The sequence below is a fragment of the Pleurodeles waltl genome, chromosome 7, assembly GCF_031143425.1.
Source record: "Pleurodeles waltl isolate 20211129_DDA chromosome 7, aPleWal1.hap1.20221129, whole genome shotgun sequence".
Lineage (NCBI taxonomy): Eukaryota > Metazoa > Chordata > Amphibia > Caudata > Salamandridae > Pleurodeles > Pleurodeles waltl.
The window spans coordinates 1,498,853,046-1,498,925,134 of record NC_090446.1 but is presented as its reverse complement, the minus strand read 5'-3'; the positions used below and the strand labels follow the sequence as shown (position 1 = coordinate 1,498,925,134).

At 47.5% G+C, this 72,089-nt stretch overlaps 1 protein-coding gene and 1 pseudogene across 1 annotated transcript; both read left to right on the top strand.

Annotated features, from left to right (window-relative positions):
• The first annotated feature begins 3,688 nt into the window (after window positions 1-3,688).
• Window positions 3,689-4,900, top strand: LOC138247092 (interferon-inducible GTPase 5-like; annotated as a pseudogene).
• Window positions 4,901-39,302: 34,402 nt separating this feature from the next.
• On the top strand, window positions 39,303-65,850 carry LOC138246578 (interferon-inducible GTPase 5-like). The gene is made up of 3 exons (XM_069201264.1): window positions 39,303-39,427; window positions 41,175-41,278; window positions 62,610-65,850. The coding sequence occupies exon 3, from the start codon at window positions 62,675-62,677 to the stop codon at window positions 63,848-63,850; it is 1,176 nt and encodes a 391-aa protein (XP_069057365.1). The 5' UTR covers window positions 39,303-39,427; window positions 41,175-41,278; window positions 62,610-62,674; the 3' UTR covers window positions 63,851-65,850.
• The last annotated feature ends 6,239 nt before the right edge of the window (window positions 65,851-72,089 follow it).

Sequence of the window (72,089 nt, the reverse complement as noted above, 5' to 3'; positions counted from 1 at the left end):
AAACGAAGGGTGTGTGTCAGATGTCTGGGTGCACACAGACGATGCGTCGTCTATTTTCCATGCGGCAAGGACTTTGCGTTGGATTCCGGTGCAGGCTTGAATCCTCTTAATTCCGGTGCAGGCTTGAATCCTCTTTGCGATGCAGAGTCTTTTGATGCCGAGCGACGATGTGTGGAAATCCTGGGTGTGCATTACGAAGTCACAGGTGCTGCGTAGATCCGGTGGGTGATGCATCGGAGTTTCTGTAGCAGAGCAGGCGCTGTGTCAGTTCTTCCCGCAGGAATTCAGGCTGCGTCGCTCCGGCTCAGTGATGTGTCGATCCAGTGGGCTGTGCGTCGCAGCTCTGGTCCCAACTCTGGCGCTGCGTCAATCTCCAGTCGGGGAGCCGAGCTGCGTTGTTCCGGTTTGGCAATGCAGTAATGCTTTCACCGCTAGGCAGGCTGTGCGTCGATTCCGGCAGGCTGTTCATCGATTTTCGCCGCACAAGGATTTCCTTTGCAGAGGTGATGTCGTTTTGGCCCTGAGACTTCAGGAAACAGGATGCAAGCTCAAACCGAGCCCTTGGAGATCACTTCTCAGAAGAGCCAGAGGCCAGCAAGGCAGCAGGGCAACAGCAAGGCAGCAGTCCTTCACAGCAAAGCAGTCCAGGTGAGTCCTTTGGGCAGCCAGGCAGCTCCTCTTGGTAGGTTGCAGGATCTGGTTCAGAGTATCTGTCCCAGGAATTCTCTAAGTTGGTAGGGCTAGGGACCCAGTTTATATATCCAAAAGTGCCTTTGAAGTGGGGGAGACTTCAGAGAGTGGTTTTGTAGTGCACAAGGTCCCTTTTAGTACAACCCTGTCTGCCAGGGTCCCAGTAGGGGGCCTTCACAAAAGCAATCATACATATGGCACAGGCACCCTCGCACCACGGTGCAAGGGTGCCTGCGCTGGCGCTAGGTAGCTCATTGTTCACCAGCACAGGGGGGAGGACAGGAATGCATAGTATTCGTTTAAAAACAGCACCTTCCTGCCCTTTCCCTGTCATGCAGCACAGCAAGGTGACTTGCTGCTCTGTGCGGCTTGACTTTTTTGTAAATATGCCCCTTCTTACTTCCAGCTAAAGGGGCATGTTATGTGTGTTTGTAAAGCGCACTAGCGAGGGTATCCTGGTGCTGAGTAGATGTATGTACCTATCCATGCCAATGGCAGGTTGGTTAATTGAAAAGCCAGGTCTTCAGCTTCTTGCAGAATTCAAGTACCGAGCGGAGGCTCTGATGTGGAGTGGGAGATTGTTCCATGCTTTAGCAGCGATGTAAGAGAATGCCTGTCCTCCTGATCTGGTTGTGTGTGTGCATGGAATATGTTTTAGTTGGAGACCCATGGAGCAGAGGGGCTGTTAAGTTGGTGGAAGGGGATGCAACTGTACAAGTAGGTGGGGACTGATATGTGTAATGCCTTGAATGCGTGTAGGAGGACTTTGACTTGAGCATGTTGGGGTATCAGGAGCCAGTATAATTTCCGGAGGTGTGGTGTGATGAGAGTGATACATCATTTAACCATGTAATGTAGTGATCTGATCAGATACATTTGGTATGGTGCTGCTCAACACAACAGCAAGGTGGGCAGATGCTGAGAGGTGATGGGACCAGAAATGTGGTGTAATAAAAGTGCTCGGTAAGATGAATGTGAACTACTTGATAAAGTAGTCCACATCCTCAAAATGATGTGTACTGATACAAACATAAGTTTTTTTAAAAAACAACTAAAACTGGTGCCTAAAGTGAGCAAAATCACAACATCCAATGGCTGTCCTGTATCTTTAGGTATGAGCATTTGTATATTGTATGTGTATTGCACGTTCAGGCCTAGAGAAATCATAAAAATGCTACTAGACCTGCAGGTCGTTCAACTTGAATAATCTACTCGACCTAAAAGTAATGTACTAGACCCGTAAACGAGTCTCAAATTGTGTGATCCTAGGCAAATATTTCATTTTACAGAGTCGCCTTTTTCTTCATTCTCACATATGAGTGCATCTTCAAGTAGGTGAGTTCAGTATTTCTGCTGTAGAAAAAAACTTTTTTGTTTGAATAAATAGACTAAACGTTTGCTCCATGTATAATAAGAATCCAGCCCAAAAATAGGGTACACATGATCCATAACTTGTCTTTTAGTTTACTAATAGCATTGCCATAAGGGCAGGAGTGTTTCTCAGTTTATGTTTAAACACTCAGGGGCAGATTTATGAAAAGTTGCGCTGCAACTAGTGCAGCACTACTTTTCTTGCGCCTCTTAGCACCCCCCTAACACCACCATGTGTGCACCGTATAAATACGGCGCACCATGGTGGTAGCCAGGGATACTAGCATCATAATGTTTTACCACAGTCATGCGATTTGCAGGGTAAGCGTTGAAAAATTTGGACGCTAATCCTGCAAAGCACCCAGGCCCACTGAAAATAATGGGAGGCTTCCTTGAATGCCTGCTCCTAGCAGGCGTCAAAAATGCCGATAAAAATGACGCAAACAAATCCCTTAGATTTCTTGGTGCCATTTTTTTGGCCTCAAGGTGCCAGAACGTCCAACCTTGCATACATTATGCCTGGCGCAGGCATAATGTGGTGCAAGGGGTTACAAAGTGGCACAGTGCAAGCATTGTGCCACTTTGTAAATATGGTGCAGCGTTTTTTGCCTTCCAACTACACATTGGCGGAAAAAAAATTACGCTAATGCGGCGTTTGAATGGAGCTAGGTCCTCTTAAATCTGGCCTCACTCTTAATAAACATATTACTAAAGCATGATGTGGTAGCACACTGTCATTTACAGTCAGTACATTTCCAAGAAATGTCCAAAAACCTTTCCACTAACTTGCAGCTTCACTGTTGAAACTATAGTATATAAACAATAATGGTTTCAGAAAACATAATTATCATTTGCACAACACCAAGTAAAGTGTTCTGATTTGTTTTCATCCTGTTAAAATATTTTTTCATCACACAGAAGTACAAAAATGGGCTTTCACAACTACAGAAATATATTTTGAAATGTCTGTACAGTTGAATTAGTTATTTAAATGTTGTGTGTTAAGAACAACCTGACACCATAAGCCTTACATTTCACACACTTTGTTCAGCAGGTCAGATGGTTCACCTTACAATAATTTTTACTTCTGACTGCATTGTTCCAGTATTTTGTAAGAAGACAAACTGACTTTTGACCTCTGTCTCTGAACTCAGAGCAAATGTGACAAGAAGATTTAAATGTGTTTTTATTTCTCCTTCATTTTCAGACTGAACAGAGCACCTGTTCTTTGCCAACTCGCCAGAAGGGGCGAATAGGTCCTACAAATATCTTGACCTAATAAAATATGACTCGCCATAGTGAGTGGATGAGTAGACTTTTCAAGGCCTGATTGTTGACAGTGTTAGCTCTCACCAAACATTTAAAGCTGTTTGTATGAGAGACCTAAAAATAGGAGAGTCTTACTGTCCCAAAGGTGATACTTAAAAGGAGGAGATGATAGATTTATTGTAGATTGTGATTTGGTAGAAAAATATGTGCACATGTTACAACATGATTCCAGGACTACATTTTGCAAATTGTTCTGACCTCTGCACCATCCCCTTTTTCTTCCTAGGAAAGCTGCTCACCTTTGGAAACTGAAGTTACTTCCATTTTCAAGAACCTGAAACTACCTTCCTTTTCTTACATGGCTGGTGTTGAGGATAACAATGGGCAGGAAGCCTATGACTTGATAACTGATGAAGAAGTGGCAGACGTTCAGGCTGCACTAGAAAAAGGAGACCTGGCCGAAGCTGCTTCAATGCTAAAGAAATCTCTGGAATCCCTGGAGAATACCAAGTTGGACATTGCCATCACAGGAGAATCAAGGTCTGGCAATTCTACCTTTGTCAATGCCGTCCGGGGAATGGAAAGTGTAACTGATGGAGCAGCCCAGACAGGTGAGGTAGAAACCACCATCGACCCAACACCTTATCAGTAGCATGACCATTCCAATGTGACCATCTGGGGCCTGATGGGCATTGGAACATCCAAGTTCAAAGCCAACACTTATCTAGAGAGAGTCAATTTTAGCCACTATGACTTTTTTATTCTCATTGCCTCTGAGCGTTTCAAAGAAAACCACAGACAGCTGGCCCTCAAGATCCAAAAAATGGGCAAAAAGTTCTACTTTGTGCATTCAAAAGTGGACTTTGACTTGTTTGTGTCCCAAAGACATTGCAAGCCTACGTACGATGAGGAAAGAATCCTGAATTAAATTAGGGACAACCGCACCAACTGCTTGAAAGAAGGGGGCATAGACTCCCCAAAGGAATTCCTCCTGTTTTGCTGTGAGCTGGCCTCTTCGACTTCAAGAAGATACAGGACACCCTGTAAAGGGAACTCCCGGCCACAAAAGGCATGTCTTCTTGCTCTCACTGCCCAGTATTTCAGTAGCAGTTTTACAGAAGAAAAAGGAGGCCCTGAGGCAGCAGATCTGGAAGCAGTCCACACTTTGCTGTGCCATTGCTACCATCCCAATACCTGGACTCTCAGATGCATGTGACCTCACCATCCTGGTGAGGGCGATGAAAGGTTACCTCAAGGAATTTGGTCTGGACACAAAATAATTTAGTAAACTTGCTAAAAAAAAATTTACAAGTCTCAAGATGATCTCAGGGTATTGATCAAGTCCCCACTGGTTGTGAAGGAGATTGCCACGGACATTGTCTTGAAATTAATGACCAAGGCTGCCGGAGCTGGGTTAATGACCATTGAATATGCTCTGAGTACCATCCCTGTTTTCGGCTATGTGGTTGCTGGGGGAATTTCCTTTGCCACCACATACTACATGCTGAAAAGCTTCTTAAAAGAAGTTGCAGAAGATGCTGAAAGGGTCCTGACGAGGGTGTTGGAATAAAGTGTAGATTCTTAGGCCCAAATTTATACTTTTTGACGCAAATCTGCGCTAACGCAATTTTGCGTCAAAAAGTATAGCGCCATTCCTAGATGCCGACCGGGCGCCATATTTATGGAATGGCGCTAGCCGGCGCTAATGCCCTGTTAGCGTCCTTGGAAAGGATGCTATCATGGCTGGGGAGGCGTAGGGGGAACCGGGGCTTGTGCGACAAATTATGGTGCTACACTGTTTAGAGGCAAAACAATTGCCTCTAACCAGTGTAGCGCCATTTTCTGGCACACAACCCCCATGGACATGGCTCCTGTATTCGTAAATACAGGAGCCAGGCCCACCACCCCAATGGCTATGCCCAGGGGACAAATGTCCCCTGGGCATGGCCATTGGGGCCAGCACCGTGCAGGGTGCACAAAGTCAGGGCTCCTGAGTGGTGTTGGGGTAAAAGAAAGAAAAAAAAAACTCACCCGGACTTACTGGGATGGGTCCCCCATCCTTAAAGCACCATTATTTAAGGCCCTAGACGTGTCTAACGCCAAGGTATAAATATGGAGTTAGGTTTGCACTGAATCCGCGTAAAAGAAATGACGCTAATTCAGCACAACCTGAGTATAAATATGGGCCTTAATACCTAGACCAGAGAAGCACCTGAGATCAAGGGCATAATGAGGCAGGATGCCTAATGGCAATTACCCAAGATGTCACTGAAATACAAAAGGGCATATTCACGTCATTGTTTTTACACTAATGTGGCGTTAAGAAGGCATTTTCACAAACTATACACTATAATATATTTATAAAGTGGCACAACTCATGCATTGCGCCACTTTGCAACTCCTTGCTCCACATTATGCCTGCGTCAGGCATAATGTATGCAAGGGGAGCGTTCTGGCGGTAGGAGGCCCGAAAAAATTACGCAGTGAAATTTACAAGATTTCACAGCACCATTTTTTCCATAATTTTTAACACCTGCTTATAGCAGGTGTTAAAATGAAGCACCCATTGTAGTCAATTGGCCTCCCTGCACTTTGCTACACTAACATCAAAATGGTTGATGCTAGTGTAGCAAGGCGCCACAATGGCGTCAAAAATGGTAACACTATTTTGGTAATGACCTCCATGGTGCGCCCTATCATAAATACGGCGCTACCATGGTGTTGTTAGGTGGTGGTGGGGGTGCGCAACAAAAAGTGGCGCATCATAGCCGATGCACCTCTTTCCTGTAAATATGCCCCGAAGGGTGTGACGTAGATCAATGGGGAGGACATCTCTTAGTCTGATTGATCCAGTTGAGGAATCCTTATGGTATCACTTGATATCATTGGCTAAATGAATGAGTTTATCCATGCTATTGGCATATTTTTAGGCTACTGCATTTAATATTTTTTTCAACAAAGAGTAAAACAGCTGAAGGGAAGGGTGTTTTTTGTTTGATAATACCGTTGTGGTTGCGTTACAACTGTTCCAATGGGCCAGTAACTATCAGAAACGGCTTCCTACCAGCACACCTCTGAATGTTGTTTTATTAGAACTTAGGCCCAAAAATGATGATGATGCTAAGACTGAGCTGTCACATTAAGGAGTCATAGTTTCATCCTTCAAGTAGGAATAGCTGACGTGTTTCACCGTTAATTCTCTGCTCTTCGGACTTGTCACCTCTGAAGAAAGGCTTTGTGCGTGGAGAGAAGGCGCTAGATTTAAGTGACGTGGCTGGGTTGTGCCTCTTCACTAGCTCCGCCCACAGTATAACAGAGACCTGTCTATTAATCAACTCGGAGTATACCAACCCTTCATCTTTTCTCTGCAGGTTTCTTCCAGAAACTCCTTTGGCCTCTTACGCGGATTGAATGTGAAAGTTACCTTTCAGTACAAACCACTTCAAAAATAAGGCAAGCATTGGAAATGGCAATAGGTCTGACTTTAATGTGCTGCACCATATACTCAAAATGGAAGAGCACTCATTCTGTATGCACGTGGATATATCTCTGATGCTGCACCTATGTATACACAATGGTCACAGACCCATGCCCGCACTCACCCTGAGCTCAGAGGAACGCTCACCTGGGCATAACTGACCATCGGTTCATACAGACCCACTCCTACGCTCAGACAGGCACAGCTCACTTCCTTCAGCCCTGCTCCACTCACCCTGCACTCAAACAGGCACAGCTGCCATCCTGCATCCACACAGGTAGCTGCCACCCTGAACTCATACAGACTCACGCCTGCAGTCACACAGGCACACTGCTCACTGTGCATTCACATGGACACACCTCTGACCCTGCATTCATACATGGCACATCCCTCACCCACGCAGGCACGCTGCTAGCCTTGCATTTACACAGACACATCTTTGATACTGCATACATACAGGCGCATCCCTCACCCTGCACTTGCACAGGCACGCTGCTAACCTCACATTCACACAGACGCATCTTTGACCCTGCACTCATACACATCCCTCACCCTGCACTTGCACAGGCACGCTGCTAACCTCACATTCACACAGACGCATCTTTGACCCTGCACTCATACACATCCCTCACCCTGCACTTGCACAGGCACACTGCTGACCTTACATTCACACAGACACATCTTTGACCCTGCATTCATACACATCTCTCACCCTACCCTTGCACAGGCACGCTGCTAACCTTGCATTCACACACACACAAATCTTTGACCCTGCACATACATACAGGCGCATCCCTCACCCTGCACTTGCACAGGCACGCTGCTAACCTCACATTCACACAGACGCATCTTTGACCCTGCATACATACAGGCGCATCCCTCACCCTGCACTTGCACAGGCACGCTGCTAACCTCACATTCACACAGACGCATCTTTGACCCTGCACTCATACACATCCCTCACCCTGCACTTGCACAGGCACACTGCTGACCTTACATTCACACAGACACATCTTTGACCCTGCATTCATACACATCTCTCACCCTACCCTTGCACAGGCACGCTGCTAACCTTGCATTCACACACACACAAATCTTTGACCCTGCACATACATACAGGCGCATCCCTCACCCTGCACTTGCACAGGCACGCTGCTAACCTGACATTCACACAGACGCATCTTTGACCCTGCATACATACAGGCGCATCCCTCACCCTGCACTTGCACAGGCATGCTGCTAACCTCACATTCACACAGACCCATCTTTGACCCTGCACTCATACACATCCCTCACCCTGCACTTGCACAGGCACACTGCTGACCTTACATTCACACAGACACATCTTTGACCCTGCATTCATACACATCTCTCACCCTACCCTTGCACAGGCACGCTGCTAACCTTGCATTCACACACACACAAATCTTTGACCCTGCACATACATACAGGCGCATCCCTCACCCTGCACTTGCACAGGCACACTGCTAACCTTGCATTCACATAGACACATCTTTGACCCTGCATACATACAGGCGCATCCCTCACCCTGCACTTGCACAGGCACGCTGCTAACCTTACATTCACACAGACACAACTTGACCCTGCATACATACAGGCGCACCCCTCACCCTGCACTTGCACAGGAACACTGCTAACCTTGCATTCACACAGACGCATCTTTGACCCTGCATACATACAGGCGCATCTATCACCCTACACTTGCACAGGCACACTGCTAACCTTACATTCACACAGACGCATCTTTGACCCTGCATACATACAGGCAGATCTTACCCTGCACTTGCACAGGCACGCTGCTAACCTTGCATTCACACAGACGCATCTTTGACCCTTCATACATACAGGCAGATCTCACCCTGCACTTGCACAGGCACGCTGCTAACCTTGCATTCACACAGACACATCTTTGACCCTGCATACATACAGGCGCATCTCTCACCCTGCACTTGCACAGGCACGCTGTTAACCTTACATTCACACGGACACAACTTTGAACCTGCATACATACAGGCGCATCCCTCACCCTGCACTCACACAGTCACACCACTGCCACCCACTCATTCTAAACTCACACACCACTCACCCTGCACACACCACTCACCCTGCACACTCACAAATGCACAAGTCAAACTCTGCACCCATAAATGTATACTGCTCACCTCGCACTTACAGACCACTCACCCTGCATTCACTCTGCTCACATTCTCACTCTGCACCAGTGCTTAATTTGTAAAAGAATAGGTCCCGGGTCCAAAGTTTTGCTCAGAAGCCTGCTGCTGGTAGTACGGAATGTCGTGTGCCTAATATTAAGGTTTTGTAGACTTTATTCCACCTCATGCCTCTTTACTCCATTACCAGACACTCCCCACCCCTTATCTCACTCTTGCAGGTTTCCGCTTCTGCCCTTTGTAGGGGTTTTTCCATCCTTATCTTCCTTTTTCTTTCGCTCTCTATGTTTTTCTCTCTCTCTTGTTCTGGGTCAAAGTTTGATGAGGAAAAATAAGTGTTGGTTCTCAAAAATGAATGCTGGTGGGTCCCACCTGCTACCTCTGGTTCAAATTAAGCTCTGCACTCAGACACAGAGTGCACAAGCAGACCACTTACCCTGGACTTAGAGGCAGACAGCACCCACGCTCTCATGTGGAGAACTCCCCCAGACCACTCACCCGCGCTCTCATGTGGAGAACTCCCACCAGACAGCTCACCCACGCTCTCATGCGGAGAACTCCCCCAGAAAGCTCACCCCAGACAGCTCACCCGCGCTCTCATGCGGAGAACCCCCACCAGACAGCTCACCCGCGCTCTCATGTGGAGAACTCCCACCAGACAGCTCACCCACACTCTCATGCGGAGAACTCCCCCAGACAGCTCACCCCAGACAGCTCACCTGCGCACTCATGCGGAGAACCCCCACCAGACAGCTCACCCACGCTCTCATGCGTACAACCCCCACCCTGCATTCCCACTGACCCACCTTGCACTCAGACAAGCCCACTGCTCGCCTTCCATTCCCACACCATTCCCCCGACACTCATCCCTTGCGGCCCTACATACGTACGGGCATTTCTCACATTCTCCTTCCTACAGACCCACCCCTAGACTCACAAAGGCCTGCGTCACAGGGAAAGGGAAGTAATGCTCCATATTTATCCAACAAGGCGCATTCCTGTCCTTTCTCCCTGCCTTGGCATTCTTTTGACTCCTTAGGGCCAACGCAGGCACCCTTGCACCATGGTCTGCGTTGTATGCGCTGAGAGGCTTCTCCCTCTTGCTATGTGTGTTGCAGAATGCAGCACACATAGAAAGAGGAAAATACAAGGAGAAAAGACATTTCTCCTCGTTACGCCTCATCTGGGGAGGTGTAGGATTTTGGTGCATTCCCAGGTTTACCAGGGTTGGTAAATCTGGGAATGTGTCAAAAACCATGGGAGTTGCGTGGGAGCACCCATGCAATGCCCACGGAATGCCTCCTTAGCACAGAGTAAGGCAACACAGTGATTTGCTCTGCATTGCCTTACGCCATATTTTTGAAGCCATTCAAAGCCACGCAAAGTGGCTTTGCCTGGCTTAAAAAATATGACTTAGTGGAATTTTGAGGCAGACCAAGAAGGAGCGCTGGTCAGATACACCAACCAGGTTTGTCCTGTCCGTACATTTTATCTTCTGATTGAGTTCTATTTTTCTTTTTTGGCTTTATTAGGTTTTGTGTAACCATAACATGGAAACACCAAACTGCATCAGGTACAAGCCAGCACATAGAAGATACAGCCAGAAAATCACATGACAATGCATCACTTTTAGTAGTAATGGCGCAAAGTAATCCGACTCCCCCTATTTGCGACCAGGGTTCAAAGGGCTGGCGCAGACTCGAGTCACGGACTCCAGATCTCAATGTATTTCCTGCTGACCCCCCTACTTTTGTACACCAGTTCTTCAATTTTGGCACAACTATTCATTCCTCGTGTCCACTCCTCCAGCTTCTTCACTATGTGACTAAGCGCCACATGAGAGTGAACACTGTGTGGGCATGCAAATTCACGCATGAGGCCCAGCAGGATCACCCTTGGGTCAAGATCAAGGGGCCTGGCCACCACACCCCCGATATAGTGTTGATGTCATACCATTACAGTTGGATCACCGGGCACTGCCAGACCACATGGCAGAACATACCGGTGGAACTAGCACATTTCAAGCAGTCCAGTGTATCTAACCCACCGATGTGCCACAGACTCTCTAGGTCATAGTGGAATCTATGCAAATATTTGAACTGTATGAGTCTGAGATCACCAGTACTCGAGGCGCCATCATAGCCCATGTCCAGTCGGCATCCTCCAGCCCTCCAAGATCCCTTTCCCATGCCCCCCACGTTGAGGTAGGGCATGTGGAATATTACTGGCTATGGCCTTGTAGAGTTGCGATATCCTCCTCCCCCACCCAGGCTGTCAAGCACAACATGTTTCTCAAGTGGGCTACTGAGGACAGTCGGTCCCCCTAGGCAAACATGGCATGGCGCACCTGCAGGTATCTATAAAACTGAGGGGCACAGTGATTAGAAAGTGATGCAGTGCACCACATCACAATACTGTGCTGCGTCACTGGGAAAGTGCAGGAATGCACCATATTTAAGGCATACGGCGCATTCCTGACTTTTCCCCCGTGTGCTGGTGCACAATGGGTTGCTTAGCACTAACGCAGGCACCCTTGCACCACGGTGCAAGAGTGCCTGCATTGCATGCAGGGTTGTTGTGCAGGAAGGAGCACCTTCCTGCACAAAAACAATCCTGAGAAGCTTTTTTTCTCTATGTGTATTGCAGAATACAGCACATGTAGAAAGAGGAAAAAACGAAGAGAAATAAATATATTTCTCCTTGCATCAAAATCCCTGGGAGTTGCGTGGGAACACCCTATGCAACGCCCATGGAATGCCTACCCAGGGCAAAGTAAGGCAACACAGCGATTGGCACTGCATTGCTCTACTCTAGGTTTTGGAGCCACTCAAAGTCATTTGCATGACTTCAAAAATCTGAATTAGAGGTTTGCGTCGTGCACGTACAGCATTGCGCAGTGCAAACGTGATGCAACCATCTCATAAATATACCCCTGAATTATATCCAAATGGAATTCAAAGACCAGTTCTGCAAATGCCCTAGTTGCGCTACCTTTCAAAATGTCTCCCAGTGTTTGAGATTCCCATGTGGTCCCACTGGAAGAATCCCGCTAGTCTAGCTGTGTGCCCCAACCATGTGCTGCACCAAAAAGAGGTTGCTGCTGTTAACTTTAGGTGCCATTTAATTTGTAGGGCCGCTTGTCAGCAGAGAAGTGGAACTCCAGTGAAAGAGGGCAGATAATGTGGTGGGGCCACCGAGTAAAGTAGAGTGAGGACCACATGCACCTCATCTGACTCCAACTCCACCATGATAGTAGGGTTGTGTCTGTCATCATCGTGATCCCAATCATTGGTCAGCACGAGATGGGAGGCCAAATAATACAATTTATGGTCCCCCAATCCCAGTACTGTGTCATACAGTGACCAGCGTCATTTTGCTTAGTACACCCGGGGCATCTTACCTGCCCAGATAAAAGTGCTGATGGCGGGCTTATGGATTTTGAGTAACGTGGGTGGGAGCACATGGGGGTAGTGCTGAAAGATGTAGAGGAATCAGGGAGTGAGAGCCCCCTGGTTAGCCTTCGAGATTGGCAAGATAGCCACTCAAGGAATTCCATCCTAGTTCTGGTAATGAGCAGCGCTATTTTGAAGTCCCAGCTACCCTGCAGGGAATGAGCTACTTTCATGTCATGCCTAGATATTTAAAATAGTTGGTGGCAACATACAGTCCCATAGTCCCAAACGGAGCTGTAACAAAGTACCATCTTTCTTGGCATGGTTACCCCCTTTTCTACCTGATGTCAGTGTGTTTGACTGTGTTCACTGGGATCCTGCTAACCAGGGCCCCAGTGATTATGCTCTCTTTCCCAAAACTCTGTATTTCATCCCACAATTGGCATACTGGTGTCCCCATGTAAGCCCCTAGTATATGGTACCTAGGTACCCAGGGCATTGGGGTTTCAGGGGATCCCTATGGGCTGCAGCAGTCATTCTGCCACCCATAGGGAGCCCATGCAAAGGGTTCTGCATGCCTGCCATTGCAGTCTGCATGAACCGGGTGCATGCACCTGTTTTCACTATAGGTCACTACACCAGGTCATTATAAGTCACCACTATGGTAGGCCCTCTCAGCTCAGAGGGCAGGGTGCAGGTACCTGTGTATGAGGTCACCCCTGCACTAGAAGAGGTGCCCCCATAAGCTCCAGACCCACTTTCCTGGACTTTGTGAGTGCAGGGACGCCATTTTACACGTGTACTGGACATAGTTCCAGCTACATAATGGTAACTTCGAACCTAGGCATGTTTGGTATCAAACATGTTGGAATCATACCCTAATACTTTTACAATTATTGGTTGTATGATTCCATGCACTCTGGGGGCTCCTTAGAGGACCACAGCATTGGTTCCACAGCCTTCTGAGGTTTTCCAAGCAGCCCTAGCTGCTGCCACCTCACAGACAAGTTTCTGCCCTCCTGTTGCTTGAGCAGCTCAAGTATTTCCGTTAGACTTGGCATCATTGGCATGGTCTCCTCTAACTTTTTGCCTCTACTTCCCAGGTTGCTTCTGTCTGCTGGACTCTGTTTTTGCTGTTTTTGTTTGCTCTGGACACTTTACCATGATTGGCATATTTGATTTACTAGTAAGTCCCTAGTAAAGTGCACTAGAGGTGCCCATGGCCTGTAAATCAAATGCTACTAGTGGGCCTGCAGCACTGGTTGTGACACCGACATTAGTAGCCCTTTAGACATGGTTCAGACCTGCCACTGCAGTGTCTGTGAGTGCAGTTCTAAACTGCCAATTCGACCTGGCAAGTGTACCCACTTGCCAGGCCTAAACCTTCCCTTTTTATACATGTAAGGCACCGCTAAGGTAGGCCCTAGGTAGCCCCATGGGCAGGGTGCAGTGTATGTTAAAGGTGGGATATGTACTTATGTGTTTTACATGTCCTGACAGTGAAATACTGCCAAGTTCTGTTTTCACTGTTGCAAGGCCTATCTCTCTCATAGGTTAACATGTGGGCTGCCTTTAAATAGTATTAAAACGCAGATTCCCATTGCGGGCAGATAGACATGTGAAGTTTGGGATCTCTGAACTCACAATTTGAAAATACATCTTTTAGTGAAGATGGTTTTTAGATTGTGCGTTTGAAAATGCCACTTTTAGAAAGTAGGCATTTTCTTGCTTAAACCATTCTGTGACTCTGCTTGTTTCTGGATTCCCTGTCTGGCTCATTTTGACAGTTGGGCTGTCCTCTAGACAGTGACACAAAGAGAGCTGGGGTGTAGCCTGCATTTCCTGATGGGCCATTTGGGCTGAGGGGAGGAGTATTCACTTACACCTGAAAGGGCTGTGCCTGCCCTCACACAATGCAGGCTCCAACCCCCTGGTGTGTGTCTGGGGCCTGGCCTGGCCTGGGCAAGGCAGGATCTTGAAAACAACAGAGACTTCTCTTTGAAGTAGGCCTACTTCAAAGGCAGAAAGGGAGGAGCACCCAAAACCCATAAAAATCTGATTACTTCTGGAACCAAGAGGAACCTCTGCCCGGAAGAAGACCTGGAGAAGCTGGAGGAGGAGTATTGCCCCTTTGCCTGTGACTGTGCTTTGCTGGGTTGGCCTGCAGTAGCGGCTTCCACCTGAGAGAGGACAGAAACTGACTTTTGTGTGACTTACGACTGGTGATGAATTTCCAAGGGCTTGAACAGAGCTTGCCTCCTGTTGTTGAAGTGTCAGGGACAACAAAGACTTCTCTCTGTCAGCACTTGGGCTTTCTGCTTCGGAGTCCTGCTCGCCAGGTGGTGCCCTAACCTGTCTCTGGGCCCTTGAAAGGTGCAGGTGGTGGAAAAGGACATAAATCCATGCAAAGACTGTCGTACAGGTAAACATTCGATGCACTACCTGGCTTGCGGCTGTTAAATGATGCGCTGCCACCCTTGCAGGTAAAATTGACGCTCCACCTGCATCGCGGCTGGGATATCGACGCAACGCTGCTGGGGAAACAACACGCAATATCCCAAGTGGCTGCTAACGACGCAAGCCCCCTAGCAGTGCGGTTTCTCGACACCTTGCGACCGGATTTAAACACTACGTCGCTGGGCACGGATAATCAATGCAAAGGCTGCCTGGACCCGAGGTGCCCGTCCAGAATCAACGCATCACTCTCTTGCGGGAGAGAAGAAACTACGCATGCCAACCCGACCGAAGGAGGAACAACGCATGAGTGAGAAATTGACGCATCACTGGCCTTTTCCGATGCACACTCGCCCATTCAGCTTTATTTTGATGCTACCCAGGTACTTTTGTGCGCTAACAACACTCTCGCTGTTGTCCAAAGGATTTAAGACTCTTTTTCGTTTTAAATTCGTAACTTGACTTGTGTATGTTGGATTTTTATCGTTTTGGTCTTGTTTTGTTTAGATAAATATTTTCTATTTTTCTAAACCTGTGTTGTGTTCTTTTGTGGTGAGTTCACTGGGTTACTGTGTGTGTTGGTACAAATACTTTACAACTTGCTTCTGAAGTTAAGTCTTCCTGCTTGTGCCAAGCTACCAAGGGGGTGAACAGGGGTTAACTGAGGGTGATTCTCCTTTACCCTGACTAGAGTGAGGGTCCTTGCTTGGACAGGGGGTAACCTGACTGCCAACCAAATACCCCATTTCTAACAATTTCCTTTGGGAGAGGGGTGTTACACCCTCTCCCTTTGGAATTAGGTGTTACATGGCTTGGGAGGGGGTGCCTCCCCAAGCCACTGGTATGCTTTGAAGGGCACATTTGGTGCCCTCCGTGCATAAACCAGTCTACACCAGTTCAGGGACCTCCAGTCCCTGCTCTGGTGCGAATCTAACAATAGAAAGGGGAGTGACCACTCCCCTGTCCATCACCAACCCACGGGTGGTGCCTAGAGCTCCTCCAGAGGGTTCCTGGGTTCTGCCATCTTGAATCCAAGGTTGGCAGGGAACTCTGGGAGCATCTGAGTGGCCAGGCCAAGCAGGTGATGTCAGAGCCCCGTCCTGATAGGTGGTCACCCAGCTAGGTGACCAATCCCCCTTTCAGGGCTATTTAGGGTCTCTCCTTTGGGTGGTTCCTCAGATTCGGCTTGAAAGGTTCCAGCTGGATTCCTCTGCATCCCTTACTTCGACTTCTGACCAAACTGCATCTGGACTTTCCAGGACCCGACAATCTGCAACAGAGACGAAGACTTCACCTGCAACATTGTTTCTCCGCCTCCTTCCAGCTTCTGCAATATTTCCCCAGTCGTGCATCCTCTGAGGAAAGCCCATCTTCATTCTGCACAGAAAAGAAGAAGGAATCCCCCTTGGAGTGAAGGAGTCACTCCCCTGCATCTGCAGGCACCAACAAAAACAACGATCGGCTGCGTGGATCCCCTCTCCTGCAGAGCTGCATGGATCCTGCAACTTGGGTGGTGGTCAGAAATGGTCCAGACGGTCCTCTCTGCCAGCTGTCCAACTTGGGTGTAGGTACGTTCTTGCCTTCCCATGCAGGACAGTACCCCCATGCACTGCGTCTTTTGCAGCTGCCAAGGATTGTTGGCACTTCTTCCAAGGGGTCTTCAGTCTTTGTGCAGCTCCAGCACTCCTTCCTGTGACGCACAGTTCCCTGAGTGACTCTCCTGCGGCATGGGATCCTTTTTCGTAGTGCTGCATGGGCTCAATTTGCACCTTCTGTATCCCCGTCCTGTGGGACTCCTGTGTGTGCTGCCTGTGCTTTTGTGGGCTCTTTGTGACGCTGAGGGCCCCCTCTGGTTCCTCCTCCTGGGTTGAGTCCTCCTGGGCCTTGCTGGTACCTGGCAGCACTACTTTCTGACAACCGCTAGTTTTGCCTGTGCCAAGGCTTGTTGGTGGACTCCGGACACGCAAACCCAACTGTAATCTTCCTTCCGGCGTGGGACATCACCTGCATCCTCCAGGTACTCGACTCCGACTCCAGGGCTCTAGTGCTGACTTCTCTTCCTCACTGTCAACCAACTCATGCTATCCTCAGCTTGGTGGATAGGGGCTCCTGCCCCCACTGGACTCTGCTGTGTCTTCTGGACTTGGTGCCCTCTTTCCACAGGTCTTCCGCTTCAGGAATCCACCGTTGGTTTGTTGCAGTCATCTCTGGGTTTTGCAATCCTCTTCTTTTCTTCTAAGTGGGTGTTCTGGGAAATTTGAGTAATTTACTCCTACTTTCCTGGCTGCTGGGGGTTGTTGTGGTACTTACCTTTGTGCTTTCGTGGTACCCCCAGCGACCTCCTACACACGCCACTTACCTGGGTAGGGGTGACATTCTCGCATTCCATTATTTTAGTATATGGTTTGTGCTCTCTCTAGGTCCACTATTCTCTATTGCGTTTTACACTATTTGCACTATTTTCTAACTATTCTTATGCCTATCTCTGCCCACTAGTGTATATAACTTATGTATTACTTACTTCCTAAGGGAATATTGCCTCTATAGTAATTGTTGGTGTTGTGTTACCATAATAAAGTACCTTTATTTTTGTAACACTGAGTGTATTCTTTCGGGTGTGTAGGTGCTGTGTGACTACAGTGGTATTGCATGTGCTTTGCATGTGTCATAGATAAGCCTTGGCTGCTCATCCACAGCTATCTCTAGAGAGCCTGGCTTCTAGACACTGCCTACATTTCACTAATAGGGGCTACCTGATCCTGGTATAAGCTGTAAGTACCTTAGGTACCCACCAGACACCAGGCCAGCTTCCTACAGGAGCCAGCACTGACTTCCCCCAATTTACTTGCAGACCCGATGCATCCTCATATACATATATTCGCACAAGCTCCATTATGCAGGGTATGGTATCCCCAGGCAGGTAAGACGGGATAGAAAGCATCATGTCATACACACAGAGCAAAACTCTGTCTTTGTGAACACTTTCCAGTGGGACTATTGGACTCTAGCATCAATGCAGATGAACTTTGCAAGTGACTTCAGCACCAATATAGCAGCAGGGTTGACAGTGAGCAGCATTGTTCCATCCCGCTCTCTATGGGGAAGGAGCTTGATAACACTCCATGGATCCTGCTTGGGTCCATTGATATGTGTATAAAGTATGAAGAAAACAGAGTAATTAGGGTTCAAAGCCCATTTTGCACAACACTGCCTTCACAAATGGCCAATGTACTGTGTCAAATGCACGTTCTAGGTCGACTAGCAGCTCGCCCACCCAACTGAGAGCAACGTACAGTCATCGCAGACAATCCCTAGTACCACATTCCGGAATAAAAACATTTTGACCCCTGTGTGCTAGGGTGCGTATAACAGTAGACAAACGTAGGGTGAGTACGTTTTTGACCTCAATAATAATAAGCAAAATGGAGCTGTGAAGCGCAGTAGTCTGATTTACCCGGTTTATGGATAACCATGATTGTTGCCCCTCGAACGTTGTAAGGCAATGTCTGTCACTGAAAAGCATCTTCATAGAGAGTCCTGCGGTGGGGAAATGGTAGGGGGGGTACATTTGAAAGAGCTCTATTGAGAAGCCATTTAGACCTGGTACTCTACTCGAGGGTGTAGTTGCAATGGCCAACTGGATCTCCTCATCTGTTATCGGAAGGTCACGATCACCCCTGTCAGTTGACGACAAGCTGCACACTATGAGATCCTGCAGCAGAAGATTCCTGAGCCTGACATTGACCAGCATATAGGGCCTTGTAGTAGGAAGCAAATTCTATGTTACAGGCCGATACAACAGTGCGCCCTTCGGGTGTATGTATCTCAGACACCAGCCTCAAGACTTGATTTTTATAACAGAGCCAGTAAAGTAGTTTCCCCAAAAGTTCTCACAGTTTCTATGTCCAACCTAGGAATTGGAGCCAGCCCAGAAGGGCATTATCAAGGAGTTTCTGCTTGAGAGCAATTCTGCCCAGCTCAAGACTACGGCACACAGCATCAGTGGGGTTTTTGCATGGGCAGCCTCCATGTCCACCACTGATCGCTCAAGTCGCCTCATGTCATTCTAGTTCTCCCTCTGATGAAGGACACTGCAGTGCCTTTCATGACCGCTTTGAATGCTTCCCAGAGGGAGGACGGGAAGGAAATGGTGACCTCGTTGAGCTCAAACTATTCTGCAACACTGTTCTTCAGGTGATCACAAATGATTCATCTAGCAACCACCAGGGCTTTGTGCATCCCAGCCCCCTCTCGCCACCCCTTGGCTGTCCAACAGTAATCTCTATTGGAGAAAGGTCCGAGAACACCCGAAGAAGAATATGGTAATGAGTGCTCAACACAACATCTGTGATAGGGCCGATAAAGTAATCATGCTGGATGACGTGCTATGTAGGGGCATAAAGTCAGTAAACTGGCAGTGCTCCTGATGTACACCACACATCAACCAAGCCCACGGAGTCAATCCATCTGCCCAGTCTAATTGGCTTGGATCCCATTGAAGGGGAATCAGAGTCCAATGGGGAACTGCAACATAGCATTGAAGTTGGCCTTCACCACTGTCAACCCAGGCAGGACATCTGTGAAGAGCTGTGAGCTATCGCAGAGGGTGGAGATGTCGTGGAGGGTGGAGTCTAGTAAGGAAGGTGGGGTGTAGACGTTCAATAGATTCGATGAGCGGCCCCACAAAGAACCCATGGCTATTACGTACCAACCAAGGGCATCTGTAACTACTGTGTGTACTCCTAGCAGGAAAGACTGCCTTGGAAGTATGGCCACACCCCTTGATCCTTGGACATAGCCTCAGTGATATACCCTCCCATATCTATACCTGCCCAAAAAGGAGCAGTTGGTCCCCCTTAAATGGGTCATCTGCAGCATCACCACCAATGGCCGCCGACTCCTAACATACAACATCACTACCCCCTGTTTAATCTTGTCATTTACATCACTAACATTCCTTGACAGCACTTTGTAGCCCTGCAGCCTCTCAGGGCCCACTCCCTGAGCCATCATGAGGTCACCGCAGAGCAGCGGGATGTGCACTACTGTCCTGTACCCCAACGCATAGTGAACAAGTTAACAGTGAACAATAAGGGCCAAACCACTTGCTCAACAGACCGAACTCCCTCCTGCACCTCATGCCTCCAGGAATAAGGAGGCATCAGTCACCCGCTGTTAGACCTGTCAGCTCAAGGCATAGTTTCCCCTGTCTTTTTGGCTTCTGGCCTCCTGTTTTTGATCCTGTGCTGAATTTCATTTTTGCTGATTTTAAGGCTCTGGGCACTTTACCACTGACCAGTGCTAAAGTGTATGTGCTCTCTATCTAAATTGTATTAGTAATTGATTTGCCCATCATCAGATTTTTGATTTACTATTAAGACCCTATTGAAGTGCACTGTACCCAGGGCTTGTCAGTCAAATGCTAATAGTGGGCCTGCAGCACTGATTGTGCCACCCACGAGTAGCCTTGCGAGGAAAGAATTGATGCATCACCTCCCCTCTGTAGTAAGAAACCAATGGAATGCTTTGCTTTTCTACGGTTTACCTGCCCTGCGGCCCGCATCATCTTTGTTTAAACAAATCCCTGGTACTTTGTGCAAAAAAGATTCAACCATTGATTCTTATGGATGAAGACTCATTGAAACCTTTAAAAAGTGATGTCTTTACTTCTGTATGTTTGATTGTTGTCGTTGTGATCTTGTTTTACTCCGATAAATATTGGCTATTTTTCTAAACTGATGTGGAATACTTTTGTGGTGTTTTCACGGTGTTACTGTGTGTGTGTGTGTGTGTGTGTGTGTACAAATACTTTACACATTGCTTCTAAGATAAGCCTGACTGCTTGAGCCAAGCTCCCAAGGGGGTAAGCACATGTTTTTTTAGCTGTGTGGCTCTCTTACCCTGACTACAGAGAGGGTCCTTACTTAGACAGGGTGCAAACCACTCCCAACTAGAGACCCCATTTCTAACACCCACCCTATAAAAATCAGGAGAAATCATAACCAAAGTATTTGAAGGGGTGTGGAAACAAAACCCAAACATTAACTGCCCAGCAGGCCAAGAAGGCATGAAAAAGGGCCTGGGGTCTGGATAGTTCAGGGGGGAGAGCTCCCTCCCCCAACAAAATAGACTCCTAACCCACAAGCAATTCCAGCTATCAAGCAAGGCAGGTAAAAGGGATAACTCTGGCAAGGAGAGCATGCATGCACTCACTCCTTGTGGCTACTGCACAGCATTCCGACCTCTCAATCCCACCAGGAATACTCACCTGGCTGCCGCGGTGCCATCAGTGTCTGAATCCTCTTCATTGTGAGGGTTTGGATCTCCATTAACACTGGTGGGGAATGATCCCATTCACTGCAGAGTGGACCTTTTTGCCTCCTACTTCTGTGTCACCAGGCACATGGGCATACCCGGGGCGGGCCCTCTCCCAGGTACCCCAACTCCTCTGTCCATCCCTTGAGCATGGAAGGCCACTTCTTGGCTCAAGCCCACACCTGTTCCGGGGTCTCGAAGAAGTGGGAGCTACTGTTGAAAAATACTTTCAGTTCTGCAGGGAAGAGTAGCCTGAAATAGATACCCATGGCACGCAGTTTCTACTTCACGGAATCAGATGTCCTGCACTGTTGTTTTACAAGTTTAGTGTAGTCCTGGAATGTAAGTATTTTGGAAGATTCATGGCACTGCTCCAGGTTCAGTCAGGCCGCACAAAGAATTAGGTCCTGGTCTCTATAGTTAAGGATGCGGGGAATCATAGTGCAGGGCGGCACCCCCGGAGGGGCCCAGGACCCAATGCCCAGTGCACACTTTCTATCAAGAAATGGGGAGACAGTACCAGATCTTTGAAAGAGGTCTTGATCCAGGTCTCCAGGAAGGAGGCCGCATCAGTTCACTGAGCCCAAAACACAGTTTGTTGTGCCGCGATGTTCCTTCGGCATCTCCAGCTCTCTGGCACAGTTAATGGGCTGTTGATTTCAGTTTGGACACTGTCACCCATGTCCCAGACCACGGTCTCCAGGGTGGTCAAGCGATTCTCTATGTCTGAGATAGGCTGCGCCGCATTGCAGAGGTTCTCGCAAAGAGATGTGATTTTGGTTCCCACTGCCCCTATCTGTGTCTCAAAGGTCTTCCTGCAGTTTTCATGGTAAGAAGAATTACACCTGTCTGGGCCATGGGATCCAAGCTCCGGTCAGGGGGCTCCACGGTTTCCCTCTCCTGCAGCACTGGCGTAGAGGACACACGTTTTGCATACTTGTCCACTCTGCTCAAGATTCCAGTCGTGTGTAGGTAGGAAACCGCCGATCTGCCAACAGACCCTCCAGCCCCAGTCAAATGGCGACATGAGCAGTCCACAAGGCAATGAGTCTCAGGTCTCTAGGATCGGAGCCCCCCCCCCACCTGTAGAATAACCCACCAAGCATTTGGGCCAGCCTCTCTGCCTCAGCAGCGCCTGCTACGCTGCAGCTCTTAGCCCAGAGGTGAGGGTAACACAGTGTAATGTGCACTGTCTCAGATATCCTCAATACCAACAGGCAGCCACTGCTCCACCTGTGGTGGCTACTCACACTCAGTCCGTGTGGCAGTCACCCTCTAGACCTCAGCCTGACTTATGGGCCTCAGTCCGCCACTGGCGACTCGACTCAACAAACTCCCCATCCACCTGCTGCAGCGCAGGCACGTGGTCCACTCCGAACCCCACAGGACTCAGCTCCCTTAAGACCAGCGCCTTTCCAGACACAGGCCCCAGGCCCGTCTGTGTGGGTGCCATCCTCTCCCACTCTTCCACAGGCCTCAACTCATTGAGCATGCCAAGTTAGCAGCAAGCCTCGTACTCCAAACGGATCCCTCACTGCGCTACAGTTGCTGCCTCTTTTTCCATGGTGCAAGGAAATCTCAGGGCCTGCATGGCATGATTCTGGAGCAGCGCACCAGACACACCAGATGCCACCCAATCAGGGGAATCACTGCATATACAAGATGACTGAGGATTGTGTGTATCTGCTGGGGGGAGGGTTTGGGGGGCGGCGGGAGCTTCACCGAGCTGCATCTGTCATCTTGCGCTTTCAGGCCGCGCCCCCCTTGATTTAGTTCTTTAAGTGACAATCCACCACAGCATTATGCTTTTAAACCCCAGGACCTCAGGGATGGCACATAGAGACTCACAGGGTGTGAGGCAGAGGCCAACAGCAGGGTCTAGTCCAGGTCCAGTTGCAATTGGTCAATTGGGTACTTCCAGATGAAAGGCTCTTGTAGCTTGTTATGGCCCTGTAGCTTACAAAGAAGGTCAGCCAACTGACTCCTCGAATCCAATACTTTATCCTGGGTACAAGAGGGAGCAGGTCCAGCTTCAGAGTTCCGCTCAGATCACAGACAGCAGGTCCAATCCTTTGTGATCTTCTCTGGTCCAGTATGTGTTCTGAAGTGGGTGCCTAGAGGTGCCACATTCTTGCCTTCCACTAACTAGTACGTGGGAATTACTCCTCAGCAAGCCTAACCGATAAAGTAAAAGTCCTTGGAGCCAAGCATTTTCAAGATGGTGAAAGTCTTTGGTCACAGTAAACTTGGGCTCTATGGGCTGAGTATGTCTGACAAGTATAGGTAATCATAGTGTCCTCCCACATCTAACAGCCACCCTTCCCACAACAAACCCAGAGACAGACATCTCATAAGACTAAAGCAGTCATTCAGCAATCAGACAGCGTAGCCACAAGTATTGTCTTGGTATTGTATTTTCTCCCGTTCAAGTGTGCCCCAGGGATGATACGTAAACTCAAAGACAGATGTCTGTAAAACAAAAGCAGACTCTTTCAGCAACCAGACTGTGGGCCCACAAGAATTGTCTTGGCACTCTGTACTCTCCCCTTTTAAGTGTGCCCCAACTGTTATAGGAGAACCCAGCAGATCAGTCAAGCAAGATTTGACATTCAAGCAGGATTTGATACTGTAATGTCTAAAAAGATGTCCGTAGGCCCACCCTTCATATTCTGTGGCGTTCAGAGGAATCATCTCTGCCCATTCATGTCTTCCTATTGTTTGTTCCTGGGAAGAATTTCACACGTATTTACACCTATTCAAGGCAAATTACTGGCTTGGAGAAGTTAGTGAGCCAATGCAGATTAGCCTCTGGGAACTTCAGACAGTAAAAAGTAACTTATTGAACATTGTGTTTCCTTAACCCCTTCGCTGCCAGGCCTTTTCCCCCTTTTTCCCCCTCAGGTGCGAAGCCTTTTTTTGGCTGTTTGGGGCAGTTCGCTCTTAGGCCCTCATAACTTTTTTTCCACATAATCTACCCATGCCAAATTTGCATCCTTTTTTTCCAACATCCTAGGGATTCTAGAGGTATCCAGACTTTGTTGGTTCCCCTGAAGGAGACCAAAGAAATTAGCCAAAATACAGCTAAACTTTTGTTGTTTAAAAAAGAAATGGGACAAAGGGCTGCAGAAAAAGGCTTGTGTTTTTTTCCCTGAAAATGGCATCAACAAAGGGTTTGCGGTGCTAAACTCAGCATCATCCCAGCTTTCAGGAACCAGCAGATTTAAATCAGGAAACCCCACTTTTCAACACAATTTGGGCATTTTACTGGGACATACCCCATTTTTACTATTTTTTGTGCTTTCAGCCTCCTTCCAGTTAGTGAAAGAAATGGGTGTGAAACCAATGCTGGACCCAAGACAGCTAAACATTTCTGAAAAGTAGATAAAATACTGAATTCAGCAAGGGGTAATTTGTGTAGATCCTACAAGGTTTTCCTACAGCAGATAACAGCTGAAATAAACAAATATTGAAATTGAGGTGAAAAAAACAGCCATTTTTCTCCACGTTTTACTCTGTAACTTTTTCCTGCGATGTCAGATTTTTTAAAGCAATATACTGTTACGTCTGCTGGACTGTTCTGGTTGCGGGATATATAGGGCTTGTAGGTTCATCAAGATCTCTAGGTACGCAGAGCCAATAAATGAGCTTCACCTTGCAATGGGTTTTCATTCTATACCCGGTATACAGCAATTAATTTGCTGAAATATAAAGAGTGAAACATAGGTATCAAGAAAACCTTTGTACTTCCAAAATGGGAACAAGATAAGGTATTGAGAAGCAGTGGTTATTTGCACATCTCTGAATTCTGGGGTGCCCATACAGCATATGAATTATAGTGCATTTCTCAAATAGACGTCTTTTTTACACACTGCCTTACATTTGGAAGGACAAAATGTGGAGAAAGACAAGGGGCAATAACAGTTGTTCTTCTATTCTGTGTTCCCCAAAGTCTCCCGATAAAAATGCTACCTCACTTGCGTGGGTAGGCCTAATGCTCGCGACAGGAAACGCAACATGGACACATCACATTTTTACATTGAAATCTGAAATGTTTTTTGCAAAGTCTCCAGCTGTAGATTTTGGCCTCTAGCTCAGCTGGCACCTAGGGAAACCTATCAAACCTATCCATTTTTTAAAACTACGCATCTAGGGGAATCCAGGATGGGGTGACTTGTGGGGCTCTCACCAGGTTCTGTTACCCAGAATCCTTTGCAAACTCCAAAATTTGGACAAATATACACTTTTTCCTCACATTTCGGTGACAGAAAATTCTGGAATCTGAGAGGAGCCACAAATTTCCTTCCACCCAACGTTCCCCCAAGTCTCCCAATAAAAATGGTACTTCACTTGTGTGGGTAGGCCTAGTGCTCGCAACAGGAAATGTCCCAAAAGCACAACATGGGCACATCACATTTTCCCAAAGAAAACAGAGCTGTTTTTTGGAAAGTGCCAAGCTGTGGAATTTGGCCTCTAGCTCAGCCGGCACCTTGGGAAACCTACCAAACCTGTGCATTTTTTAAAACTGGACACCTAGGGGATTCCATGATGGGGTGACTTGTGGGGCTCTCACAGGTTCTGCTACCCAGAATCCTTTGCAAACGCCAACATTTGGCCAAAAAAACACTTTTTCCTCACATTTCGGTGACAGAAAATTCTGGAATCTGAGAGGAGCCAAAGATTTCCTTCCACTCATAGTTCCCCCAAGTCTCCCGATAAAAATGGTACCTCACTTGTGTGGGTAGGCCTAGTGTTCGCGACAGGAAATGCCCCAAAACACAACATGGACACATCACATTTTCGCAAAGAAAACAGAGCTGTTTTTTGCAAAGTGCCAAGCTGTGGAATTTGGCCTCTAGCTCAGCCGGCACTTCGGGAAACCTACCAAACCTGTGCATTTTTTAAAAATAGACACCTCCGGAAATCCAGGATGGGGTGACTTGTGGGGCTCTCACCAGATTCTGCTACCCAGAATCCTTTGCAAACCTCAAATTTTCACTAAAAAAAACACTTTTTCCTCACATTTCAGTGATAGAAAGTTCTGGAATCTGAGAGGAGCCACACATTTCCTTCCCCCTAGTGTCCCCCCAAGTCTTCCGCTAAAAATGGTAACTCACTTCTGTGGGTAGGCCTAGTGCTCGCGAAAAGGAAATGCCCCAAAACACAACATGGACACATCACATTTTCCCAAAGAAAACAGAGCTGTTTTTTGCTGAGTGCCTAGCTGTGGACTTTGGCCTGTAGCTCAGCTGGCACCTAGGTAAACCTACGCATTGTTTAAAACTAGACACCTAGGGGAATCCAGGATGGGGTGGCTTGTGGGGCTTTCACCAGGTTCTGTTACCCAGAATCCTTTGCAAACCTCAGAATTTAGCCAAAAAAACACTTTTTCCTCACATTTCGGTGACTGAAAGTTCTGAAATCTGAGAGGAGCCACCAATTTCCTTCCACCCAGCGTTCCCCCAGGTCTCCCAATAAAAATGGTACCTCACTTGTGTGGGTAGGCCTAGTACCCGTGAAAGGAAATGTCCCAAAACACTATCTGGACACATCAAAATTATCAAATACAAAACTACCTGTTTTTGCGGGGGGCACCTGCGGTTTTGGTCCTGGGCTCAGCAGCCATACAGGGAAACCTACCAAACCCAGACATTTCTGAAAAGTAGACACCCATACTGGTTGGTAGACACCACCCCACTATGTTTTTTTTAAATTCCCTGGCATCTAGTAGACTTTCTGCCCCCCCAGGTGTGGATCGGGGGTAATTGCCCTATCTGCCCACTAGTGGGCAGATAACTTTGGCCCCATTTATTTGGGGAGGGGGTATGGCCATAACCCCACCCTCTTTTTTTGGAAAAAAAATCTTCCCTGGTCTCTGCTGAGATTTCTGCCCCCCTTGGGGGCAGATGGGCCTTCTAAGAATAGGCAGATATGGCCAGCAGTAATGTGCCCCCCATGAGGAGCGACCCTTGCCCAAGGGGCTGCCCCCCCAAACAAAACACACACATACACACACACTAATCCCTGGTGCCTAAGTGACAGAAATGGCCTAAATACAATTTGCCCCCAGGGGAGCGACCCTTGCCTAAGGGGTCGTTCCCCATATCTAAAAAAATAAGGTAAACAAAAAAATATATATCCCTGGTGTCTAGGGGTTTCTGCCCCCCACCGGGGCAGATTGGCTTAATAATAATAGGCTGATCTGGCCCTGGGTGGGGGGCAGAAAAGGCTTAAAATATTTTGCCCCCCCTGGGGAGAGGCCCTTGCCCAATGGGCCACTCCCCTTATTCAATAATATATATAATAATAAAAAAATCCCTGGTGTCTAGTGGTTTCTGCCCCCCTTGGGGGCAGATTGGCCTAAATGGCCTAAAAGTAATTTTGCCCCCTGGGGAGCGACCCTTGCCTAAGGGGTCAATTAGCCCTGGTGTCTAGGGGGATTCTGCCTCCCCCTCACCCTCCCCCCCCTTGGCAGAATTGGCCTAAAAATAATTTGGCCCCCTGGGGAGCGGCCTTTGCCCGAGGCACAGTGGAATATGATCACTCTCAACAATTTCTCTTATTACCATATCAACAACAAAGGCGCACAATCTAAGGTTCATCAACACATAATCTATTCTGCTAGAACCCTTATGACCATGGAAGGTAGGCAACCCAGCCTGGTCACTCCTGGTTCGACCATTCAAAGCTCTTAGCCCGAATTCGAGAGTAATGGCCTTCAATTGTAGTGCCACCCTTACCCATTTTTTTTACAGGTGCTAAGCTAAGCTCTGGGATAGATCATTGTTCATCTTCCTCTGCCATAAGGTTTACATCATCCCTGTTTAAGAGCTTGAACGTGGAAATCACAACCAATAATTAAAGAATGCCTGGGCGGCGTCTTATCTAAACTAGCCTCTAACCATTGCAATGTGTCAGACTGGAAACCACCTCTCACGCCACTCATGTAGAGACTGTAGATGTCTACCCCAGTATTTGACCCATTTTTTATCTGAATGGCCAAAGTATCTACGTGGGCCACCAGAAGCAGTTCAAAAGTACAGTTCTTTTTGGGCCAGAAATGGCAGGACTGAAAAAAGTCAAACAGCTATGTTGGTACTTTGGCTCAGTGCACCAAGTCTCCTGAAACAGACAAATATCAAAACCACCAATAAAAGCATTCCACTCAGGAAGCTGCAACTTCCAGCCCAACCCAGCCACATTCCAGGAGACAAGCGGGAAACCACCAGGCAGGATCATAGTATTTGCATTAATCTGTTTCTGTGCTTTCTCTAGTGGGGCATTGTTATGGCGAAAAACCCCATGGGAGGGAGCCTCACCCTCACAACTCCCCACCTCCCGGGCAACTGGTTGCTGTGATAACTTATTCGTATTCTCTTCCATATTTGCCTGTGAAGGACTATGAGGAACAATCCTACCATCCCTAATGCACACTCTATTCCACCTGTCTCTCCTGACAAGGACAGTCAATTGACTTCCTCTAAGGCACTAAAACGATTGCTAACAGGAACACTAAAATTCCTGTACTGCCCAACTTCACCCATATGTGACCCAGGTGCGGTTGACTAGCAGTTGGCCTCTGGCAATAACGCACACCTCCAGACTTCTAAAAATTGGCAAGAACCTCCCTCAGAGTGAAAGTATCACTCCCCTGCACCCTGCAGGCAAGGAACCCGTGAAGTCTTGTTTACTGACCAGCACAAGTAAATTCTGTACAACAGCTCCAGTGTACAAGGCCTGCCATGGTTCCATGTTTGGTGGCACTAGGACTTTCTAGGGCTGTGGCATACCACTACCTGGGGTATTGGACCCCCTATATCAGACACCCAGAAGAAGAGTCCATTCTTGACTCCCACAAGCACAGGAGCAAGCACCAGTTGAGGGACTCCAGGACACCTGAGATCCACCCCCTGAGTGACCCAGCTGACCTGCAATCCACCCTCAAAGCTACCTGCCCCTGACCGTGAGGACTCAAAGATGACTGGCTGACCTATCTGCTCTGCACCTTGCCTCCCTGGTCCCCGCACCAACCAATCAGCTGTGCTCTCATGGTCCCCAAGCCCTTGCGACCTCCACCCTTCAAGGGTACGCAGCAGACTTACCATTAAGTCCCTCTGTGTAGTGGGTTTCCAAGTGGCCCCCTTCTCCTCTGTGCGGAAGCTCCAAGACCTACAGCCGCTGCTCCCGCTCGAACCGGGAACCACTCGAACTTCTCCAGCTGGAGCATTGGACCTCTCCTCAACCTCGATCTAAAATCAGAAGGTGACACTTGTGAGAACACTGCCTGATTTTTTATGCATTTTTAAAGATTTTCCCATTGATTCCTATAATGTGTAATTACGCACAGAAAAGCAACATTTTCTAAATTTTGAAAAATTATAACAAAAAAGTACTTACCATATATTGATGATCTTGGTCTTAACAATTTTATAAAAATCCATATTATTTTTGTAAATTGGTCTCAAGTGTGTGTCTACACTTATTGATACTGTGAGTACAACAAATGCTTAGCACATCTCCTGGATTAGCCTAAGTGCTCGCCCACCCTACCACAAAAACAGAGCATTAGGTGGTCTGCCTTTCACCTCTGGATATCAGAGTGGGGTTGCCTGGACTGTCTGCACAGTGCATGTCATTTTCGTACACTATATAGAGAGCCAGACTCCTACAAACAGAACCATCACGTCAACCATCAAAAACAAAGCTGGCGTAACTTTCACTGGTCCAAAGGAGATCCTGGAGGTTTTTCACAAATTCTACTCTGATCTATACACTCCAAGTTCAAAAATCAACCAGGAGGAATGCGCGTCGTACCTGAACTCCTGTACACTACCACTAGCCGCTTCAGAAGATCACTATGGGGGAAATCTGCTCCGCCATTAAGTCTCTCACATCAGGAAAATCTGCAGGCCTGGATGGGTATTCTGTGAAGTTCTGTGAAACTTTCCCTGACCATTCATCTGACCCACTCCTAGCCCTCTTTCAATCTGACCCACTCTTAGCCCTCTTTCAATCATACCTCCAAGGGGTGCCTCACTAGCAAGGGCTCTGTAGCCACTATAGTTGTCATCCCAAGAGAGGTCAAAGATGTCCTGGATGTTAAAAACCATAGACTGATATCATTAACCTATATCGATTGCAAATCATACGCCAAAGTCCTGACACAAAGACTAGAGAAGGTGATCCCAAAACTCATTGCTCCATCTCAAACTGCTTTCCTGAAAGGCGGACTGGCTGCAGATAACATCTAGGTCTTCTGCCTTGCACTTGACAAGGCTTGGTCATCGCACTCACCAGCTGCCGCGATGGCACGCGACGCAGAAAAAGCCTTTGGTAAGGTGTCCTGGATTTTTCTATGTGAGAAGGCGAATTCCACCTAGGTGAGGATTTCATCCCTATGGTCATGGCACTCTACGCAGAACCAGTAGCGAAGGTCAGAATAAATGGTCGTCTGTCAGACTCATTTCCACTGAAACAGGGCACCAGACAGCAGTGCCCTCTCTCCCCACTCCTATTCCTTCTCGTAATCGAACCCTTTCTTTCCTCCCAGAAAGAAAACAATAGCATGTAAGGTGTATGCCGGCGTTGTACTAATCTTTACAGAAGATGGAGAAACAGCAATCCCTCACATTAAGTCCAAAATTGGAAAATACTCTACACTTTCTGGCTATACACGTAATCGCTACAAAATGGAAGCCTTCCACATGAACATTCTCTGTACCCGCTCAATGGACGCTGAAAAGGCAACCCGTTGCACTCAAATACCTTGGTATCTGGTACTGGAAGGATCTACACTCCTCCCTCACAATCAACAAAAACAAGACACTGGCAAAAATCAAAGATCTTCTAAACTCGTGGTCCCCCAAACACATAGCTTGGTGGGGTAGAGCAGACACCTCGAAAATGATGATTGCACCGCTAATCAACTTCCTCTTGCTCCACATACATCTATCCCCACCTTCTTTAAAGCTGTGGACGAACATATCACGGACTTCTTTGGAAGGGGAAAGAGCTAGGATCGCCGGACCCACTCCTAAACTGAACAGGGGAGGCCTGAATAGCCCGAGTTTTACAAATACCAATAAGTTTTCTTAGTGGCACAGGACAACTGATGTTCAGATAGGCTAATGACCTTTCCCCTCTCTGGCTCAAAACTGAATTTCACCCACTATCTCCCCTCACTCTGAGATCCACCCTTACCACCAGAGGCCTCCATAAAGTACCCCTGGCCCACTCACTCCCCATAGTCACTGACAGCATCTGCCCCCCTGCGGGTTGATAAAGCTCTGAAGAACCGTCTCACTGATGCCACCTTAGTCCCCCAGTGGCACAATCACAAAATCAAGTTAGACAGAAGAACTGTGTTCTGGGAACAGTGGTCCAGAAAGGGTATAAGTTCAGTTGGAGACCTAGGCACATCCCTGATCCCCGTTCTGTTTGCTGACGTGTGTGCGCGGTACACTGTCCCCCGATCAAATTTTATAATTGTATAAAACTTAAAAGAGCCACAATACCGCTACCGAAACTACACACTCCGGACCTACCCGTCCTACTGGGAAATCTTAAAAAGCCCGGTCACCCCACAACAGCATTTATAAATTACTTCACCCCCCCCCCCTAGAGTACACGTCCTCATCAATTTGAAAAATAAATGCCCCCCACACACCGCACATCGGACGTTCCCTGGAATAGAATCTGGCACTCACCTTTTGTGGCTAAAATCACATTTGCATTTGCACAGTCTAGATTTTGGACGATGCACAAAACATACTGGACCCCTTCCAGATTACACAAGCCTGGGATCCTACAACCAGACACCCGCTGGCATTGTGAGGAACCATTTTACATGTGAAAAACCTATGTTCAAGTCAGGGGATCACTTGAACATATGGTTCAACCTCTCTGGACTACAATCCACCACAAGATTCATGACATCTATGAGATTTAGCTGGTACCATCCTTCCTAACCTCCACTTTGGGCCTTGCCGCACACCCATGTAACACTGGTCTCCCTACACATGCCTCACTGCTACTCGGTCTAATGCTTGCCCAAGGCAGTCCGCCCAGGGTGGAAAACCACCACAGTAATCCCCTTCAACAAGTGGTGGAGCACTCTCTGTGCCACCAGGAACGCAGACAATGTAATCTACAAGAGACTCCACAACACATCACGCCCACGCCACCTATGGAATGCACTTGATGCATACCTACAAAAAATGGATCCCGTAGCCCCAACGTCCTTCTTGCTCGCCCAATTCCACTCGCCCACCAAGACAGAACTAAATCACCAGTATGTGGGTAGTAGTTCTGCCCTTACTGCAGACCCTGCTGACAGCCCCCTTTCCCTCCTTTCTCTAACCTCTCCCCCTTCTTTCTTCTAACCCCTCTCTCTCTCTTTCCTTTACTATCCCTTTCTGCTCATCCATCTTGAGCACACTCAGGGATCTCAACTCTCAGCTTATAAGGAGACCCCACACTCAGCTCCCTACTACCTTAAGATAAGCTCTCAAAGTGCCACCATTGTAGACAATAATATATCCATAGCCGTTACTGCATCATGGTATTTACCTAAGCCGTATCTCACATGTTTACGTATGAGATCTAACAAGATTACACAATGTACCCTGTATTGTGTTTTCACTATCTACTCTGTAATTGTTTATTATCTAAATAAAATGGTTTGAACTAAAACATATTTAAAAGGGGGGTTTTGCTCTGTCAGAAGGGTTTATTTTGACTGGCTGAACTGCAGGTTTTACACTGCAGTAGTGAGGCTGCAATGAAAGGCCTGAAGTCGTGTTTACACAGTCACTGTAGTGGAAGGCACAATACGCATTGCGGTCCACTAGCGGCATTTAACTTCCAGGCCCTGGGTACACTTTGTACCATATACTAGGGACTTCTAGGGAAGTTAACTATGCCAATTAGGAGTATGCCACATTGAAAGGTGGAACACAAGCACTTTGCTAGCGGCTAGAAGGGTAAAAGTGCACAGACTTCGAAAACCTCAAGAATATAGGGTCTATCAAAATCTGGGCTGACCACACAGAAACGGTGGATTTCCTACACAGGCTGCCCCCACCCTAACCAAGAGCTAGGGTAGACTAACCAATCCCTTGATGGTCTTCCTGGCTCCGGCAATAGAACTTGGACAATTTGTTGTTTCTGCAGTGGCACTTCTCTGTTCTCTGTCCCTCTGAAACAAGCCATACCCCTCTGTCATCATCTGCCCCCTCACTAACCCTGTCCATGAGGAACCCTTCTACTCCCCTGCACTTGTGAGGCGTTTAAATATCGCTTGCTCACAGAGGCAAACCAGTAGGCGTGGGTACCACAATGACAAGGTGATGAAGCCCATTCTGCTCACTAGGTCAGATTGCTGTCCCCAACTCAAGCAAAAGGTTAGCAACCAACAGAGAGCACTGACGGCTGTCGGTTTCAGGAACCCGGTCCCTGGACATACACTGTCAGATAGAAGGTTCCAGTCTGGGACCTTGGGTAGGCCTCGCCTCCATCCTTTGGGCTCGCAAGGGGTCCCTCACTTGCTCCTGTGGTCCCTTTGGGTTTCTCAGTGGGAGGGGCTATACCTTCAGGTTGCAGGCACCGTCCTTCTACTTTTAATTCCACCATCTCAGGGGGGGAAACCCTGAGACTGGCTACTCAGCTCAAAGTATTTACCCTTAAACTGGACATGTTCCTGGGAGTCTAAGACTTCCCCTTCAAACGTGGCACACTCTGGCAGTGTCATGTCGTGGTCGGTCTGTTGCTGTTTCTAAGATGGCAGAGCAAATACCTCCAAGTGAGAAGTGGCCGCACTGTGTTCCTTCTTGGGGTGCTCTCGTCTCAGAGCAGGTAACCCCTGACCCTGTGGTCTCCCACTGTGGGCAACATCCATCTCCTACCCCTTACTCTTTTTCTCGGCTTCTGTACCCTCTGTTTAGGGACAGTAGCTTCAGACATCTGTGCTGTCTGTTACCCCGTGGCAGGTGCCCTTCCCAACTATCTCTTTTCTCTCCGATGGGCCCTCATTCCCAAAGGTGTATTCAATAATCATCTGAGCACTTGCTATGACCATTCTCTTGGCAAGTACCCCTTCCCATTCTAAGGTACCACTGCCATAGGGCAGACATTCACCTGTCCATAGGCTTGCGTTACTCTACAGAGCTGTCCTGGCAGATACTGTTCTCTGGAAACCAGCCTTGCAAAGTCAGTCAGAACCCCTCTGTGAAAAACATCTCCATCACGGATGGCTACCAACCTATAATTATATATATCTAAGACATTTTAACAGTGCCATGTGCGTGCACCTGAAAGTTCAATCTCCATCCCATTGTAAGCTTGATACTTCATGTGTCTTACTGGGACTTCTATAGAGAGTCATACTGCTGCTGGCTCATGCAGCTGGATAAAGACACAAAATAATCACAGCTGCCTGGAGTGGAAGCACTTGCTCTGAGGAAGCACACAAAATGTGTCTACCAACATGTGGCCTCTCTAGTACTCCTGGAAGATCCTTTTTAGGTTGATCACAAAGTATTGCAACAACTGCAACGTCAAGCCAGACCTAAAAATAGAGAAACACAACATGGCACAAATGTGAATTTCTTTGCATACTCTCAAGGACAAAGAGCAAATAAAAGATACCCTTGTCTGAAGGAGATTTTAACTCATGTGACAGTATCAGTAGAGTGCACTGAATTTGGCGAAGTTCCTGTCAGTCATGCACCTTCCCTGACACCCGAAAAATCCTCTGCTTAGCTCTGCTAACACACAGACACACACACATACATACGTATCGGCTGTCAAACCTGACAGCTCTCGATTCAGATGACCAGGTCACTGCCTACTCTCTTGGATGTGAATGATGAAGGTTAGTGACCTGGGTAGGCCACCTGTGGACTGGTAAGGAATCACCTGATGGCTGCTTGCTTCTGTCCAGACATGGGGGCATATTTATGGCAATTGCCGTAGGGCAGTGCGGCAAGTCTTCTTGCTGCGCTGCCTTATGAAGATGTGAAAGGGCAGGAATGCACCATATTTATGAAATACATGGCCTCATTTACAAGCTCCTTGTGCCGCTGCAGTGTAATTTTTTTTTTACGCAGTAGTGGCGATCTCAGGGCACTACACTGCTCCATATTTACAAACTCACACACTGGGCCAAATGCATCAGTTTGTAAAGCCCTGTGTCACATTATACCTGCACCAGATAAAATGTAAGCAGGATAGGCATTCCCACTGAAAAAAACACGTAGACCTGACGCAGTGAAATTTTTCACTGCATCACTCTATGACTTCACTGAGTCAGAATTTTACCGCCCGCTCGGACCAGGCGTAAAAGTAATGCAGGACTTTTTCCAATGGTCTCTCCTCACATTGCTGGAGTTGCATCAGTTTAATGATGCAACTCCAGCAATACATCACTTTAGCGCCAACAGATGCGTCAGAATTTCTGACGCATCCGTGAAAACGTACACCATGGAGCTCTGTATTGTAAATACAGCACATCCATGGTGTTGTTAAGGGATGTGCGGCAGATGAAAGAACTGTGGCGCATCGATGACAATGTAAATGAGGCCTGTGGTGCATTCCTGTCCTTTTCCCTGCACTGGCGCACAATGGGCTGTCTAGCACCAACACAGGCACCCTTGCACCCTGGTGCAAGGGTGCCTGTGCTGCATGCAGGATTGCTTTTGTGCAGGAAGGGATACCTTCCTGCAGCACATGTGGAATAGAGAAAAAAAGAAGGAGAAATAAAAATCTCTCTCCTCATTAGGCCTGCTCTGGGGAAGCGTAAGGTTCGCATTACGCCTGCTTGTCTTACTCCATATCTATGAGGCCATTCAAAGCCACCGCAAAGTGGCTTTTCTTGGCCTCATAGATATGGTTGAGAGGCGTGCGCTGCTGGAGCATAAAAAAAGTACCATAATCTGGCCTCTTGTTTCACACAGCCCTGGGGAGACACACATTTCATCAGTGAAAGGGTCACACGCGCAGATAACACCTCTTTAAATTGTGCATATGGGACCAGTAGAGAAGAGGAGGTCACACACAAGGTAGCATGACCACGCTCAGGGGAGATCCATAGTACACGTCACACAAGGCACAGTAAGAACCCTTGGGACGCTGTGTTTCCATCCCCCTGAGATGAGAGCGTCCTGTGAACCCAATTTCCTCTGAGTCGCCGTGTCCTACTTCCTACTGTCCCTTCATCTCCACAGGTTGTTTCTCACACTGTCTGTCCATTCGGAGCAGGTTCCCTGTCTCATCCCCCACTGCCCTCCATTCATCCAAGACTCCCTCCCTTCTTCTCCTACCGCCTCTATCTATTGCACACTCTCTCCCTTCTTCTCCCACTGCCTCCATCTATTGCAGACTCTCCCACTTCTTCTCCCACTGGCCCCTCTATTCATCCAAGACTCTCCCTTCTTCTCCTACTGCCCCCTCCATTCACTCAAGACTCCCTCCCTTCTTCTCCTACTGCCTCCATCTATTGCACACTCTCTCCCTTCTTCTCCCACTGCCCCCTCCATTCATCCAAGACTCCCTCCCTTCTTCTCCCACTGACTCCATCTATTGCAGACTCTGCCTCTTCTTCTCCCACTGCCCCTCCATCTATTGCAGACTCTCTCCCTTCTTCTCCCACTGCCTCCATCTATTGTAGACTCTCTTCCTTCCTCTCCTACTGCCTCCATCTATTGCAGACTCTCCCCCTTCTCCCACTGCCCCCCATTCATCCAAGACTCTCCCTTCTTCTCCTACTGCCCCCTCCATTCATCCAAGACTCTCTCCCTTCTTCTCCTACTGCCTCCATCTATTGCAGACTCTCTCCCTTCTTCTCCCACTGCCTCCATCTATTGCAGACTCTCCCCCTTCTTCTCCCACTGGCCCCTCCATTCATGGAAGACTCTCCCTTTTTCTCCTACTGCCCCCTCCATTCACCCAAGACTCTCTCCCTTCTTCTCCTACTGCCTCCATCTATTGCAGACTCTCTCCCTTCTTCTCCTACTGCCTCCATCTATTGCAGACTCTCCCCCTTCTTCTCCCACTGCCCCTCCATTCATCCAAGACTCTCTCCATTCTTCTCCTACTGCCTCCATCTATTGCAGACTCTCTCCCTTCTTCTCCTACTGCCCCTCCATCTATTGCAGACTCTCTCCCTTCTTCTCCTACTGCCCCTCCATCTATTGCAGACTCTCTCCCTTCTTCTCCCACTGCCTCCATCTATTGCACTCTCTCCCTTCTTCTCCCACTGCCCCTCCATCTATTGTAGACTCTCTCCCTTCTTCTCCCACTGCCTCCGTCTATTGCACACTCTCTCCCTTCTTCTCCTACTGCCTCCATCTATTGCAGACTCTCTCCCTTCTTCTCCTACTGCCTCCATCTATTGCAAACTGTGCCTCTTCTTCTCCCTCTGCCCCTCTATTCATCCAAGACTCTCTCCCTTCTTCTCCTACTGCCTCCATCTATTGCAGACTCTCTCCCTTCTTCTCCTACTGCCCCTCCATCTATTGCAGACTTTGCCTCTTCTTCTCCCACTGCCCCTCCATCTATTGCAGACTCTCTCCCTTCTTCTCCCACTGCCTCCATCTCTTGCAGACTCTGCCCCTTCTTCTCCCAATGTCCCCTCTATTCATCCGACACTCTCTCCCACTGGCCCCTCCATTCTCGGTCCCTTCTTCTCCCACTGCCCCTCTACTCCTCCAAGACTCTCTCCCATTCATCCAAGACTCTCCCACTGGCCTCCACTGCTCACCGTCTCTGCAGCCCTCCTCCTCTCACTCTTCTGTTCATCGCTGCTCTCTGTCCTGTCAGATACTGTCCCTCCCTCCACTGTTCCTCGGTCATCACAGGCTGCCTGTCACTCTCCTGCGGTCTCCAGCTTCTCATGGGCAATCTCTGTCACTCTCGTGTTCCGCCCTCTCTCGCGCCTGACACTGGGTCTGTTTTGCTCTCTCCCTCACAGATGAAGCGCCTCGACATACACACTTCTAACGGAGCGCTGTGTGATTCCTGACATTAGTGCATCAGTCCTAGCTGCGTCCATGGAGTATTCAGAGGCGTAACAAAGGCCCATGCAGCCCCCGCGGTGCGGTGCAGTGCGGTGTGGGGGTGCGGGGCCGAGGGGGCGAGCACCAGGGGGCATCCTCAGCACAATACACCATGCACGGGGGCCCCCCCAGACAGTACACCATGCACGGGGCCCCCTCAGACAGTACACCATGCACGGGGGCCCCCTCAGACAGTACACCATGCACGGGAGCCCCCCCAGACAGTACACCATGCACGGGGGCCCCCCAGACAGTACACCATGCACGGGGCCTCCTCAGATAGTACACCATGCACGGGGCCCCCCTCAGACAGTACACCATGCACGGGGCCCCCCTCAGACAGTACACCATGCACGGGGCCCCCCTCAGACAGTACACCATGCACGGGGGCCCCCCAGACAGTACACCATGCACGGGGCCTCCTCAGACAGTACACCATGCACGGGGCCCCCTCAGACAGTACACCATGCACGGGCCCCCCTCAGACAGTACACCATGCACGGGGCCCCCCTCAGACAGTACACCATGCACGGGGGCCCCCCCAGACAGTACACCATGCACGGGCCCCCCTCAGACAGTACACCATGCACGGGGCCCCCCTCAGACAGTACACCATGCACGGGGCCCCCCTCAGACAGTACACCATGCACGGGCCCCCCTCAGACAGTACACCATGCACGGGGGCCCCCTCAGACAGGGCCCCCTCAGACAGTACACCATGCACGGGGGCCCCCCCAGACAGTACACCATGCACGGGGGCCCCCTCAGATAGTACACCATGCACGGGCCCCCCCTCAGATAGTACACCATGCACGGGCCCCCCTCAGACAGTACACCATGCACGGGGCCCCCTCAGACAGTACACCATGCACGGGCCCCCCCTCACACAGTACACCATGCACGGGGCCCCCCTCAGACAGTACACCATGCACGGGCCGGAGCCCCCCCCCCCCTACAGGTGCTTTGCGGGGGGTGCGGGAGGATGGATGGTTCAGTTTCGTTACGCCCCTGGGAGTATTGGGTTTCGGTCAGAGCTGCTTGGGGTTGAACCGGTTGTCCGGGAGTCTCTCTTCCGAGTTATGTTCGGTTTCGATTCTCTTCAGGCGGCCACCGGCTCACGTGACCCCGGCGGCTCCCGGAGACGGGGCTCCCCGGTCCTCCTCATCACTTCACAGCGGAGCCTTCGCGGGGAGGAGAGGCCCACGGCAGAGCTGCCCCGTGAGTTCAGCTTCATCTTGGAAGCTCTTTTCATTCTTTTGCAATGGTTTAAGTGGGATTTCTCAGACCCCGTTGATAATTTACAAACAAGCATTTACAATGCAATTGGTATCGCATTTGCTGGAGGTTTGAGCTATTGGCGTTGTAAACGCATAACTGGACTTTTCTTGCGACATAATTCCAGTGGCCCCGCATATAACTAAAGAACTAGCAGGCCAACTGGAATATTATTCGAAAAAAGGCCCTTTAAAAATAAACTACTCCCAACTGTAAAACAAAACTTCCAGCCATAAGAGAGCTTAAAAAGGCACTGAATTTTGGGGTCCACATTAACATAGTTTGGAAACCCAGTTATGATCTAGGCTGAAAGAGGACATGTGGTGAACGTTTTGAAGGTGGTCCCATTGTCCTAGGACCACTGAAGGCTGAGTTATGAACAAAAATGTTTTGTAAAAGTAATGTCCTGCAAAGCATAATAGGGCGAGTATTTGTGCAGTGAATATTGTAGTATGTTAACTGTAATTCTCAGAACAGCCCCTAGAGTACAGCACAATAAAAATAACATTTGTAAGAAACATGGGCATGTAACCATATAGTTAACCCCTAGAAGGCACAACCACATGAAAAGAATATGACAGAACATAATGCAGTGTAACCATATATTTAGTCCCTAGAGGGCATAATGAATGACACATTTTCAGACCTACTGCAATGATATTTAAACAAGGGCCTTAAAACACAAACTACTCCCAGCTGTAAACCAAAAGTTCCAGCCATAAGAAAGCGTAAAAAGACACTCAATTGTGGGAGTAGTTATTATTTTGGGGTCCCAACTAACCTAGTGTGGGGACCCAGAGATGATGTAGACAGACAGAACTCGTTGTGGTGAATGTTTTGAAGGTGGTCCCTTTGTCCTAGGACTAGCACATGCTGAGTTATGGCCACAATGTTTTGTAAAAGCAATGCTCTGCAAAGCATTAGGGGGTGAGTTTCCTGAGTGCAGTGAATATTGCAGAATCTGAGCCGCTTTGAGGATTTCTATGTTTTAACATAACTCAATTTTCAATAAGTGTTTTTTGAAAGCCGAGGAGCGCCAATGGAAGAGCCTAAAACAAAATTGAAAATACTCCGATTAGGTGAGAGTGTGAACAATGTGACAAGCTCTCCAATACCGCTGATCGAGTTTGCGCTGTGAGCGCAATGGCTGCCATGTGGGCTAGCCTTTTAAAAATCCCTTGATGTAATTGGTAAATGCTTTACGTTTGTCCCGCCTTGAGGCTGGTTTGTTACGCCTTGCAGACGGACCCTGTTACATGGATAATTGTACGATTGCTGATATACTTCAGGATGGGTGAACTCATTTTTCCTTTTGTCTCGGCCCTTCACGCTCCGAATGAAAGTGATGGGCACGAGGTGGGCATGGTTACACCCACAAATACATTACAACAGGTGGGAAAAAGCAGTGCTTATGCTCAACCTCAAAAGGAAGGTAATGCTCAAATATAAAATGTTGGGTAACCTATTGAAGGCCTTCAATATATTTCGCTTCAACAGTCGCGCAAAATCATGTTACATCACAGATTCTCTTCGCACTTCCCCCCCAACAAGAAATCCAGCAATTTTGTGAGACCCTCGGCGTACAGAAAAATATTAAACATTTTGCATTTCATTTTATGGTCTGATGTTGTGTTCTTTAAAAGGCCTCCTACATTATACTTATATAATGACCAATATTGTTTTTTTACAGCTGATTCTTAAAGGAAAGGGGCGATTCTAGAGAAACAATCACATTAAATTCCTCACCAAAGACAAAGTATACATAGAACAAAAAAGCGGCAGATCTTTCAAGAGGTACGTGCCTGTGCTGAGCACAACATTTTATGTGTTACACACACTCTTATACTCTGAGATTTAGCATAAACATTATTCATGAAACAGTGTGCTAGAACTTTCACGCAAGACCAAATCATTGTTTGTTGGTCAAAGGCATTTTAATAGGATCTGATGGATGCGCATATATTTTATTCTTGAGAAAGCTTAGTGCTCGGAATGGCGTTCAGATCAGTTTTACATCAACGTTCAGTTAAACTGATAACACAGGGATATAATACTGACACCAAATGTACTGCATTATATTGCATATTTTGAATTTCCTTGCCATATAACTTAGTCAACTGCCAATAACAGGGGGGAGGTGGGGAGATGGATGAACATCTTAGCCCAATCGGGGACACCCCATTAAAGTCATTTTCTCTAAAGGGAAGCCGCCTCTCTCTTTCTGTTGTTCCAGGACAACGACTCATTAGCACAACCTACTCACACATATCTCAAAACACCAGCACACAAACACAACAAAGGTTCCAGCAGCATTAGGAAGAAGGTTTGGTTCCTGAAAGGCACAGCACTGATTGATTCTTGAACTAAGCACACAGCACATATTTAGCAAGCAAATTGACTGCACAAACCATTCTGCTAGAAATTAACTGGGAGCAGTAAGAAGGATGGCTTGTAACCATGGCGCTCGATTGCCCTGAGCTGGCAGGGCCCTTCAGAGCTCAGGAAACCTGCAGGCAGTGTCCTTTCTGGCCTTGTACACTGCCATCTCATGAGAGATGCAAAAAAATCAACACACAGACACATATGAGTGAAATGCTCAATCAGGGCTTCTTTTTGAACCACTAAGTACATGTTAGGGATAGTGTTAACAGACAAGCATTGGTAAATTCATTAGTTTTCGCCTATGGGGATAATAATACGAGGTGTGGAAGTTGTGTATGAGTGCAGGGATAATGGTGTGAGTGCTCTCTGTGCATTGTGAGCAGTGAATGACTGAAGGTTGATAAGTGTGTAAGTGTAGGAAAGTACCACCTTGCCTGGCATGTTACCCCCATTTTTCACTGTATGTATGTTGTTTTAGTCTATGTGTCACTGGGACCCTGCCAGCCAGGGCCCCAGTGCTCATAAGTGTGCCCTGTATGTGTTCCCTGTGTGATGACTAACTGTCTCACTGAGGCTCTGCTAATCAGAACCTCAGTGGTTATGCTCTCTCTGCTTTCTAAATTGTCACTAACAGGCTAGTGACCAATTTCACCAATTCACATTGGCATACTGGTACACCTTTATAATTCCCTAGTATATGGTACTTAGGTACCCAGGGTATTGGGGTTCCAGGAGATCCTTATGGGCTGCAGCATTTCTTTTGCCACCCATAGGGAGCTCTGACAATTCTTACACAGGCCTGCCAGTGCAGCCTGAGTTAAATAACGTCCACGTTATTTCACAGCCATTTACCACTCCACTTAAGTAACTTATAAGTCACCTATATGTCTAACTTTCACCTGGTGAAGGTTGGGTGCTAAGTTACTTAGTGTGTGGGCACCCTGGCACTAGCCAAGGTGCCCCCACATCATTCAGGGCAAATTCCCCGGACTTTGTGAGTGCGGGGACACCATTTCACACGTGCACTATACATAGGTCACTACCTATGTATAGCGTCACAATGGTAACTCCGAACATGGCCATGTAACATGTCTAAGATCATGGAATTATCACCCCAATGCCATTGGCATTGGGGAGACAATTCCATGATCCCCTGAGTCTCTAGCACAGACCCTGGTACTGCCAAACTACCTTTCCCAGGGTTTCACTGCAGCCTCTGCTGCTGCCAACCCCTCAGACAGGTTTCTGCCCTCCTGGGGTCCAGCCAGGCCTGGCCCAGGAAGGCAGAACAAAGGACTTCCTCAGAGAGAGGATGTTACACCCTCTCCCTTTGGAAAAAGGTGTCAGGGCTGGGGAGGAGTAGCCCCCCCCAGCCTCTAGAAATGCTTTGATGGGCACAAAGGGTGCCCATTTCTGCATAAGCCAGTCTACACCGGTTCAGGGATCCCCCAGCCCTGCTCTGGCACAAAACTGGACAAAGGAAAGGGGAGTGACCACTCCCCTGAACTGCACCTCCCACGGGAGGTGCCCAGAGCTCCTCCAGTGTGCTCCAGACCTCTGCCATCTTGGAAACAGAGGTGTGCTGGCACACTGGACTGCTCTGAGTGGCCAGTGCCACCAGGTGACGTCAGAGACTCCTTTTGATAGGCTCTTACCTGTGTTACTAGCCTATCCTCCTTCCTAGGTAGCCAAACCTCCTTTTCTGGCTATTTAGGGTCTCTGATTTGGGGGAATCCTTCGGATACCGAATGCAAGAGCTCACCAGAGTTCCTCTGCATCTCTCTCTTCACCTTCTGCCAAAGGATCGACCGCTGACTGCTCAGGACGCCTGCAAAACCGCAACAAAGTAGCAAAGACGACTACTGCAACCTTGTATCGCTTCTCCTGCCGCCTTCTCGACTGTTTCCTGGTGGTGCATGCTTTGGGGGTAGCCTGCCTCCTTCTTGCACCAGGAGCTCTGAAGAAATCTCCCGTGGGACGACGGAATCTTCCCCCTGCAACTTCAGGCAACAAAAGACTGCATCACTGGTCCTCCGGGTCCCCTCTCAGCACGACGAGCGTGGTCCCTGGAACTCAGCAACTCTGTCCAAGTGACTCCCACAGTCCAGTGACTCTTCAGTCCAAGTTTGGTGGAGGTAAGTCCTTGCCTCCCCACGCTAGACTGCATTGCTGGGTACCGCGTGATTTGCAGCTGCTCCGGCTCCTGTGCACTCTTCCAGGATTTCCTTTGTGCACAGCCAAGCCTGGGTCCCCGACACTCTAACCTGCAGTGCACAACCTTCTGAGTTGTCCTCCGACATCGTGGGACTCCCTTTTGTGTCTTCGCGTGGACTCCGGTTCACTCCTCTACTAAGTACCTGATCCGGTACTTCTGCGGGTGCTGCCTTCTTCTGTGAGTGCTCCCTGACTTGCTGGGCGCCCCCTCTGTCTCCTCATTCAAGTGGCGACATCCTGGTCCCTCCTGGGCCACAGCAGCATCCAAAAACCCTAACCGCAACCCTTGCAGCTAGCAACGCTTGTTTGTGGTCTTTCTGCGTGGGAACACCTCTGCAAGCTTCTTCACGACGTGGGACATCCATCCTCCAAAGGGGAAGTTTCTAACCCTCTTCGTTCTTGCAGAATCCACAGCTTCTACCATCCGGTGGCAGCTTCTTTGCACCCTCAGCTGGCATTTCCTGGGCATCTGCCCACTCTCGACATTGTCGCGACTCTTGGACTTGATCCCCTTGTTTCACAGGTACTCAGGTCCGGAAATCCACTTTGGTTGCTTTGCTGATGTTGGTCTTCCTTGCAGAAACCCCCTATCACGACTTCTGTGCTTTCTGGGGGTTATAGGTGCACTTTACACCTACTTTGGGGTCCATTCGTGGTTCGCATTCCACTTTTGGAGTATATGGTTTTTGTTGCCCCTATACCTATGTGCTCCTATTGCAATCTACTGTAACTTTACATTGCTTGCATTACTTCCTTTTGCTATTACTGCATATTTTTGGTATTATGTACATATATCTTGTGTATATTTGGCATCCTCATACTGAGGGTACTCACTGAGATACTTTTGGCATATTGTCATAAAAATAAAGTACCTTTATTTTTAGTATATCTGTGTATTGTGTTTTCTTATGATATTGTGCATATGACACCAGTGGTATAGTAGGAGCTTTGCATGTCTCCTAGTTCAGCCTAAGTTGCTCTGCTATAGCTACCTTCTATCAGCCTAAGCTGCTAGAAACGCCTCTTCTACAATAATAAGGGATAACTGGACCTGGTACAGAGTGTAAGTACCCCTTGGTACCCACTACAAGCCAGGCCAGCCTCCTACATTGGTTGTGCAGCAGTGGGATAAGTACTTGTAACTACTTACCACTTTGTCATTTTGTACTTTTCATAAGAGAATAATATACAAAACAAGTTCAGTGTATGTACACCTAACCAAAAAGTTTTGCTTTTCTTCTCTTACACTATCTGCTAAGTGCTGAAAAGTACTCCTAAACTTTCAAAATGTTTCAAAAAGTTGAACAAGTTTTTTTTCTGTTCTTTAAAAAGTCCTAAAACTTTTTCTATCCTTTATCTGTCCCTAAACCTTTTTCTATCATGTCTGGTGTAGGAACTCCCCTTAATTTGGTCAGTACTACTTATGACCACCTTAACTTTAAGAGCCTAAGGAGTCTCTGCATTGATAGAGGGTTAGTGGTAGATAAGAACCCTTCTAGAGAGTTACTGTCTAATATGCTTATTGAGAATGATAAGGCCCAGGGTGGCACCTCATCTGAGAAGTTGATAGATAGCTCACACTCTGACTCAGGGGAGCCCCTTGAGAGAGTGTTACAGGGTCCCCTTCTTAACCTGCCCCTTAGCAGACCACCTAGCAATGCTGGTAGTAATAGAAGCTCCGATCACAGTAGGGATGTTTTTGTTCCTGGAGGCCAGGGTGTTAGGGTGCCAACTGTTAGGGACAGGTCTCCCTCTGCTCATTCACATCTTTCTTCTGTGTCAAAACATTCCCAACCCACCCACCCTGATGACAAGATGTTAGAAAGGGAACTCAATAAGTTGAGAGTGGAAGAGTCCAGGCTGAAGCTTAAACAGCAACAGCTGGCTCTAGACAGGGAATCCCTAGACTTAGAAAAAGAGAGACAGAGGTTGGGGTTTGGACCCCATGGTGGCAGCAGCAGTAACCCTGATAGCAATCCTGTGAGAGAGCATGATTCTAGGAATCTGCACAAGATAGTTCCCCCTTACAAGGAGGGGGATGGCATTAACAAGTGGTTTGCTGCACGTGAGAGGGCCTGTATGGTACAGGGGGTCCCTCAAAGGCAGTGGGCTGCTATCCTATGGCTATCTTTCAGTGGAAAGGGTAGGGATAGGCTCCGTACTGTGAAGGAAAGTGATGCCAATAATTTTACAGTTTTGAAGAATGCACTCTTGGATGGATTTGGCTTAACCACTGAACAATACCGGATTAAGTTCAGAGAAACCAGAAAAGAGTTCTCACAAGACTGGGTAGACTTTGTTGACGATTCAGTGAAGGCCTTAAAGGGGTGGTTACATGGCACTAAAGTTTCTGACTATGAAAGCCTGTACATTCTAATCTTGAGAGAGCATATTCTGAATAGCTGTGTGTCTGATTTGTTACACCAATATCTAGTGGACTCAGATTTGACCTCTCCCCAAGAATTGGGAAAGAAGGCAGACAAATGGGTCAGAACAAGAGTGAACAGAAAAGTTCATACAGGGGGTGAGAAGGATGGCAAGTCTTCAGACAAGAATGGGGACAAATACAGTATAAAAATGAGTCTTCATCAGGCCCACAAAAACACTCTGGAGGGGGTGGTGGGTCCAAATCCTCTTCTAATCAAGTAAAGAAACCATGGTGCTATTTATGTAAAGTAAAAGGCCATTGGACAACTGATGCCAGTTGTCCAAAGAAAAGCACCAAGCCTCCCACTACCACAACCCCTACTGCAACCTCTAGTGCCCCTAGTAATAGCAGTGGTGGTGGGAGCAAACCTACTAATAGCCAATCCAAGGGAGTAGCTGAGCTCACTTTTGGTAATTTAGTTGGGGTTGGTCTTATTAGGGAGACCACAGAGGCTGTGTTAGTCTCTGAAGGTGCCATTGATTTGGCCATCTTGGTTGCTTGTTACCTTAATATGGATAATTACAAGCAACTTCCCCTAATCAATGGTGTTGAGGTTCAGGCCAACCGGGACACAGGTGCCAGTGTTACCATTGTAATAGAGAAACTGGTACACCCTGAACAACACCTACTTGGTCACCAGTACCAAGTGACAGACGCTCATAACAACACTCTTAGCCACCCCATGGCTGTTGTGAATCTCAACTGGGGGGGGGGGTTTACTGGTCCAAAGAAAGTTGTGGTTGCCTCAGATTTACCTGTAGACTGTCTACTAAGGAACGATTTAGAGACATCAGCTTGGGCAGAAGTGGAGTTGGAGGCTCATGCAGCAATGCTGGGCATTCCTGGGCATATTTTTGCTTTAACCAGGGCTCAGGCCAAAAAGCAAAAAGGACAGGGTGACTTGGATCCTGGAACAATGGACCAAGTGCTCCCTAAAGCTAGGGTTAGTAAGGGTAAATCCCTACCCACTACCCCTCCCTCTACAGATGATTCAACTTATGAGGAAGAAGAATGTCTCCCTTGTGCAGAACCTTCACCAGAGGAGCTGGCAGCAGACACTGCTGAGCTTTTGGGTGGAGGGGGCCTGCCAGGGAGGAGCTGAGTGTGGCACAGCAAACCTGCCCCACATTAGAGGGTCTAAGACAGCAAACTGTCAAACAGCAAAATGGGGATGTCAGTGACTCACATAGAGTTTACTGGGAAGACAACCTCTTGTACACAGAGGCAAGGGACCCAAAACCTGGAGCAGCCAGGAGATTGGTCATTCCCCTGCAGTACAGAGAGTTCCTCCTAACTCTGGCACACGACATTCCCTTGGCTGGACATTTGGGTCAGATTAAAACATGGGAAAGGCTTGTCCCCCTGTTTCACTGGCCTAGGATGTCAGAGGACACAAAGGATTTTTGTAAGTCCTGCGTGACCTGCCAAGCCAGTGGCAAGACTGGTGGCACCCCAAACGCTCCCCTTATTCCACTGCCTGTGGTTGGGGTTCACTTTGAAAGGGTAGGGGTTGACATAGTTGGCCCCCTTGACCCTCCTACTGCTTCAGGCAATAGGTTTATCTTGGTGATAGTGGACCATGCCACAAGATAACCTGAAGCAATTCCTCTAAGGACCACTACAGCACCTGCAGTGGCAAAAGCCCTCCTGGGAATCTTTTCCAGGGTGGGTTTCCCAAAAGAGGTTGTATCAGACAGGGGTAGCAACTTTATGTCTGCATTCTTGAAAGCCACGTGAGGGAATGTGGTGTAACATACAAATTCACCTCACCTTATCACCCACAAACAAATGGACTGGTAGAGAGGTTTAATAAAACTCTCAAAGGAATGATAATGGGACTCCCTGAAAAACTCAGGAGGAGATGGGATGTCCTGTTACCTTGCCTCCTTTTTGCTTACAGGGAGGTACCCCAGAAAGGAGTGGGCTTCAGCCCCTTTAAACTCCTATTTGGACACCCTGTAAGAGGTCCTCTAACACTTGTGAAGGAGGGTTGGGAACAACCTTTAAAAGCTCCCAAACAAGACATAGTGGACTATGTACTCGGCCTAAGATCCAGAATGGCTGAGTACATGAAAAAGGCCAGTAAAAACCTTCAGGCCAGCCAAGAGCTCCAAAAGCAATGGCATGACCAGAAGGCTGTTCTAATTCAGTACCAACCAGGACAGAAGGTGTGGGTATTGGAGCCTGTGGCCCCAAGAGCACTCCAAGACAAATGGAGTGGACCCCACATCATTGTTGAAAAAAAGGGAGAGGTCACCTACTTGGTTGACCTGGGCACTGCCAGGAGTCCCCTTAGGGTGCTCCATTTCAATCGCCTAAAACCCTACTATGACAGGGCTGATCTCACCCTGCTCATGGCAACAGATGAAGGACAGGAAGAAGAGAGTGACCCTCTCCCTTATCTCTTCTCTTCCACAGAACAAGATGCTCTAGTGGAAGGTGTAGTTTTGGCAGACTGTCTTACTGCTGAGCAGAAAGACAACTGCATAAATCTCCTAGGTCAGTTTTCAGAACTCCTTTCTACTGTGCCAGGCACCACTTCTTGGTGTGAGCACACTATAGATACTGGAGACAGCATGCCTGTCAAAAGTAAGGTCTATAGGCAGCCTGACCATGTCAGAGACTGCATAAAACAAGAAGTTCAGAATATGCTTGAACTAGGAGTGGTTGAACATTCTGAAAGCCCATGGGCCTCTCCTTTGGTGCTTGTACCAAAGCCTCACTCAAAAGATGGGAAAAGAGAGATGAGGTTTTGTGTAGATTACAGAGGTCTCAACCAGGTAACCAAAACTGATGCTCACCCTATACCCAGGGCAGATGAGCTCATAGATACACTGGCATCTGCCAAGTATCTAAGCACCTTTGATTTGACTGCAGGGTATTGGCAGATCAAGTTATCAGAGGATGCTAAAGCAAAAACTGCATTTTCGACTATTGGAGGGCACTACCAATTCACAGTAATGCCCTTTGGTTTGAAAAATGCACCTGCCACTTTTCAGAGGTTGGTGAATACAGTCCTGCAGGGGTTGGAAGCTTTTAGTGCAGCATATCTGGACGATATAGCTGTCTTTAGCTCCACCTGGGATGATCACCTGGTCTACCTGTGGAAAGTTTTGGAGGCCCTGCAAAAGGCAGGCCTCACTATCAAGGCGTCAAAGTGCCAGATAGGGCAGGGGAAAGTGGTTTATCTGGGACACCTGGTAGGTGGAGAACAGATTGCACCACTTCAGGGGAAAATCCAAACTATCATAGATCGGGTTCCCCCTACAACTCAGACCCAGGTGAGAGCCTTCTTAGGCCTCACTGGGTATTACAGGAGGTTCATTAAGAACTATGGCTCCATTGCAGCCCCACTTAATGACCTCACGTCAAAGAAAATGCCTAAAAAGGTATTGTGGACAGCTAGCTGTCAGAAAGCTTTTGAGCAGCTCAAACAGGCTATGTGCACTGCACCTGTCCTAAAAAGCCCATGTTACTCCAAGAAATTCATTGTTCAAACTGATGCATCTGAATTAGGGGTAGGGGCAGTCTTATCACAACTCAATTCTGAGGGCCAGGATCAACCTGTTGCTTTTATCAGCAGGAGGTTGACCCCTAGAGAAAAGCGTTGGTCTGCCATAGAGAGGGAGGCCTTTGCTGTGGTCTCGGCACTGAAGAAGTTGAGGCCATACCTGTTTGACACTCACTTCATTGTTAAGACAGACCACAAACCTCTACTTTGGCTAAAACAAATGAAAGGTGAAAACCCTAAATTATTGAGGTGGTCCATATCTCTACAGGGAATGGACTATACAGTGGAACATAGACCTGGGAGTACCCACTCCAATGCAGATGGACTCTCCAGATATTTCCACTTAGACAATGAAGACTCATCAGGGCATGGCTAGTCTTATTGTCCTTCATTTGGGGGGGGGGGTTGTGTAGGAAAGTACCATCTTGCCTGGCATGTTACCCCCATATTGCACTGTATATATGTTGTTTTAGTGTATGTGTCACTGGGACCCTGCCAGCCAGGGCCCCAGTGCTCATAAGTGTGCCCTGTATGTGTTCCCTGTGTGATGACTAACTGTCTCACTGAGGCTCTGCTAACCAGAGCCTCAGTGGTTATGCTCTCTCTGCTTTCTAAATTGTCACTAACAGGCTAGTGACCAATTTCACCAATTCACATTGGCATACTGGAACACCCTATTCATTCCCTAGTATGTGGTACTGAGGTACCCAGGGGATTGGGGTTCCAGGAGATCCCTATGGGCTGCAGCATTTCTTTTGCCACCCATAGGGAGCTCTGACAATTCTTACACAGGCCTGCCACTGCAGCCTGAGTGAAATAACGTCCACGTTATTTCACAGCCATTTACCACTGCACTTAAGTAACTTATAAGTCACCTATACGTCTAACCTTCACCTGGTGAAGGTTGGGTGCTAAGTTACTTAGTGTGTGGGCACCCTGGCACTAGCCAAGGTGCCCCAATATCGTTCAGGGCAAATTCCCCGGACTTTGTAAATGCGGGGACACCATTTCACGCGTGCACTATACATAGGTCACTACCTTTGTATAGCGTCACAATGGTAACTCCGAACATGGCCATGTAACACGTCTAAGATCATGGAATTGTCACCCCAATGCCATTGGCATTGGGGAGACAATTCCATGATCCCCCGAGTCTCTAGCACAGACCCTGGTACTGCCAAACTACCTTTCCCGGGGTTTCACTGCAGCTGCTGCTGCTGCCAACCCCTCTGACAGGTTTCTGCCCTCCTGGGGTCCAGCCAGGCTTGGCCCAGGAAGACAGAACAAAGGACTTCCTCAGAGAGAGGGTGTTACACCCTCTCCCTTTGGAAAAAGGTGTCAGGGCTGGGGAGGAGTAGCCTCCCCCAGCCTCTGGAAATGCTTTGATGGGCACAAAGGGTGCCCATTTCTGCATAAGCCAGTCTACACCGGTTCAGGGATCCCCCAGCCCTGCTCTGGCGTGAAACTGGACAAAGGAAAGGGAAGTGACCACTCCCCTAACCTGCACCTCCCAGGGGAGGTGCCCAGAGCTCCTCCAGTGTGCTCCAGACCTCTGCCATCTTGGAAACAGAGGTGTTGCTGGCACACTGGACTGCTCTGAGTGGCCAGTGCCACCAGGTGACGTCAGAGACTCCTTCTGATAGGCTCTTACCTGTGTTAGTAGCCTATCCTCCTTCCTAGGTAGCCAAACCTCCTTTTCTGGCTATTTAGGGTCTCTGCTTTGGGGAATTCTTCAGATACTGAATGCAAGAGCTCACCAGAGTTCCTCTGCATCTCTCTCTTCACCTTCTGCCAAAGGATCGACTGCTGACTGCTCAGGACGCCTGCAAAACCGCAACAAAGTAGCAAAGACGACTACTGCAACCTTGTATCGCTTCTCCTGCCACCTTCTCGACTGTTTCCTGGTGGTGCATGCTTTGGGGGTAGCCTGCCTCCTTCTTGCACCAGGAGCTCTGAAGAAATCTCCTGTGGGACGACGGAATCTTCCCCCTGCAACTGCAGGCAACAAAAGACTGCATCACTGGTCCTCTGGGTCCCCTCTCAGCACGACGAGCGTGGTCCCTGGAACTCAGCAACTCTGTCCAAGTGACTCCCACAGTCCAGTGACTCTTCAGTCCAAGTTTGGTGGAGGTAAGTCCTTGCCTCCCCACGCTAGACTGCATTGCTGGGTACCGCGTGATTTGCAGCTGCTCCGGCTCCTGTGCACTCTTCCAGGATTTCCTTTGTGCACAGCCAAGCCTGGGTCCCCGACAATCTAACCTGCAGTGCACAACCTTCTGAGTTGTCCTCCTGCGTCGTAGGACTCCCTTTTGTGTCTTCGAGTGGACTCCGGTTCACTCCTCTTCTAAGTGCCTGATCCGGTACTTCTGCGGGTGCTGCCTGCTTCTGTGAGGGCTCCCTGACTTGCTGGGCGCCCCCTCTGTCTCCTCATCCAAGTGGCGACATCCTGGTCCCTCCTGGGCCACAGCAGCATCCAAAAACCGTAACCGCGACCCTTGCAGCTAGCAAGGCTTGATTGAGGTCTTTCTGTGTGGGAACACCACTGCAAGCTTCTTCACGACGTGGGACATCCATCCTCCAAAGGGGAAGTTTCTAACCCTCTTCGTTCTTGCAGAATCCACAGCTTCTACCATCCGGTGGCAGCTTCTTTGCACCCTCAGCTGGCATTTCCTGGGCATCTGCCCACTCTCGACATTGTCGCGACTCTTGTACTTGGTCCCCTTGTTTCACAGGTACTAAGGTCCGGAAATCCACTTTGGTTGCTTTGCTGGTGTTGGTCTTCCTTGCAGAAACCCCCTATCACGACTTCTGTGCTCTCTGGGGGTTACAGATGCACTTTACACCTACTTTTCAGGGTCTTGGCTATTTTTCTAACCCTCACTGTTTTCTTACAGTCCAAGCGACCCTCTACAAGCTCACATAGGTTTGGGGTCCATTCGTGGTTCGCATTCCACTTTTGGAGTATGTGGTTTGTGTTGCCCCTATACCTATGTCCTCCTATTGCAATCTACTGTAACTTTACATTGCTTGCATTACTTCCTTTCGCTATTACTGCATATTTTTGGTATTGTGTACATATATCTTGTGTATATTTGGCATCCTCATACTGAGGGTACTCACTGAGATACTTTTGGCATATTGTCATAAAATAAAGTACCTTTATTTTTAGTATATCTGTGTATTGTGTCTTCTTATGCTATTGTGCATATGACACCAGTGGTATAGTAGGAGCTTTGCATGTCTCCTAGTTCAGCCTAAGCTGCTCTGCTATAGCTACCTTCTATCAGCCTAAGCTGCTAGAAACACCTCTTCTACACTAATAAGGGATAACTGGACCTGGTACAGAGTGTAAGTACCCCTTGGTACCCACTACAAGCCAGGTCAGCCTCCTACAGTAAGTCCGCAGTGAAAGTGTCTGAATGAATGGTGTTGGATGTGAAATGTAATTTAAGTTGAAGCTGGCCCTCTTGTGTCTACAGAAGCCTTTTTGTCATAATATCTGACAGGTTTTGAAGGCCTTTTTAAAAAGTGCCGAAGTTTAGTTTATGTCCCACACTAGAGAGACAAAAAATATACTTAAATCTAAAGAGATGCTCCATGTATTAACCCTGGATTGACGTTTAGTACCTTTGCACGAAGCTTGGTACCCCTGCAGTAGGAGACTTTTGGGAAGAGGGGAGAGCAAGAGTTAAGTGACTAAGTAGGAAATGCAGCATGGTACTTCATAAAACCTCTATTAGTTAAAGCAATGTAAAGGTCTGTGTCTGTTACCAGAGAGTCTAGAGTTTAATCCTGATTAAAACAGTCGAGACTTTGGGACGTAACACAGACAACTGAAACCCAGTGCTCAATTTGTGCTTGTTGTTTCCGGTGGTGAGCAGCGGCACTTATTTTTGAGGACCGGGGCTTATTCTTCTGCCTCAAGCATTTGCTGCGAGCAGAAGACACATATGGGAAAGACGGAGGAAGGGAAAATGAATAAGCGTCACAAAGGGAGAAAGAAGAAAGCTGCAGGAGTGAGCTTAAGGGACAGGGAGTGGCTGTAAATGGATTGAAGAGGCCCGAGATGGCTTCAGGATTACGCCGCCTCAGTATTCCATGATCGCACATTTAATTGCAGCATCAGCGTGTTTAAGGGGAGGGCTTTGGGCTGCAGCACGTTTTTATTTACAAATTAAGCACTGCTGAAACCCCCTGGGCGTAAGGGACTGTGTTAAGGGCCTTTTAAAAAACTCACACTTGACAGATCAGCTGGTAACTCTATTGTAATACAACTGAAAAAAATGTGTGTTATCGGGAAGTTTCAAGATGCTCTATTATTTCAGGACAATACAAGGTTCCGAGCTCCCTTTAAATTTGCAAATTAACCTGTCGAACATATTTACACTTCTTTCAGGAAAGCAGTCCCTCTGGAAAGAAAAACCTGTTTGCCGTTGTGTTAATCGTGGCTGTGTCTGCCCTGTGAAGAGATGTTATCATGTTTTGTGAACTCTCCACAGTGATTAGCTTGCAGAGAGTGTGAAGTACTGTAAATGAGCATATGGTAAAGTGGCGCCAACAGTAACTTACTGCCTGAAACTGGGAAGAGACGGAAGTATGGGCCAGATGTAGGAAAAGTCCAATTTGCGAGTTGCAAATTGCGAGTCATTCCCACTCGCAATTTGCAACTCGCAAATTGGTATGCAGAACGGTGTCTCAGACACCGTCTGCAACTCGCTATGGGGTCGCAATGACCCACCTCATTAATATTAATGAGGTGGGTCGCTAATTGCGGCCCCATAGCGAGTCTAGGCACTCGCAAACATGGAGGCCTGCTGTCGTCAGCAGACCTCCATGTTCGTGACTGCTTTCAATAAAGCAGGTTTTTTTTTTTTAAGTGTAGCCCGTATTCCTTAAAGGAAAACAAGCTGCACTTAAAAAAAAAAACGAAACCTTTAGTTTCGTTTTTTTTTCAGGGCAGGCAGTGGCCCCTTGGACCACTACCTGCCCTGAAAAAAATGTTTTGGGTCCATTCACAAACTGGAAGGGGTCCCGTGGGGACCCCTTCCAATTTGCGAGTGGGTTACCATCCACTTGAAGTGGATGGTAACTGCGATACCCTTTGCGACCGCATATGCGGTCGCAAATGGTATTGCATTCCACTCCGAATCGCAAATAGGAAGGGAACACCCCTTCCTATTTGCGATTCTGAAATGCATATTGCGAGTCGGTACCGACTCGCAATATGCATTTCTGCATAGCAAAGAGGCATTTGCACCTCGCAAACGGTGATTTTCGCCATTTGCGACATGCAAATCCTTTGCTACATCTGGCCCAATGTCTTTTAAGAAAAGTTTGTGTTAAATATGCAGAGCAGACATAGGGGGTCATTCTGACCCCGGCCGGCGGCGGAAGCCGCCGGCCTGGCTGGGACTGCCAGAATACCGCTGCGCGGTCAAAAGCCGCCGCGGGTATTCTGGGTTTCCCGCTGGGCTGGCGGGCGACCGCCAGAAGGCCGCCCGCCAGCCCAGCGGGAAACACCCTTCCATGAGGATGCCGGCTCCGAATGGAGCCGGCGGAGTGGAAGGGGTGCGACGGGTGCAGTTGCACCCGTCGCGATTTTCAGTGTCTGCATGGCAGACACTGAAAATCATGGTGGGGCCCTGTTACGGGGGCCCCTGCAGTGCCCATGCCATTGGCATGGGCACTGCAGGGGCCCCCAGGGGCCCCACGACACCACATACCGCCATCCTGTTCCTGGCGGCCAAAACTGCCAGGAACAGGATGGCGGTATGGGGGTCGGAATCCCCATGGCGGCGCAGCAAGCTGCGCCGCCATGGAGGATTCCCCAGGGCAGCGGAAAACCGGCGGTACACCGCCGGTTTTCCGTTTCTGACCGCGGCTGTACCGCCGCGGTCAGAATGCCCAAGGGAGCAACGCCAGCCTGTTGGCGGTGCTCCCGCGGTCGTTGGCCCTGGCGGATTTTACCGCCAGGGTCAGAATGACCCCCATACTGTTTAATATAATAAATGTGATAAGATAAGAAAATACTTAACTAAAAGTAATGAATATGAAGCAAAGAATTATATTTATTCATGCTCCTAGCAAGTCAGTGTGTGCCAAAAATATTAAAATTATATAGCTGTACAAAACATTCACAATGTGTGCTGAAACTGAACATTTTTTTGGTAATTTCAGTGCTTAAACTTATCTATCTGTCCCAATTGGTGATCATCCTGGCCCCTCTTCTATGTCACTTCCAGAGGCCGGTAAGCTCCCCACTGAAAGCTCCCTCTGCTATAAACAATGCATGTGTACTCTAACTAGTGCTCGTGTATAGCGCTACAGTACCTTCCGGCTGAGAGTACACTATATGTAAAAATGAATGCACTAGGAAGAAAGCAAGATAAGGCAAATGGTAGATAGTAGGGACGAATACAAATAATGTCTTGCTGACAATGAACTTATCAATTGAACATTGGTAATGTATTTTAATTATAACAATCTATTAATGAATTGTTAAGGACAATGACACCCTAAGTGATCAACAAACTGAAACATTCTATACATAGTTATATGAACATATTTACAACATCTTATTTACAACAAATTGTTCACACCTAAACACGTTATTTGACTATCTCTTCATCAATCTCCATCAAAGTTTTTGGGAAACTGTGGTCACAAGTATATTGAAACTATAATCCACATGAAAGCCAGATGGTTGCAAAAGTGATTACATCCACTAATCCTGCTTTCTCAAAGCACTTATTCACCGAGGGATGTAAACTGTACACATTGTCCAATTATTGTTCATTTTTTTATGTGGCAACCTCCTTATGTAAAGGTCGACGCGTTTCAGCCCGTATAAGTATAGACTTCTTCAAGACACGTGGAGTGATAAAGACCTATGAATAGTATATGAACATCAGTTAAACTAAAAACTACAAGCAAATTTCGACAAACAGACCCTTCACTGAAACGAAAGTTGTCTTTTAAGTAACACCACTGTGAATTATTAAAAAACACAAAGCCTGTCTTCCCATAGCAATGGTAAGTATCAGCAAAAACACTGAGAGTGTAGTGGTTCAAAGAAACAAGATCTCATCTATAAGAAAACTAATTCTAACCAACGGCCACTTACTTAGCAATAAACCTATTAAAACTATTAGAACTCAGGTGTGTTGGTAGCATTAGAACAGAAATTGGGGACAGGATGATATATAAAGGACATACCAAATAATCATTGAAATCTGGGTTTAAAGGTGGTGTCAATAATATCACAACCTCACCTCTGTTGCCTCATACAAACTGCATATTAAACAGAAAGACAGCAATAAAGAAGTAAACCAACAAGAGCAGAATCTTAACGTTTGGTGGTTGCTAAAAATGGCAGGAATACTGTCAGAAATAATAAAAACCAGAACGCTTACTTTTTGAAAAGCGGCGCCTGCCATCTTTTAAAAGGGGGGAAGCTATGTGGCAGACATTTTTAATGCTGGCATCGGTGAAAGAGCTCCGCGGCGGCCATCTTTACTATTGGCATCGATGCATATAGGCTACTCGATATATGGAGACTAACACCGAGTGCCTACTAATACTGTACTTTTCAAATAAAACAGTATGTGTCACTGTTCATCTGTTTAGAATTTATATATAAATTCTAAACAAATAATAAACCAGTAAAAAAAGGAAAACTTACCTTAAAATTCTTTGTTCAGGCAATCGTTATTCATGCAAATCGTTGTTTAGACAGTAGTTGTTCAGTACTTCGTAGTAGAGACTTTTTAGTTGTTTAGCAGTAGTGGTTTAGGCAAGTAGTTGTTTAGGACCTAGTTGTTCAGGATGTTTCCCCTCAGTGCAGGTTACCCCCATGGCCCCTCTCCCTTTCCACAAAAACGATAATAAACAAACTTTATTTTAATTTTTGTGGAAAAGGTTTGCAGCTGCCGCTGCTGGTGGGGGGCCAATGCTCCTCCGCCCTTATGGAGGAGCCGCCCCTGAGAAGGACTACACTTTTACGTCAGCCAGGAGACTACACTTCTACATCAGTCAAGGGACACAAAATGCCTTACATGGCAGCATGCATCAACATAGAAACACAGACAACGAGGCGCTAAGGAAGTAAATTAAAAGCAGCTTTTCAACCCAGCCATGTGGGAGTCAATTAAATTGTGTTCTGATATGATCTGCTAATGCCCCTGCCTTTGAGCACATACAAACCTGCCTCCCTCTGTTTTCAGTCTAAAAACCAGGACAAGAGTTAAATTTGTCAAAATCTGCTGGGACAGCTGGTGAAAATCTGTCACTGTCCGCGCAAATCTGGGACACCTGATCACTCTAACCAAGTAACAACATAAGGACCCACAAAGGTGCCTTTTGTGTATGAGTCCTCGCAGAGTACTGAATGTCCTTGCACTGTTTGTAACGTTCTGTCCACACTGATACATACCAGTTGTAACAAACATACATTTATTGTCATTCAACCTAACAAAAACAGCATGATGCAGGGAATCTCGTGTGTATATATAATACCTGATCTAAGTGTGGGCAGTGCGTCCCCCTACTGCATACACACTCTACCACTGGCTGCTGAGATGTGTCAATACACACTTCTTGGCTTCCAGAATGCACAATCCGAGATAACACGCACGCACCAGAAAATGTCAACACTTGCTGTCACCCCACGCACTCGTGAGTGATGGCAGTGGGGGGTAGGGGGATTTACTAAAATCTAGTGTAACACAGCACACCAACTGCAGGTAATGCACTGTGTTTTGCCAGAAATGAGCAGGACCGCATCGTGGCTACTAAGATATGGTGCTAGTGCTCTCTTCCTCAGCGTTGACACTCTGTAAGAGTGCCTAGTGCACAACACTTCATAGGTTTTGTACTGCAGGGTACCCTTCCAGCACGAAAAGACTATGCCTAGAGTAACTTTAAACCTTTCCAAACATACTATGTGTGTTGTACAATGCAGCACATAAGCACATATGCAAAGTTTGAGAACGCTGAAGAAATTAAAACATTTCTCCAAATTAATGCCTGCCTCAAAGAGGCATTACTTTGTGGTGCAAAGCACTATTTTGTGCTGCTATGGGCAATTTTCCAGTGCCAAAAAACTTTGCACCAGTTTGAGTCACTTTTTGGCCAGCACAAACACTCAATGAATCTGTCCTGTTATTTTGTGGCACAAATACCTGTGTACAAATATTAGTAGACAGGACTTTGCATCAACAACCGTGGGTGGTAGCATGGAAACACCTATGTACCACCTATGGGATGTCCCTTAGCACAAAGTATTGCAAAGCACTACTTTGTGTAACTTATCAGACAAGTTTTGCCCTGGAAAGCATATAACAATTCAACACTGTGTCGGTTTGAATAATTTGGGTGACTTTGCACCGACGCAGAGTATTGCTGAAGCTGGCCCTTAAACTCTACTTTGCTTAGCTAACAACTACAACATTTTTCCCATTAAGGGGCTTATTTACAAGCCCCCATGGTACAGGGGAGCGCAGCAAGTGTCTTGCTGCTCCGCTCTGCACCACGGAGAAGGGCAGAACTTCATTGTATCTACAAGATAAAGCGCATTTCTGTCCTCTCCCCCTACGCTGGCTCTAAAATTAGCTGCCTAGCACCAAAGCAGACACCCTTGCACCATAGTGCAAGAGTGCCCACACTGCAGGGAATTATGGTTTGTGTGCAGGAGGGTGCCCATTCCTGCACATAAACAATCAATAATGGTGATTTGTTGCTTCTATGTGTGCTGCAGGATGCAGCACACATAGAAGTAGCAAATCATCATTATGCAATGTGCAGGAAGGGACACCTTCCTGAACATAAACAATAATTGATGGCGTTTTGCTCTTTCTATGTATCCTGCAGAATGCAGCACACAGAAAAAGCAAAAATGAGGAGAAATAAAAGTATTTCTCTTCATTGTGCCATGCTAACGCCACCCCTGGGGTGGCATAGTTTTTGGCACTGCATCAGATTTACGATTTCTCATAAATTTGGGACAGTGTCAAAAGCAATGGGTTTTGCGTGGAATTGCCCACAGAAACACCCATTGCATGGTCCTCTGATGCAGAAAACTGCATTGGGGGCCCCCATATTTACAAGGCGGTGTTAAGCCACGCAAAGTGGCTTAGCGCCACCTTGTAAATGTGGAGATGGGCACAACGCCACCGGAGAATCTCTTGATGCCACTGATCAGATTTAGTTGAAGGTCAAAAGGTGAATCGCCTTTGCGCGAACCTTCAATCTTAAAAGCATCATCTCCCGTTGACAAAGCCATGACCTTGGCTTGGCTCTTCTCTGCCTGACTTCATTTTCTCTCTTTCCTTCTATGCTGCTGATCCCAGGAAGAGATCCTTGTGGCATTCTTGTTCTGATTTTCCTTACAATACATGGTGTGGCAGTGGACTTGCCAGCGGCTCCATAAGATATGTCTTATGAGTCTCTCACTGCCTGACCGATTAACTGAAAAAATGGCTTCTGCGTGAGTTTGCCAGTCTGAAGAACGTTTTCAAAGTTACTGTGGGATAAGGCCACAAAGGTGTTATTATGTTCCTCTAATAGAAAACCTTTCTTGTAAACACTTTTTCTCTGGACGAAGGTGTTCCCTAGGTGCAGACTACCCTTCTGCTGGATCTACCTCACAGCATTGTTGATAGTAAGGGTCAGATTTAAGGGAAAATGACGTGCGCGTCGCTGCACCAAATTTGACAGCGTTAGGCACCGTCATTTTCACAATGCCAGGATGTGCCGTACTTAATAGAATATGGAGCACCCCTGTGTTTCACTGTGCTTTGGTGCTAAATTTGCTACCGTGCCTCAACGCAGCAGCCCTTGCACCTTTGTGCAAAGATGGTTGTGTTGAGGGGGAGATTGTTTTTGTGCAGGAATGAACACCTTCCTGCACAAAAGCAATCTTAAATGGCGATTTGCTTTTTCTATGTGTGCTGCAGAATGCTGCACACATAGAAAGAGCAAAAAAGGAGGAGAAATTAAAGCATTTCTCCTCGTTGTGCCTTGCTAACGCCACACCTGGGGTGGCGTTAAATTTTGGCACTGCCTCAGGTTTACGAAAACTTGTAAATCTGGGGTAGGGTCAAAATGCAATGGGTGTTGCTGTGGCACGCCCACAGCAACATCCATTGCACACCCTTTCCACGCAAAGCGCTTCGTGTGAAGGGGCCGTATTTACAAGGCATGCTACATTTCATGGCCATGTTGAAGAAAGCATGAATGTGCTAATTAACAATTAGCATAGAACATCTAAGTAATCCATGTAATCTAAGCAACGTGTAATATGTAACAATCGTAGAGCTTATTCAGTAGACTTCCAAGAAATCTAATCCCCTTTGGCATCTCTCACAAAATACCTTGCTCTTTATTTATCCTGTCCCATGGCTAGTTACTCCCAGAATCCTGAACTCCAGACACATTTTCCTTCTGATACTTTGGTATGCATTTCTCATCTGCAACCAGGTCAGGAGTCTGGTATACCTTACCTAGGGACATATAAGTAGAATTAAGAATAGTAAATCAGTACTGCATTTATACTAACTTTCTATAGTTCTTCGCATCATTCTGGAACACATTTCCTACCTCACCTGCATGAAAACCAATTGCTTCCTGTAATGCTCCAATCTTTCCCCCGCCCAGATACAAATGTATTCTCGAAATGGGCCAAATCTACCTTTACCTAAGTAGCTGCCTCCTAACTGTTTAGATTGTATCACTTGTTGATGCCCTTCACCCCATACTTCTTTCCCTCTCTGCAACTTAAAGCTGTTCATCCCCCATCGCATCATCGCCATTGCGCATAAAAATGCTACAAACCGAGCACTACATTTATCAAGCTTTCACACAGCCCCGAGCAGCAAGCTACCTTGCTGCACTGCGTGAAAGGGAAGGAAAATTATGCAGCACATCCCTGTCCTTTCCTTGCGCTAGTGCCCTTTTGGCTGCCTAGGGCCAATGCAGGCACCCTTGTGCCGTGGTACAAGGGTGCCTGCATTGCAGACAGGATTGTTTTTTGTGCAGGAAGTAGCACCTTCCTGCACAAAAATAATTCACTGAGGCATTTTCCTCTTTCTGTGGGAAACAAACGGCAGCACAGATGGGAAGAGGAAAAAACGAGGAGAAATAAATATATTTCTCTGCGTTACGCCGCACCAGGGGAGGCTTAGCGTTTTGTCTCATTCCCAGGTATACCAGTAATGGTAAATCTGAGAATGCACCAAAATCCAGGGGTGGATGCATGGGAACACCAGCACTGCAACCATGAAACGCCTCCCTGGGGCAGAGTAACGCAATGCAACGATTTGCGCTAAGTAACATTTCTCTAGATTTATCAAGCCACGCAGGGCCACGCAAGGTGGCCTTGCGTGGCTTGATAAATCTCACTTCGTAGTTGCATTGCCTTTGCACCCCTCTGTGTGGCATAAGGGTGACACAACTCATTGATAATTATGCTCCTGAGTAAAGTTTGGAAGAATTTACTTATACATAGCTACATTACTTTGGTCTGTTTTCAGTGTCTTCCTTTCAATCATTAATAGTTTTTTGTTCTACCTTTTTCCCCTTTTGTTTGACTTTAGGCCACCTTGACAACCTACAGTTAAAGAGGAAGAAAGAAGATCATACCCAGAAGATCCTACTTAACATGGCTCATTTTGACACCAATGCTAAGCCATTTAACATTCCTAAGGAGGAATTTGACAACATTGAAGCTGCCTTTCGACTGCCAGATTCTGTACCAAGTTTATCTATGAAACTCTTAGAGAAAACTCAGCTTGATATTGCTGTCACCGGGGAATCCGGCTGTGGTAAATCTACATTCATCAATGCCATGAGAGGCTTGAACAGTGACGACAAAGGGGCGGCCCCCACAGGCGTGGTGGAGAAAACAAATGTGCCTAAGGCTTATCCCTACCAACATCGGGAAAATGTAAAACTATGGGATTTGCCTGGAATTGGAACACAGACCTTTACGGCCAAGACGTACCTTCAGCAAGTGGACTTTCATCGTTATGACTTCTTTATCCTGGTCTTTTCAGAAAGAATTAGGGAAAACCTAATCCTGCTCGCAGTCACCATTCAAAAGATGGGAAAACTGTTTTACTTTGTGCGCTCAAAAATTGATAATGATATTGATTCATCAAAACGTCGAAAGAAACAATTTAACAAGGAGATATTGCTCCAAAAGATTAGAGACGACTGCACAACGTGCCTAACTACTAGTGGGGTGCAATGCCCCCACATCTTTCTTCTCTCGTCCCTCAACATTGGCAAGTTTGATTTTTTGCAGATGCAAAAAGTTTTAGAGGAGGAACTCCCCAAACATAAGAGAAATGCCTTCCTGCTTACGTTGCCCAACACTTCCCAGCATGTTGTGAACAAGAAGAAGGAGGCCCTGAAGACGGAGGTATGGAAGCTGGCAACCTTATCATGCACCATTGCTGTCCTGCCTGTCCCAGGCCTATCAGTCGCCTGTGATATCGCCATTTTGATAAAAGCAATAAGAGGATATCTCAGGGACTTCGGCCTGGATGAAGAATCCCTCCAAAGAGTTGCTGGGAAAGTTAATAAGCCAGTGGAAACCATAAGATCAGTGATCCAATCACCGGTGGCTTCCACAGAAATAACCACTCAACTGATAATGCAACTGATGCTAAAGAATGGGAATGGCGCCTTCATGGCTTTTGAATATTTCATGAGCAACATACCGCTGCTCTCCGGGGGGATTTCTTTTGCTACTACCTATTACTTATTACTCAGCATCTTAGATGATCTTGCAGAAGATGCCAAAAGAGTGCTTCTAAAGTCCTTGGAAGATTAAAGTTTGTTGGTCAACACACTAGCTCACAAAATGATTTACTCTGCATTATTCGAAATTGCTTAGTTAATATTATCATTATTATTAGATTTAACTAAAGGAAGTCCTGTTTCTAGAGTTAGATCTAGTAAGGACTGGTTTATGCCACTGAGGAGACTGAACGTCTGATTGGCTGGTGAATGAAAGACTGACTGGATGCTCATTGGATGCAAGGTGTGAAGTAGTTTGATATATAAATGGTTTGTTGGGGCTGTTAAGATGGCAGATCCATGTTTAAACTGGTGTTTGAAGCAGCATGACAGATAATAGGCCAGAGTGACTGAAGATGGCTAGTGTGTGCATCGGTACTAGTAGTTTTATCAGGAGAGAGCGATGAAAGCACGCTGAGTCAGTATGGTTGTGGCTCCGGGGAGTCGCAGCCGGTGTCTTAAGCAGACTTAAGTGCTTTAGAGTTCCCTGAGTGGATCAGAAGAGGGTGATCTTTCTCAGAATAGCGTTAAGGCAGTGCCCACATGATCCTGAGTACATGTTTAGTGGCATATTTACAATAAAGTGACCTTGCTGCGCTGCCCTGCATCATATGGAAAGGGCAGAAATGCACTGTATTTACAAAATACGTGCATTCCTGTCCTCGCCCCCTGCATTGGTGCCCTTTTGACTGCCTGGTGCCAATGCAGGCACCCTTGCATTCTGCACCAACATATAGGAGGACATTGCCTCCATTGATTGTTTTTGTGCGTGAAGGTGTCCCTTCCTGCACAAAAACAATCATCCTCACAACGCAGACACCATGGTGCTTACTTGCAAGCCCGTGGCGCAGGGAGCACAGCAAGTGTCCTTGTTGCGCTGACCTGCGCCACAGGGAAAGGGCAGAAATGCAACATATCTACAAGGTATGGTGCGTTTCTGTCCTCTCCCCCTGCGTTGGCACACAATGGGCTGCCTAGCCCCTATGTAGGCGTCACAGACAGGATTGTTTCTGTGCAGGAAGGGACACCTACCTGCACAAAAAAGAATCCACAGAGACTTTCTACAGCACACACAGAAAGAGGGAAAAACAAGGGGAAATAAAGATATGTCTCCTTCTTGCACCTTCCTAGGTTTACAATACCTTGTAAATCTGGGAATGTGTCAAAATCCATGGGTGTTGCGTGGGAAAACCCAACGCAACGCCCATGGAACACCTCTCTGATGCAATGTAAGGCGATGCAGCAATTTGCGCTGTGTTGCCTTACACCATATCTACAAGGCCATGAAAAGCCAAGCAAAGTGGCTTTGCCTGTCCTTGTAGAAATGGGCCTGCACAATGCGTCACAAGTGTGCCACAAAACGTGACACACCAACGGGGCTGGAGGCTTGTAAATAAGTCCCACCATTTCTACTAAGATATGCTGCATTTGTGTCCTCTTATAGTGCCAGTGCACTTCAGGCAGCCTAGCCAAATGCAGGTACCCTTGTGCCATGGTGCAAGGGTGCCTGCATTACAGGCAACATCGTTTTTGTGCAGGAAGGCGTACCCTTTGTCTCTCGGTGTGGGTATGAGCCATGGTCCGCTGCAAATGGTGTCCCTAAGTGTGGTACTGAATATGACAATGTACTTCAGTCTCTATGCAAGTATGTGTGAGTGGGTGGTGTAATGCAAAGGTGTGTTTTCGAATGTGTCTCTGAGAGTCTTTCTATGCTTAGATGAGTCTGTGTGTGAGACAAGCATGCTGTGCAAATGATGTTTTGGTTTAAAACTAAGTACAGGTTCTTATTATTTATACATATATGCATTGATATGATTTGTTTTTTATAGACACAGTGTAATCAATTATGTCACTTATGCTGTCATTAATGATGTCATGTGCTATGTCAAAAACAATGCAAAGGGGTGGGTGTCTTTTGGGCTGCGAATCCCAACTGGTGACCCAGAACCATAATTCTGTTTCTATGTTATTTTCAGTGAATTTAATAGTTTCTTTTATTAAAAAATGGAAGGTTAAATAAAAAGTTTAAATACAGCATGTCTGCATTTCATACATTTAAACAATTGTCACTTATTACCTCTTTTTCATTTTTACTGTAATGTATATTTAAACAGTTTTTTTGAAATGTATAAAATGTGCTTAGTAGCTGTGACTTTAACTCCACTGGTGTGTCACTGAATCAAAGACAGTGAGCATGTCAGGTCCTTATCTCTGCCCATGAGTGTGTCTGAGAGAGTGTGGGTGAACACATGTCCCACGTGTGACTCTGACTATATCAATGTGCTACTGCCTTAATTGGCTTGTCACTGAGTGAGTGTCGGTGATCAGGTTCTGATCCCTCAGTGTGTCGCTGAGTGTGTGTGTCAGAGTAAGTGATGGTTTGCAAGTTTATGTCACTGTATGCGACTCTGACTACGTCACTGTGCCTTTTACTTCTCTGGTGTGTGACAGAGTCAATGATAGTAAGCAATGGCAGCCACTTGCCAATGGGTGTGGCGGGGTATAAAAAAAAAAAAAAGCATACCTTTTATGTTGGGAGAGACGATTCCGTCTCTCCTTCCTCCTTGGACTCCTGGAAGTGCACAGCCTTCCAGACCCCCTTCTAATCATAACGCTGCTGTCAACAGCATGACGGCAGCATCGTGATTGGTCTGAGCACCCTGCTTTGGCGCAGACAGGGAAGAGGGCCCGCGGCACTTTCTCCTCCCAGCTGTTCAATACAGCCGGGATGAGAAATGCAAAGTGTGCATGACTGTTTGACCAGCCAAAACATCATGCGCACTTATGTGCACTCACCACTCCGCCTCCAGCCCTCTTCCTCCTCCAGCCAAGCCCCGCCCTGCCCTAACCTCGCTCCCCGAGGAAAAATAAAATGAAAATAATATTGCATTGTTATTTTATTTTTCCCTTTCCTTCACTGCTTAAAGCAGTGGGGCGATGCTCCTTCGCCTTAGCGGAGGAGCCGCTGCTGATAGTAAGCATATCCAGATTCCTCAGTGAGCCCATGACTATGGCCCTCATGAACACGGCAGTGTTACCCACCTTGTTCATGCTGGCGGTCATTTAACTGACTGCCAGCCCCCCCCCCAGGACCATACCGGCCGTATAATGTACAGTCTGCTAGGCTGCCGGGCAGAAACATTGCTCCGCCCGCCGGCCCAGCAGAATGCATGGCCGGGACATTGCCGGCGGCTCCACATGGAGCCGTCGTCAATGCCTCTGTGCGGCGGGTGCAGATGCATCCGTCGCGCAGATCACTGCCCATAAATCGGGCAGTGACCTGCGCGATGGGGCACTGCACAGGGGCCCCTGCACTGCCCATGCCAAGTGTATGGGCAGTAGAGGGGCCCCATGGGGGTCCCGGAGCACCCCTTTCGCCAGCCTTTCCGAAAGGCTTGTGGCAGTAGGGATCATTATCCGAGGGACAGCAGCGCTGCCCTGTCGGATAATGATTCCTTCCACCGTCAGGCTGCCTGTCGGAGGCAGCCTAGCGGTGGAGCAGGGCCGCCTATGGCGGCCCTCCATGTGTTCTTTTTATGGCGGTTCAGCCCGCCATGCTGGTGGTGGTCTTTTCACCCGCCGCCGGCATGGCGGGCTGAACCGCGGGGGATCATAATGACCCCCTATGTGTTGAAGTGTAAAGTCGCTGGTTGTACATGAATGGAGACTCCTAATAAAACAGGTGGGGGTTCTGTTAAATAAAATGGGTGCTCTTACAGCCAGTCACATTTGAGAAAAACTCAAACGTGATTGACCGGAGTCTAAACTGCAGAGATATACAAAAGTGTTATATTTTTCAAGCATGTCCAGCAACGATTTACACCAAATCAACAAAAGCACGTTTTCTGAGTAAGGTATTACAATACCTTTTTTTCAAGGGTACAGATGTGCATGAAATTTGCCATTCTGAAACTTAGCTGACTAAGTCAGTGGTTTGCCAAATTACATGCAAAACCATAAACAGTGCCAAAGGCAAATCAAAAAAGTACTTTTCAGTGAAAAATGCAGATCCGTCAAGTGTAGGGACAGAAAGGGCAGCAGGGCCAAATGAGTGACATTACCCGTTTAAGGAATCTTGCTTTTCAATACAGAGAAAACAGCTGAACAGAATTACACCAAACTTAGCATGAAAATAGAACTCTCTACTTTCCTCAAGAAAGAACATTTGTTGCTTGGTTTTGTGTAAATCTATTTTTTTGTTGAAATTTTGCATTTATAAAGGGTTTCAATGTAGGCTTGAAAGGGTTAAAATAGATATCTGTATCTTTTGTCCACAGACGGATCATCCAGGGTCCCAAATTTAAAAAATAATAAAATCTGGTAGGATGAGGGTGTTTTTTTTCATTCATCTATTCTGGGTCCGTGACCCCCAAAGCCGGGTACCTGGACCCAAAGCGCTCTGAATGGCTCACACAATTTGGAGACAAATGTCGCAGTTGGCATTACAGGACACTGTGACTTGGTCATCGTTCCCTGAAAGAAAAAGAGAAGCAGCTATAAGAGGAATTGGGTTAGGAATGTCTCTTCCATGGCAAAACAGACATTTTCGACCCAGGACAGATGATGATAATCCTGAATGTATGTTGAAACCTAGGCTTTAACTGAGCATGAGACCCAGGGCCTGGCTCAAGTCTGGAAGGTCACAAATAGGCTCTCATTACGAATTTGGCGCACACTTGTTCCGCCTTCAGGCCGACTGTGCAGTCTGAACTCCGCCGGCCCTATTTGGAGTTCACAGCGTTTCCACCCTCCGGCCTTGCGGTGAATAGGGCCTTTACATTGATGCTGGCTCCTAATGGAGCCAGCGTCAATGTGGCAGTGTGGAGGGTGCAGCAGCGCCCATCGTGCATTCCACTGCCCATAATTCGGGCAGTGGAATGTGCGACAGGGCTGTGCATGGAGGCCCCTGCACTGCCCATGCCAAGAGCATGAGCAGTGCATGAGCAGTGCAGGGGCCCCCAGGGCCCAACACCCTCATTCCACCAGCCTTTCCGTGGTGGTGCAAACTGCCATGGAAAGGCTGGCAGTATGGGGACTGGCAAGCAGCCCTGCCCTGGCGGATTACATCCACTGGGACTGCCAGGCTGCCGGCAAGCCTGGTGGTGTCAGAGGTCTGACCGTGGTGGCTCCGCCGCAGTTGTAATATGGCGGCCCCACCGCCAGCCTGTTGGCGGTGAGACCGCCACTGCGAGCCTCGCGGTCATGAGACTGCAAGACTCGTAATGAGGGCCAAAGTGTCCTCTCTAGCCTATATAGTATGACCATCCATTTTTTGGACACATACATTTAGCAGTGGTGGCAGCGTCTCGGTTTTAGGTCTGGCTACAGCCAGTTTACATGTTCCCACCAAACACCCACAATACAAAACGCATACAATACATACAACATACAGAACAGAAAGGGCCTTTGAATCTTCCGCTTTCAGTTATTGGCTTGGCTGGGCAGTCCCCCTTCAGGCATTGGTTACCTGGTTGTCCTTCAGCTTTTCGGACCAGCCCACATCATTTTCCCACAATCCTTGCAAAGTAGTGGATAGGGTGGGAACTCTGCATAATCCCATGGCAACACATAATACCAGTACCAGTACCAGTAGCCGGCATCATCCTACAACCAGTACTGCTCCCCGCCAGACATGAGTGTGAAATTCAGCCCTCGTGGCAGCTCCACCACAGATCCTGTCTGGCACTTGCAGCACAGAGGCTTGTTGGCCACTTCTGGGCGCTCCGGCCACTGCTGGGCGCTCCGGCTACCCAGTCTCCCCATGCTTCTCCAGATTATACCCTGGGACTGCACCAGGGTCAAATCTTCTTGATATCTGCTGCTTTTTAAATATGGTGCACCATGGTGGCGTTAGGGGGGCGTTAAGGGGCACAAGAAAAGTGCTGCTTTAAACTTTTGTTTTGAATGATATAAAATGTGTTTAGTAGCTTTGACTTTAACTCCATTTGTATGTCACTGAATCAAAGAATCACTTTACTTAAATATGCCCCTAAGAGTTCTGAGAAAGTTGTTCTTGGAATGGGCTGGGGAAGAAGACGGGCTGTTGGAGCTGGTTTCTTGCCCGGTCGGTCACGTTCTAATGACTGGTCCTGTATTTAAAATAAACTTGTCTCAAAGTTATCTGCGTTGCTGGCTCATCTCTACACACGGCCACCACTGCAAATGGTGCTATTTGCTGGAGGTGCTTACCCTCTCCCTTGCTCTTTTGGTGATCAGCCTCTAAGGGGCACATTTACTTAACCTTCACGCAGCACACGGCAGCAAGCACAGTTGTTGAGCTGTATTGCGTGATACGAAGAGTGCAGAAATGCTCCATTTTTACAGAGATACCGAGCACTTCTGATCTCTTCTTGCACGGGCGTTCTGTGTGCAGACTAGCGGCAACGCACGCACCCATGTACCATAGTGCAAGGGTGCCTACCCTACAGGCAGGATTGTTTTTTATGGTGGAAGGAACACCTTTGTGCACAAAAACAATCCGTCGAGGAATTTTCTGCTTCCTATGTGTGCTGCAGACTGCAGCACACCTCGAAACAGGAATTAACTAGGAGAAATAAAGATATTTGCCCTCCTTATGCCGCACTTGCGAGAGCATAGCATTGTGACACATTACCAGCTTTACAAGCTTCAGTATATCTGGTAATGCGCCGTAATTCATGGGTGTATGCAGGGGAACGCCCATGCTGCACCCATGTAATGCCTCCCAGTTTGAAATGTGCAAGTGGCTGCCTTACAGGGAGTGCAGAATTATTAGGCAAGTTGTATTTTTGAGGATTAATTTTATTATTGAACAACAACCAGGTTCTCAATGAACCCAAAAAACTCATTAATATCAAAGCTGAATATTTTTGGAAGTAGTTTTTAGTTTGTTTTTAGTTTTAGCTATGTTAGGGGGATATCTGTGTGTGCAGGTGACTATTACTGTGCATAATTATTAGGCAACTTAACAAAACACAAATATATACCCATTTCAATTATTTATTATTACCAGTGAAACCATTATAACATCTCAACATTCACAAATATACATTTCTGACATTCAAAAACAAAACAAAAACAAATCAGTGACCAATATAGCCACCTTTCTTTGCAAGGACACTCAAAAGCCTGCCATCCATGGATTCTGTCAGTGTTTTGATCTGTTCACCATCAACATTGCGTGCAGCAGCAACCACAGCCTCCCAGACACTGTTCAGAGAGGTGTACTGTTTTCCCTCCTTGTAAATCTCACATTTGATGATGGACCACAGGTTCTCAATGGGGTTCAGATCAGGTGAACAAGGAGGCCATGTCATTAGATCTCCTTCTTTTATACCCTTTCTTGCCAGCCACGCTGTGGAGTACTTGGACGCGTGTGGTGGAGCATTGTCCTGCATGAAAATCATGTTTTTCTTGAAGGATGCAGACTTCTTCCTGTACCACTGCTTGAAGAAGGTGTCTTCCAGGAACTGGCAGTAGGACTGGAAGTTGAGCTTGACCCCATCCTCAACCCGAAAAGGCCCCACAAGCTCATCTTTGATAATACCAGCCCAAACCAGTACTCCACCTCCACCTTGCTGGCGTCTGAGTCGGACTGGAGCTCTCTGCCCTTTACCAATCCAGCCACGGGCCCATCCATCTGGCCCATCAAGACTCACTCTCATTTCATCAGTCCATAAAACCTTAGAAAAATCAGTCTTGAGATATTTCTTGGCCCAGTCTTGATGTTTCAGCTTGTGTGTCTTGTTCAGTGGTGGTCGTCTTTCAGCCTTTCTTACCTTGGCCATGTCTCTGAGTATTGCACACCTTGTGCTTTTGGGCACTCCAGTGATGTTGCAGCTCTGAAATATGGCCAAACTGGTGGCAAGTGGCATCGTGGCAGCTGCACGCTTGACTTTTCTCAGTTCATGGGCAGTTATTTTGCGCCTTGGTTTTTCCACACGCTTCTTGCGACCCTGTTGACTATTTTGAATGAAACGCTTGATTGTTCGATGATCACGCTTCAGAAGCTTTGCAATTTTAAGAGTGCTGCATCCCTCTGCAAGATATCTCACTATTTTTGACTTTTCTGAGCCTGTCAAGTCCTTCTTTTGACCCATTTTGCCAAAGGAAAGGAAGTTGCCTAATAATTATGCACACCTGATATAGGGTGTTGATGTCATTAGACCACACCCCTTCTCATTACAGAGATGCACATCACCTAATATGCTTAATTGGTAGTAGGCTTTCGAGCCTATACAGCTTGGAGTAAGACAACATGCATAAAGAGGATGATGTGGTCAAAATACTCATTT

What these genes read in the sequence shown, in the direction of transcription:
- LOC138246578 (XM_069201264.1), top strand. Translation starts at nt 62,675, where the DNA reads ATGGCTCATTTTGACACCAATGCTAAGCCATTTAACATTCCTAAGGAG.